General features: G+C 36.9%; 3 protein-coding genes across 3 annotated transcripts in view; 2 read left to right on the top strand and 1 right to left on the bottom strand.

The window, feature by feature from the left end:
- The first annotated feature begins 553 nt into the window (after window positions 1-553).
- LOC127983988 (uncharacterized protein C14orf132-like) lies at window positions 554-24,065 on the top strand. The gene is made up of 2 exons (XM_052586435.1): window positions 554-822; window positions 23,835-24,065. Exons 1-2 carry the CDS (start codon window positions 796-798, stop codon window positions 24,063-24,065), a joined length of 258 nt encoding a protein of 85 aa, XP_052442395.1. The 5' UTR covers window positions 554-795.
- Window positions 24,066-49,134: 25,069 nt separating this feature from the next.
- Window positions 49,135-52,818, top strand: LOC127983982 (B2 bradykinin receptor-like). Its single transcript, XM_052586429.1, has 2 exons — window positions 49,135-49,244; window positions 50,860-52,818. Exon 2 carries the CDS (start codon window positions 50,867-50,869, stop codon window positions 51,953-51,955), a length of 1,089 nt encoding a protein of 362 aa, XP_052442389.1. The 5' UTR covers window positions 49,135-49,244; window positions 50,860-50,866; the 3' UTR covers window positions 51,956-52,818.
- A 13,276-nt stretch (window positions 52,819-66,094) lies between these two features.
- Window positions 66,095-72,089, bottom strand: part of LOC127983976 (potassium channel subfamily K member 10-like) — an 8,283-nt gene continuing 2,288 nt past the window's right edge. Inside the window, exons 3-5 of the mRNA XM_052586423.1 lie at window positions 70,697-70,889; window positions 69,115-69,257; window positions 66,095-68,768 (exon numbers count right to left, since the gene is read on the bottom strand). Of these exons, the coding sequence (XP_052442383.1) occupies window positions 68,112-68,768; window positions 69,115-69,257; window positions 70,697-70,889 (993 nt within the window). The 3' untranslated portion in view covers window positions 66,095-68,111. The remainder of the gene's footprint in view (window positions 68,769-69,114; window positions 69,258-70,696; window positions 70,890-72,089) is intronic.

Here is a 72,089-nt window from a genome sequence, read left to right on the forward strand (position 1 = left end):
ATTTGTCACATTCTGACTCCCTTATTAATTATAAAAGGTTTTACCGCATTTGGCTTCGTATTATTCAAGTCTCGTTCCTGAGCACTCCATCATGGACAGCAAGCCTTATACGTTTTCCTTTATACAAGTATGTCTTCCTTTATCTCAATTATATTAATGTTAACATGCTTGTTTACCTATTCAGTGTTTTATTATACATATATATGTTTTTTATGCTAAAAAAATACTGTATACTTTTTTTTTTTTTTTTGCAAATCCATCAGTACATTATCACGAATATATATGTAATTATTATTATTGTTGTTATTATTATTATTATTATTTATTTTCTTTTTTTTTCTTTCTGGATTGCTTTTATTTATGGCTATGGAAATAAACATATTTTTGGTGTCGATAAATGGGACAAAAGTGGCTTTGAAAGAGCATTTCCCAGCAAATATTTCGAGCTCATGTGGCGCATCTAAAAAAAGCTTTGTCTAAAAATCTTTCCGAGACGTTCTCCAGGTCGGCGTCACAAAAACAAATGAATATGAATAAGACAGGCACGCTCTCTCTCTCTCTCTCTCTCTCGTGTCCTCTCTTCTGGTCTGTCTCATCCTCCTCTCGCTGTTGATCCGTCTCTAAAATGATCGCAGACGCACATCAGATGTTGAGGATTCATGTACCTGTAGGCTGGAGCTGAACTCGACGATGTCATTTCGATGTAAATAGGTTACCTTGGTGGACTGAGACGACACAGAAATCTAGCTTACCTGACCTTCCCGAAGCTTTAGTTATTGTTATAAGCAAATCGTCATGGATCTGTCATTTATGGCCGCGCAGGTAAGGCATTTAACGCTTTTGTCTCGAATATCGCGCTATAGAGATACATAAAGTCATAAAGTCAGCTTGAACTTCACATGGAACTCAGCTTGTTGAAGTCAGAATGTACGAACTTCAGCTTAATCATATCAGCAAACAATTTTACATAGGCAGGCTAGTCTACTATATAAACTTTTGGTTCAAAAAGTCTAAATTCAAAACTCTGCAGATGACATTTAAAATACTGGAATTAATTGTATATAGGAAACTTAAAAATAAACAACATTTTAGGATTTGGCATTTATGTCTCTGCACATATAAGGTTACTAATCAAATATTTTATGCACAATTGTATGATGAACAGCTTTGTACAAAATGTTGTGTGGTCTTTTTTCCATTGAAGCACAAGATGCTCTTTGTGACATTTTCAAATCATGCTGGAGAACATGTATCAACAGTTTTTTTTTTTTTTTTTTTTTTTTCACAAACTTGTGGATTCCATGATAAGGAAAATGAGACATTCTTCTTAGATCCACCCTTAAAAAAATCAACCTGTATGCATGTTACAGCTATTGATTGATTCAATTATATTTTACTTAGAAATGTTTTACTTGCTCAAAGTTTACTGAGGCAATCAGCAAGCATCTGTCAGCTTTCTGGATGCAAATTGTGACAACCAGTAGCAATTAAATCAGTCCTAATCACATGTATGTGCAATTTTAATAGTCCTAAAATAATCAATAATTATTTGCATGTATTAGACTTTGAGACTGTGTGTGCAGACTGCATGATCAGAGAGTAATAAAATTAAGAAATGATAGGAACAACTGCAGCCTTTGTAATGAGCTGTAGAGCAATTATTGGTGGAAGGCTAATGGGAGAGAACAGCAGTGCTCAAGCTTTATAGCGATGTTCATTTCCTAGTGTTTCATTAACTTGAGAGACAAAAAAAAGAACAAAAATCACTCAAAAAGTGTAAAGTGTTTCAACACTGCAGCAGAAGAAACTGAAAAGGAAAAATCATAATTTCTGCCTATGGCAACCACTTTGCTGTAGTTTGATTTAAAAAAATAAAATAAAAAAATTGCTCTTTTATTTGCCAAAACTTGTGCTTGTTTTGAATGGGGATTTTCTTGTAGGCAGACGAGCAAGATGAGTTCTGCTTGGAGCGACGTCAGAAAATTGCACTGACAGAGTAATTTAAAAGGATGTTGCTAAGTGAAGTGACCAACGTCATTGCAACATCAGCCGGGATGCAACTAAATAGCCTTTCCCTCTTACTGGATGAGCTATAGAAATAACTTTAGGTGTGTGTCACAGACTAGATTTTCCTCCGTATGGATTTGATCCAAGGACAGACAGAGATAGGTTACAGGGCATCAAAGAGTGATCTCTCCATTAGTGATGTGTCTTCTCTCGATGTCATTTATCTTGACAGCCAAGAGGCAGAAGCTTTGATTTTAGACCTAACTTAGAGCCAAGTCAGGGTTCAAACTATTGCCTGTCAGCACAGTGCTGTTCCCAAAGAATAGACATTACCCTCATAAAGTCAAGTCTGATAGGTAAGTTTTGGTTTGACTGATATCTGATGCCAACTCTGATCTATTTCAGAATGGTCAAACTGGACTGAGTTCTTAATTTCTATATGCTTGCGATTCTCGGTGGAGAGTTTTAGAGTCAAACCAGATCGTAATAAGTGGCAGTTCAAGTCTAAATTATTATTATTATTATAATTATTATTATTTTATTATTATTATTATTTTTTCATTATTATTATTATTATTATTATTTCTTTTGGTTTCATCCCTCATTTGTGCCCTTAATGCAATTGACTCTTTTGCTTCATGTGTTTCGACAGGTGCTAAAAGATGGCCATGGTTTCTCACCATGGCCCTGATTGCTGGCAAGATTTTCATTAATTCTCCAACTTCCCTCATTAATCTCATATAGTGTTGGCTCTCTGGATTTAATTGAATTGCTCCATTCTGTTCAAATGGTGCAGAATAGTGAGCTTTACAAGATAATCATATGAGTGAAGTTGCAAAAAAGTTACGAAACTTTTTAGAACACAATTGTAAGGGAAACAGGTCAATTTAGCTCAAAGGGAATCATTTAAGAATTTAAAGGGAATTTGAACAGAATCACTGTTTCACGGCTGACCACTAAGGTGCCCTGCGATTCACTGAACGAGCCGTTTAACATCAAATCTGTGCTGGATATTAATATCCAAAATATAGTGAAAACACTATCAATTAGCACTGTAACAAGATCGGCAGTTTAAGACATTAACTTGTAAGCACAAAAAACAAGATACGTGAAACAGCATTGACATGAACAGCCATCAATCACTTAATTAACCCTTGCATTGAGTTCCTTAATGAGGTTAAAATTATATTAGATACACCAGTACAAATATCTGGGGGAGTTATTTGGGTCTCCTGTGTAAAGCAGGTTCCCTTTGTTGTTATTGAAAGGGGGTTTCCCGATGTCGCTGATTGGCTGGACGTTCAGTAGTTGCTGAAGTGACGTCTTGGGAAGCCCGTGGTTGGGCGTTGGCTGAAAATGTGGAGTTGGGGGATGACTGAAGTTGATCCAGATGTTGTTTTTATAGACTGTGACAAAGTGTACACTTTTACAGTCATTATTATCAGCTTTGGGATTGTTTCCCCATCATCTAAATCCTTTACTGCATTTTCAAAAATCTAATTGTGACTGTGCACCATTTCGTCACCCTTTGAACCTCATCACATGCATATTAGCTTATTTTATTTCCCCACTGGCTCATGGCTGCTTTTTGATTCTTTACCTGTTGGTGTGAAGGCTTTGCCGAGATCTTTTCTTGGGTCTAACTGTAGACTCTCCAATTTTCTTTCGTGAATCCCTAATGTACACTACAGGATTGTGGGCAGTTCTCCTGTGGGACAATTCTGTCCTAGCAATACTCTACAGTGATAATAAATGCTTTAGCTTTTTCACCTGGCTCTGATATCTTTTTTTATTATTATTATTATTTAACCATTATTATTATTTGAAAGCAAGTGTTCATGCTTAATATATCACCAATTGTTTAAGTGAATGGGTTCACTTGAACTTTCAAGTTCTTTCTCTCAACTATAGATTTATGAAACCAAAATGTCAAATTCAAACGGACAAACAAATATACTGTGAATAATAGTACTAATAATAAGGTAAACTGTATAAAAATATGTGTCAAATTTTGTGTTTTTTTTTCTTTCTTTCTTTCAAATGACTATGTTTCTTCTTCTTTTTTCTTATCAGTTTTGTGTATTAGGGTTGTGTGTTACACCTAATGTTGTTAAATTAATTTTTATTGATTTATTCCAGTTTCATGTGTGTTACCTTGATGGTGTTTAGTGTTTGTGTGAATGAGACTGTGCACCTTCTATAGTATAGATTATACTAACTATCTGTTAGTATTTAAAGGCTGCTTGTGATAGGCTTTGGTTCATCATGTGACTTTCTCATCACCACCTGCATTTGGTGGTTATCAGTGTATTACAAAGGTACAAAACAGATTTCAGTACTTCAATAGATTGGTATATTAACATTATTTTAGTTAATGAAATTAATGAATCACCGCTTGGCATAAGCTTCTTCTGGCCGGAGGCCTCAGTGCACCGTGGAGGAAACATGTAATTAGAGGGTGTTTGCCCACTGACTGGCCACCAAGAGGGGTGTGGTAGGCCACAATGGCTGCCAAGTAGACATTCAGAGTGGAGTGGGTCAACCCTGCAGAGAGAAAGGCCTGCAGAAACTCCACAACTGTACCAACTGGGCAGTTAACTTAGTCAAGCTGGCAGTCTCCTCACTAGGAGGTGAAAAGTTTCCACCTCAAAACATACAGTTTCCTCGTGGAGGGAGCTCTGGATTGGAGGATGGTCTCAACAACCTCGGTTGAGAGACCGGAAGCTACGAGTTTCCCACATTAGGGGGGAACCCATAACTTCCTACTCCGAGCGGGAGCACACCCTCCGTCTTTGAGAGGAGGTCCCTCCTGATGGGAATCTACCCTGGAGAGCCAACTAGGAGGGAAATCAGATCCGAGAACCATACTCTGCTGGCCAGATCGGGGCTACTAACAGCAGATGGACCCCATCCCGGCGCACTCTTTCCAGAACTCCCGGGAGCAGAGCAATCATAGGAAAGGCATACACAAAAAGCCTTGGCCATGTCTGTAACATGGCATCCAGCTCCAATGATGAGTCAGAAAGAGAACCAGAGGAGACCCGAGTCACAAACAGGTCCACCTGAGCCTGTCCAAAAATTCTCCATATCTGCTTCACCTCCTCGGGGAAAAGCATGCGTTCCCTGGCCACTCATGATTGCACCCCAACCGTTGAGGGACGCATCCATCGCTAGTGTTACCAGGCGATAAGGAGCACCCAACACCATGCCCTGAGACAAGGTGACTGATGCACCATGGAACACCGGCAGGGTTGGCAGATTGATCTCCTGAGGGCACTGAGGAGAGATGGGCACTGTGTAATGCGGTGTACACCGCTCTTCCCCAGAGGGAGCTGGCCCTCAAACAGTCGTAGGCCTTTGGCGTCAGGATGTTTACAATGAAGACTATCCAATGAGAATTAATGTCCTTTAACTAGAAGCCTTCAGCCTGGGACCACCACTCTGACTCTAGACTCTGCAGAGTATGAGAGGTTATACCCCCAGAATGAGGGGCAGGAACAAGGTAGGTTGGGACTGCTCCCATGTAGCAACCCTTTCTGACACCCTCAACCTAGGACGAGAGGTAAACACATTATCTTACTAATGAGTTTGTATTTTTTTAAGAGCCCCTGTATATCTAACTTCTCATAGTCAGATAAATATGTCATTTTATTCCTCAGAATTAAATGTAGTCACACAACCTGACATGACCTTGAGCATGCAAAGTGGTTTTCCCTTTGGGGAGAACCCCTTGGTCTTGAGCCACCACTGTAGGGGTCTCATGAACAGTAAGCCAAGAGTTATCATGTTGGACGGAGTCTGGAACTGCTTGTCAGTGAGTGTCCTGCCTTCTTTGATTCTTGTGACTGCTGTGAGGATCAACTTGATCTGAGCAGGAGACATATGTGCCCGCATCGTGGTCAGATCCCACACCACACCCAGATAAGTGATTCTCTGTACTGTAGAAAGCACAATTTTCTTGGCTTTAAACCGATATCTAGATGTTGAAATCCCATCTGCTCTAATTGAGCTAATATCAACAAATCATCAATCAGATTGAGTCGTGAAAGTGTGGGGTGAGAGTGCAAGGCCAAAGGAAGAACCAGTATCGGTAGGCTTTTGCCCCCAAAAACAAACCTCAGGAACTACCCATTATGAAAAAGGATGGAGATATTTGCATCTTTTAGATCGATAGTGACACATCAGTCCTCTGAAACGTTTTTGAGTATGAGCGTGCTGAACTTCAGTCCCCTGACTGAGTGGTTCAAAAGAAGCATATCTAAAATAGGATGCAACCCTTCCTCAGAACGGTGAAGTACTGACTGTAGGATCTGGTCTCTGCTATGCAAGGACGTACCACCTCGATGGCCTCCATCTTCAGATAGTGTTTACTTCTGTTTCATTACCAGAACTTCAGAATTGAGATGGAGGAGAACCAAACTGGATTCTGTGGCCTATCACTTCAGTGTGAAAGACCCACTGAGACATGTTTGGCAGTAGTTTTCATGCTGCCAGATAGTCTACTAAGGGAATCAGCCTCTCGAGACTTATCTCTGTTGTCATCAGAGCAGTTAGCTCGGTGCCCTGAAGCGGCACACCAGCAGGAGATGGTCGAACTAGCTGCTTTGGAAATCTCTGTGGAGTTTGCAAGCCTCTTAGCACCACTGTGTTTCCAGGCAGTAAATGAGAGAAGCACTCACCAAAGACCACTGCACCCTGGAACACCGTCAGGGTTGGTAGATCGACTTCCTGAGGGCACTAAAAAGAGCCAGGCACTGTGTAATGTGGTGTACACCGCTCTTCCCAAGAGGGAGCTGTCCCTCAAACAGTCCTAGGCCTTTGGCGTCAGGATGTCTACAATGAAAACTCTACAACGAGAACGACAGTCCTTCCACTAGAAGCATTTAACCTAGGAGCACCATTCTGACTCTAGACTATGCAGATTATGAGAGGTTATACCCCCAGAATGAGGGGCTGGAACAAGGTAGGTTGGGACTGCTCCCATCCAGCAACCCATGCTGAACACCTCAACCTCCTCAGAGGAAGAGAGGTAAACACGTTCTCTCACTAACAATTTTTATTTTTTTTTAATTTTTTTAAGAGCCCCTATATCAGGGTTCTTCAAATCTTACCCTGGAGGGCCAATGCACTGCAGAGTTTGGCTCCAACCCTAATAAAACTCACCTACCTCTGATTTTCTTATGATCCTGAAGACATTGATTAGCATGCTCAGGTGTGTTTGATTAGTATCAGAGCTAAACTCTGCAGGAAAGTGGATCTCATGGATCAGATTTGAGGATCCCTGCCCTGTATATTTAACTTCTCATAGTCCAGAGGTAGGCAAGTTCGGGCCTTGAGAGCCGCACTCCTGCACAGTTCAGCTCCAACCCTGAAAAAAAAAAAAAAAACCTGCATGTACCTTAGTAATCCTGAGTGGATTGATAAGCTTGTTCAGGTGTGTTTGATTAGGGTTGAAGCTGAACTTTGCAGGTCTGCGGCTCTCTAGGACCGAACTTGCCTACCCCCGTCATAGTCAGATAAATATTTAATTTTATTCCTTAGAATTAAATGTAGTCAAACAACCTAATGAGAAAACATGGTCTGGTGTAGGAAGATTCACATCAAAAACCAAAATGATATAATATACACATTGCCTCAGTAGCACGCGAGATGCTCAGTCACACAAACAACATCAATCTCCTCAGAGAAAGATGGCCGCAGCAGCGAACTCTCACTCAGAGGGGGAAGAAACTGCAGTGCGGGCTTCTAAGCCTCAAGAATGAGCTCTAGATCTAGGGAACACGGTCGGGGATAGGAAGCGCTGTCTCCTGCTAGATCATGTGCGATCCCTGCGATCCTTGCAATCTCACGACCGCAACATAAGGTTCTAATCGCTGAAAATAATATCTATTATCGCTGTCATATCTCATTCTAAAGATACTCCTAGACTTTAGCATGACGCAATCGGTCACGAGACACATAAGAGCCTGACGTAATGCTTCTTCTGGCATATTTGACTGTTTAGGTTAAGGGTTACATGCTCAGAAATGTGTAAATAGTGTAATGTAGCATAATAAAATTGTTGCGACTGTTTAATTTGAAAATCACATCCCAGCATATACGCAATAGTGATAAAATTGTTACTTCATTTGTAATTTAATAATGACGATAAAATTTTCATTCGCTTTGTGTCTGCATATTGACGCCAATGGTATGTTATTTAAAGCAGCAGAGTACCCTGCATGTGAAAAAATGACCAAGCATCAATATATGTGCCTATAGACTGAACATATGCATGACAGCATTATTTTCACAAATTTTTGTTTTTGTAGTATAGAGATGATAACACTGTTGCTTTCAAAAACTTTTAAACTCTTTTTTAAAAGTTTGTATTTTCAGGCCCCAAAATTTTTGTTACTGTGTAAATGAATGACCAAAACAGATAAAAGTGTTACATTTTAGTTAAAAACTGTTTTGTGCGGACACCCCTTCCAACCCTGATTAACCACATCTGAACCAACTAGTCAAGAACTTCAGATTCACTAGAAACTTTGGTGCAAAAAGTTAAGATATTTTTATAACGATGAATCATATAAACAACAACTAGCTGCAATTGAATCAAATATATTGTCATATTTTGAGTTGCCATTTGTTCCAGTAAGCACCCCAAACATGTCCCTCTGTGTGACGCAAGCAGATTAAAAAACAAAACAAAACGTATTTTTTGTATTTTTTTGTAATATGAAAATGTCTTTACCTACATTCGCAAGCTGCACATGCAGGTGTTGAACCTAATAAAGACCCTGCTACTATTTATGCAGAGTGAGAAAACACTCAAAACGAATCGGTGTGTGAGTGAGCTATCAGAATGATTCAGTTTGATTTGTTAATCAGTTTATAAGATAGGGCTGACTGAAGGATAATTTATTAATTTGGCTTTGCTTTAGTTGTGATTCTAATCAGCTAACAGAACATATATTCATATGGTGTGTCATATATTGTCAAGGAAAACGATAGTTTGTGTCAATACTACCCAGCTACTTAATCAATAAAATAGCTTCACTACTGAAAAGGACTCGTCCACCTCACCACTGAGAAAGGCATATTGACTGTTTGAGGTGAAGCTACTGCAGAACCCTGCAAGAGATATTCTTTTAATTAAGGTCAATTCAGGTTATTTAACAAGAACAGTCTGTGACTCTATAACTGTGAGCCAAAATAAGTTCACAAATTGCTGATGGGGAAGTTCACAGCATTTCAGCCAGCTGAACAGACACCACATCACAATCTGGATCCTCCCCCTTAGAGACGCGAGTGTCATTCCCTGCTAACTGAGGACAGCAATGCCTGGATGGATAAATATGTGCCCATAAGGACAATGAAGGCAGCGGGACAGGGGCTGGAAGCTTGTTCAGCACTGCTGTGAATGGAAATAGCACTTCAGTATAGATAATGCCCTTTAGTTCATTAGACACTGATTCATTTGCTCTAGCCAGAGGATACCCGTCTCAGAGGTACAAGCTGATGGCTCACATAAGGTATTTTTCTTCCATCTGTTTCGTGAGCAGCTCTCCTACATGTGGTGATACTCTTATGCAAGACATCACAGTTATGAGTGAATTTTATTTGAGCTCAGTTTTTAACTGGGCTTATTTTGGATTCATCACAACTTATGAGAGAATAAATTTCAAACACGTTGGTTGTGCTGTAATATCCTTTATACTTTGTACTATTATTTGTATGGACCTCAAGAGACACATAAGAAGCTCATAAAACAAAGAGAAACATAAAGCAGTAATAATGTTGTCAATAATGACACTAAACACTTTAAAGGATAGTTCACCAAAGAATTTAAATTCTGTCATTAATTACTCACCCTCATGTCATTTCAAACACGTAAGACCTTTGTTCATCTGTAGGACACAAATTACAATATTGTTGATGAAATCCAAGAGCTTTCTGACACTGCATAGACAGCAACACAACTGAAAGGTTTTATGGCTCAGAAAGGTATAAGGACAATTTTTGTGTGCAAAGAAAAACTATTTCTTCTCTTCCAGGTCAGTCTCCACTCCCATTCACTAGAGTACCACAACGAATGTGTTTGCACCTTCCTCTGCTTGTAAATAGGGCACATCACATCTGGGTTCTACATCAGAACGCCGGCTCCTGCATCAGAAGCATCACACGCATGTGTCATGATTCTCTTGTGAACACGCAGCAGAGACTGACATGGAAGAGTAGTAATTGTCGAATAAAGTTGATATTTTTGTTTTCTTTGCACACAACAAAATATTCTTGTAGTTTCATAAAATTAAGGCTAATGTCACATGGATTATTTTAATGATGTTCTTACTATGTTTCTGGGCTTCGAATGTGTCAGTTAATGTTGCTTTCTATGGAGGGTCAGAAATCTCTCAGATTTAATTAATTTGTGTTCCAAAGTTGGAATGACACGAGGGTGATTAATTAATTACCACATTTTCCTTTTTGGGTCAACTATACCTTTAATTATACTAAAAAATAATTACAATTAAAAAATGAATTTTTGATGAAAAAAAAAAAAGATGAATTGTGTCCCTTGGTCATTTATTTTATTGTGAATACCTAACGTGTCAGTGATAAAAATAAAATTAAAAATTAAATTGTGGAGGAAGAAAGTATAATAAAAAAAATAAAATAAAAAAAAAACACCATCATCATTTCAGCCATGATTGCATATCATGAACTAATGAACATCAATTAAATGTTAACGGTTATATTAATGCAGAGCCACACTCTTACAATTTATAAAATATTAATATATTCACTGCCATGCAGATCATGTGGAGAAAAAAAAAATTGTTATGAGGCAAACAATTATAAATATAAATATATATAATATATTTTTTTTCTAAAGCACACAGAGAACAAAACATTAAACAAAAGGCTATTTTTTGAGTTCTAGGAAAACTTTGTGAAGCTTAATCTAATGCATTGTCATGTGTATAAACGTGTCCATCCCTGTTTTTCAGTTTTATATAAATCTACACTAATCTAGTACATCTAGAAGACCTTTTTTTCTACACATTTTTACTGAAACATTAAAAACTCAAAGTTAACTATATATATATATATATATATATATATATATATATATATATATATATATATATATTTTTTTTTTTTTTTTTTTTACCTTTTTGTTCAGCTACAAATGTACATTTCTAAAATTTCTGTTAAAGAGCACTTCATCTAAAAGAGCATCTTGTGTACAAACATCTGATTAATATCTAAAAAGCAGGTTTATGTACTTTCTAAATTAAAAGATGTCTGTCATTTAAGCAAATACGCAAAATACGTCCATCAAACCTAAATATGTCAACAAAGACCATTCACTGCCATTCAGTTCCTACCAAATCCCAAGAGACAAACCGAGTCATGTTGCATAACTTAGTCTGGTCAAGTCACTGATAGCTTGAATACATTATCAGACTGAGAATGATGAATTATGAATCATAATTTGCATTAAAACAGATCAAACTTAGCAAAGCAGACTCTGATGTTGGCCAATCTTTTCATCTTTCAAAAAAATATCATTACAAAGCTATTTAGTGGTTCCTTTATCTCTGCATTTCTCATTTTTTATCTTGATGCTATGTGTAACAGACACTTGTGGCAAATGCTTTTATCTATTCACGACATAGAGGCTATCAGCCTCTGAAAAGATTTCATTTCTACCATGCAGAAACTCATTAGTCAACATCAATGCATGTTATCTTTGCTCGGCTGAATGACTGAGGTCCTTCTTTCAGTTTTAGATCTCTTCGCAATTTAACTGTGATGCTTAAGTTGACAGAGTCAAGTGGTCACACCTCATTCCATCTTCAACAATCAAATTTTCATTTCTGCTTTTTTTTGAGTAAGTGGGTTATTATAGTGTATATGAATATTGTCAGCTTGAATATATTAACATCAAATACTTCTCTTCAAAATTGCCTTTCTTTTCAGTGTTCCCTTAAGATTAAGGGCTTACATAATTTGAAAGCTCCCCTTTGTCTCCAGAATTAACTAAATATGATATCAGTCCGAACCAACACTCCTCTGGAAATTGTCCTTTCTCTGGAAGATGAAGAGTAATTGTTATTCTGTGATAGAAGAGCTTTGGTTTGACAGCATGACCCTTGGCATGGATAGATGAGGACTGTGTTGTGTCTTACAACATAATGTAAAACAACTTTTAGCAGTTACAGTAACACAAGGCTGAATTAGTTTCTGTCCTTCTATATGATTTATAGTAATATAGCGTGAAAGGCTGCAAGCTGTATCATAAGACAGATTTAAACTATTAAATGGATACCCACAATGTTCTTTTCCTGGACTTACTGAACTCATAAAAGTTAAGTGTATGTGGAATAATAAAATTCAACATGCTAGATACATGGTTAAATATCATTGAAAATTTTATTTTCTGTAAATGAACATGGAAATTAAGTAGACATACTTTAAAACCTTTTAAAAGTTTATTTTAATCAATTTCACATTTTAACAAACTGTGCCAGAATTGGTGATAATAAAAGCTGCAAAATTACCACTATTATGTATAGTTTTGGGCCAAATGTTGATATTCTAAACTTATAGAACTACTATTCAAATAACTATATATGAGATATATTTAAAATATATGATTTATTTTGGTAACACTTTACCATCAGGTCAATTAGTTAATGCTAATTAATGTGTTAACTAATATTAACTAACAATGAGCAATATATTTGGTACAGTATTTACAGTATTATTAGTCATTCAAAGCTAAATTTCATGGCCCTGACAGAGACCTGGATCAAACCAGAGGACACTGCTACACCTGCAGAACTCTCCAATAATTTCTCATTTTCCCACTCCCCCCTTTTGACTAGAAGAGGTGGAGGTACTGGTCTGCTTATCTCTAATGATTGGAAATGTAATGCTTTAACTTCTTTGGGTATCAACAGCTCCTTTGAATCTCATTCAGTTACTATTACCTACCCTTTTAAAATCCATTTTGATTGGATTTTGTCATCCACCAGGACCACGAGGTAATTTTTGGATGACTTAGATGTGCTGCTCTCAACCTTTCCTGAGGATGGTACTCTTCTAGTTATACTTGGACACTTCAACATCCACCTAGATTACACCAACATTCCACACTCTGCTTGCCTCTTTTGATCTCAACTGAGTGTCAACTATGGCTGCTCACAAATCAGGCAATCAACTGGACCTTTTTTACACATGACACTGCTACACTGGTCATGTACTGGTTACTCCACTACACACTTCGGATCACTTCCTCCTCACTATTAACCTCATCATGACTCCTGACACAACACATACCCCTCCACATGTCATATTTTATGTAATATGGTTTTATGTATTTTATGTTTAACCCTCCCGGCTATCTATTATGGTTTCATCTTCGCTTCCTTCCCCTAAACTGTTAGCATCTTTTGATGCTAACTGTGCTAATAATACTTTCTGCTCCACTTTTAAATCTTGTTTTGACACTGTTTGCCCCTTGTCTTCCAGGCCAGGCCGTACCACCCCTTCTGCCCCTTGGTTATCTGATGTTCTCCGCGAACATCATTCTAAGCTTAGAGCTGCTGAAAGGATGTGACACAAATTCAAAAATACTACTGACCTAAATGTGTATCAGTCACTCCTCTCTTCCTTCTCTGCTAATGTCTCCACTGCTAAAAGGACATACTACCATAACAAAATTAACAATTTCTTGAACTCTCCTTTCTTCCTTTCATTGCAAAAACACTTGAATGAGCTGTGTTCAACCAAGTCTCTGCCTTTCTCAAACAGAACATCCTCCTTGACAGCCACCAATCTGGCTTCAATTCTTGCTTGATCTGTCTGCTGCTTTTGACACAGTTAACCAGATCAGGGCCGTGCAGAGACCTTTGGAGGGGCAGGTGCTCAAAGTATAAAAGGGGCACATGGAACAAGGTTTAAATAGCGCGGTTCAAAATAGCAATACAGCAATATATTGTGATGCATTCCTTGCCGATTTGCGTATTGATATGGATGATTATGTATTGATATGGCAGCAAATGCTGTGATGCAGTTTTGAAAAAGAAAAAGATTAGAAGAGACTTAGAATTTTGAGTTTAAAAGTAAAAAAAATACAAATTATTTCCACCGAATAATAGCTCTGGGATTAGAAACTGAAATGTCTTAAATTGTCCCAACCTGATGGCTTTTTCTTCTCTGTTCTACAGAATAATTAAGAACAGCTGTTATAGTAAAATCTACAGAAAAAACTCTACATTATCCTCTTTCTCACCAGCCTCTGTCTCTTGGATTGTTTACCTGATCTTTCTGTCACTTGTGCGTCTATATTTGCCTCTTTTTCTTCCTCTATCTCCTCATCTGATCTATTACTTTCCAGTCTCTGTCCATCTAGGAACAAGCCACAATCTACTATTTCATTGTCAATCTATTGTTTTAACCATCACTACTAATCTGGCACCTAATCAATAAGTCCACCTTAAATATTGATACAAAACAATAAACAACTGAGTCATGCTATGAAAGCACTGTATAACTTATATAGGCTTATGTTTTATTTATTTTTCCTTTTTATTCAAAACAATCCCAAACATGCTTAATATATCAGGAAATATCTCGATTCTCAAACGTATAAGTAAACGCGTTTTGCACCTTTATAGATTGTTATTTGATCAATAAATGGAAAGTAAGTGTAATCTATTAACTACACATAAAACCCCGACTTTTTACTTAAGTGCCATATCATGCCATAAAATATTTTTAATACGAATGAATTTTGTATTTAATGTAAATTTTAATAACAATATTGTAAGTTACTTATTTTAACACTTTCATTTTACAGAGAGGAAAGAACATTTACATTATCAAATAACATTTTCATTCAGTCTAGCCAGAGTTCAGGCACTCTCAAAAACTACCATTACAATCACTGAAGCACTTTACATTACATTATGCACATCGGGATTTTTTTTAGTTTTCTCTCTCTCTCTCTCTCTCTCTCTCTGAAGAAAGAATTCGCTAAATAATTCAGTCAGCGAGCAAGTGAACAAAAACACAGCGTTTCATGATGACTCTTCTGCACGTCTCCGATTGGCCATTGCATTCGCGCAACAGAACCGTTAATTGGTTATCATCATGAAGCGTTGTTAGAACGTCTCTGGCTCAGCGCCAGCCAGCGAACACAGATTTGAATTTAACAGCTGATGCTGAGTACTGAACGATCTAATCACAACAGTGTGATTATATCAAATATATACAAAATATTATTCTGCTGTTTTTTTTTTTTTTTTGTCGTTTGGAAGCTGCATTTAAAATCAACTTGGCTCAGAAATCTTTGAATGGGCATGACGCCTCTGCCCTGCCTGTGAAACGTTTCTCCCTCAAACAGCACGCTAACGTTACTCTACACTACAGGCTACACACCGCAATATAAACAACATATCTGCATGTTCTCACATCAGGTCGTTCTTGTAAAATAATAATAAGTAAATAAATATCAAAATCACTTCGATGAGAATGAAACACCGCTTACCAGCTTCCGCGGTGTTGAAAATATCCTCTGACAATTAAAAAATGCGCGTGCGGCGTGACGAATCGTCCTGGTTGGATGAGGAGGTCATCGTCGTCAGGTCAAAGGTCATCATGTTGGTCATCTTATTGACGGTTAAATTATTATTAAATTTTTTTACTAATATTTAGATTGGGCATGAGCAGGCATTCACAAAAGCAAACGTTATGACAAAAAAAAAAAAAAGAGGAAATTTTGCTTTGACAAAAGGGCACTTTGGGCACCAAAGGGCAAAGGGGCAGGTGCTCAAGCACCCAACGCCCAAACAAAATTCTGTAATTTGTAAAATCCAAAAGGATTTTTTTTTTTTCTTTCTAGGATTGGCTACAGACACTGATGTGTTTAAAAGTAAACTGTGTACGTTAGTTAGTCTAAATTATCTAACAATTTTTGTCTTATCAAACAACAACAGCAAATGGTTTTGTGCCTCAAATGCTTCAGTAAAACACATTGCCACTATCACTGTAAATCACCTGAGCATAAAGGAGTTTTGCAAACAGTAGCCTGTAGACAGTAGACTGCCTGTCATGGATTTTTATATAATTTCTAAAGTTTAATTGACAGCAAATACAAATGTAATGCCCTTGATGGTGGTTATCTCATATATCCAATCATTAGTTTAAAGGAAACGTCCTTTCCTGCCCCTTCCTAGAATGGTGCTTCATCATTATGAACTTTCATTCAAAGTTTGAATGCATATTTGGATAAATAAATAACCTTGGCAATCAGTCATTGGTAGTGATGGATTGCCACTCTTAATCAAATCTCACACTCTGCCAGTAGTTTGGAATTCAACTGGATAGTTTTCTGGCAGGCAAAAGCACTGCAGAAGATACTATATATCACCACAGAGAGTCAATCCAAAAATATGACACATAAAAAAAAAAAAAAAAAATCATCCATTGTCCTCTGGCTCTGGAAATTTATGAAGTCAGATCTTTTCCTGAACCCTATATTCTCCTGCTCGACTAGGATTCGCTATTCTCTCTATCTTTCTTTAATTTGTGGGTGCCTTGAAGGCCAAAGTGCCAGTGAAACCCTGACTGCACCTCAACTAATAATAAAGGAGAGGTTCATAAAGAAGTTGCTGAAGGAGGTTTTCTAAGACTGGAATCAAGAACAAAGAGCTGTGGCTGTGAACAGAAAAGAGGATTTTGTCTTAAAATTGTGACATTTGAATGGAAGAAGGGGGCAAAAATAGCTGTGAGGCCTGCTGTACAGAGAGCGCTCTGTCTTTGGCACAGCGATAACACCCGTCTGCATGGGCAACCAAGCTTCATCATACTGACAATGATCCGTTCTCAGTACAATAATCCCCTATCAGTGTAGTGAGGCTTTGATATTGTCATACCTTACATTATTCAGAAACTGAGAATAGTCTAGGGAATCTAAATGGTTATTTTACCCAACTAAGGGGGAGCATGGTACGCTTTTTTTATTTTATTTTTTTTCCTTCAGCCAGTGAACAATGACAAATGATGATGAAGGAAAACTTTTCTACGCATATACAGCTATAGGAACATGAAATGTAGAAATGCATATTGCCAAATGATATTTAGGCCTAAATAAGATTACTATCTGAATTGCATATCAAATTGTCTTCCATTTGAATTATTTAGTTTTAATATAAACTAATAAACTCCTATTTGCAGCTATTAAACATTATTTATCACAAAAACAAATAAAAATCCACAGAAAACCGGGAAGTCTTTGGGTAAGCATGACCTTATCGTCAGGTTCCTTAGAGGGGCAGGGAGGTTAAATCCTTCCCGGCCCCCCTCTATACCCTCTTGGGACCTGACTCTAGTGCTTAAATCACTACAGCAGGGCCCATTCCAGAAGGGGAGTGCCGTCTCTAAGCAGAGGATGGCCCACTGGATTGTGGATGCCATAGCCCTGGCTTATCAGGCTCAGGGTGAGCCCTGCCTGTTCAGGTTGCGAGTTCACTCACTAGAAGTGTTTTATCCTCCTGGGCACTGGCTCGTGGCACCTCGCTGACAGATATGTGTAGAGCTGCGGGCTGGGCAACCCCTAACATGTTAGCAAGGTTCTAAAGCCTTCGTGCAGAGCCGGTATCTTCCTGTGTTCTCACCTCAAATGGGTAGTGGCACTGAGAGGCCCCGGTGAGTTTCGGCTTGCTTAAACTGCTCCAGAGTGTCCGTACTGTAGAGCCTGTTGACATCCTCCATCCCCCTTGGCAGCTGGACGCAGTGGAACGTCCGGCACCAGGCCTTCATGACGAATCCGTGAGAACCATGGAAGGCCGGGTTCCATATTGAGACCTAAGCGGTACTCGCATGTGTATAGTCCACAGTATAGCCTTTAGAGCCTGTGTTTCCCCGGCAGACTTCTGCCTTCCCAAGAAGGTTTTAATCACCTCAAATTTCTCCATATACTCCTAAACGGATACTATCTGTGTATTTGCCCCCTGAGACCTCCTACTTGAAGGATGGGGCTTCCGCAGCGTCCCTGTTCCAAACGGAACGGGTACGTTTTCCCAGTGTTATCCAATCTCAACCAGTGAGGTAGTGCTATGACAATGGTCAGTGGAACTACTTGTTCTGAGCCCCGGCCTACAACTAATAGGGGCGCAGGCGGCTCGCACAGGGCACTGGAAGAGTAGAGTAGATCCCATTTTGCGTCGGTCACCGACGTGGCGTCTCGGTTACATATGGTTACCCTCGTTCCCTGAAGGAGGGAACGGAGACACCATGTCCCATCGCCATGGTTGCTGTACAGCCACTGAGCTGCCGGGTCTCCAGCTCGGCTCCTTAGCGAAAACCTGGTATGCATTGCACCTGCTGCCTTATTATGCTCACGCTATGATCAGCGGCAGCTGGATACAATAATTGCATGGCAATGTGCATTGGCTCGTTTAGTTTACACTTAAAGTAGATTGGTCTACCGATGCGATATCCCATTTTGCGTCAGTCACCGAAGTGGCGTCTCCATTCCCTCCTTCAGTAAACAATTACCATACTTGACCGAGACGTTTTTTTTTTTTTTTCAAGCGACTAAGATTGCATGAGAAAGCTTGGACATCTACAGATATTATACTGTTGAAGTATGTATACATTTGTATGAATTTGTTATCTCATTTTTATTAGGTGTCCCAAAGTGCGTATTCACTAGTACTGTGAGTCTTTGGGCTCTTAGCAGTTGTTCATTGAATCCTTCATATTTGAGCTCAGAGTTGAGGCAACAAGAAGCATGGGAATCATTAAGACTTAATGCAGCTCTCTGAATGGTATTAAGCTCCAGGCAACTCATTTCAACCGCTGCCCATGCGATGAACAGATACTGAGTTCATTTGACAGTTGCATTGCATGAAAGCATTTGTCTTGAATTAAGGGTTGATATTCTTATAGTGTTTCTGTTTCTCTGAATATTTTTATTTATTTATTTATTTTTATGTAAAGTCCATCAGTGATTGCTATTAAAAGTTAAAAACCAGGTCATGATAATGGTGAGAACCTTTGAATGCGATTGATTTGATAGAGGGAAAATTCAAAAGAACAGCTTCATTTGACAGTGAAGAGCTCTGGTTTAGAGTTATTAGGAATCAGGGTTTAATATATTCAAATATTACTTTTGTGAGATGTTACTTGGGAATTCTGAAGGATAATTTTTCAGAAAAACTAAATATGTAAATATTTTAATTATATTTCAATCCAAAAAGTAAAAACCTAACAACAAAGTTGAATTTGAACTGAAGCTGGAAAAGCTTGAAAAGCACAATCATAAATGTAGTCCATATGATAATCCGTGCACTATATTCCTAGGTCTTTCAAACTATAGCAATCTGTGTGACAAACAAAATTCACTGACAGTCTTTCAATATTGTAAAAGGTTTAAGTATGTTTTTTTTTTTTTTTGTTTGTTTGTTTGTTTTTGTTTTTTTTTTGCCAAATTAGTCTGATTCATTTGCAAATCATTCAGGCTGGTTTTATGCATTGGAGCAATTGATTCATTGGAAATAATAAATTCAGAATAACAGTGTGTTCACAAATCAGATAAAGCTTTTTCTAATTGAACACACCAGGGGAATGAGAAGGTTAATATCATATTGTCATATTGCTTTAGAAAATAAAGTTTTAATGACTTATTTTATTAATCTTTTATATATAATTTGTACATTTTGGTTGAAATTTACCTTTAATCCACACTTATTATTAAAGAATGTGACTTTAAACATTCACTCTTGATCACATGCACTACATTGATTTATAAGGTACATTTTTTGCCATGTTATTCCTTAAGAAAGATAATTGTTGAGAAAAATCTCTGCACTCAGGAAATATTAAATTTAGTGTAAATGGTTGTGCTGGTTTATTTAGCAGCTCTGTTATTTATGTGAATGTCTGTTTTAATGTTTCAAAAAGATAAGAGAAGGTTTTCCTCTCTAAAGATTGATGGAGTTATTCTGTCCGAGAGGAGCAGCAGGTGCAGTGCTGTATTGATTGATGATGAGTTGCCTCTGTGTTACACAGTCTTCAATAATCAGCCAATCACTGACCTCTGAGCCGTAAATCAACATAACATCTTAAAATAGTTCTGAAATGGCATAATTTTAAGTAATATGAAAAAGCTCACATTCTGCTCTGCTTCCTCGGTCTTAATGTAAGCCTGGCAGTCTGGCCATAACTCAACTGTTCAAGTGTGTTGCTGCCTTTAGCGAAATGGAAAACATTGCTATCAAAAATTCACAGCAGCATGGCATACTGAATTATTAATTGTATATGCTAAATATAAATAGGGATTTTATTTAAAATATATTGCCATACTAAATTTTACATATACATTTGTATTATTATTATTATTAATTTATTTATATTTTTTGTGGTAGAGCACTGAAAAAAAAAAAGAATTTAAAACAGTTTTCACTCAGAACTTGCTAGTAAACACAAATAATTGTGTGTGGGTGCCTCATACCAGCAGAACAGATTACCCCAAAATTAAAATGTACTCACCCTCAGGCCATCCAAGATATAGATGAGTTCTTCATCGGAACAGATTTGGAGGAATTTAGCATTACATCACTTGCTCAACAATGGATCCTCTGCAGTGAATGGGTGCCATCAGAATCCAAACAGCTGATAAAAACATCACAGTGACCCACAAGTAATCCACACCACTCCAGTCCATCAATTTAGTCTTGTGAAGTAAAAAGCTGCCTGTTTGTAAGAAAAAAATTAATCATTAAGATGTTTATTAAATTCAAACCATTGATTCTTGCTAAAGTACATGTCCTCTGTCCAAAATATTGCTTTTTTCCATTGAAAATATTAAGTGGTGTGGATTCCTTGTGGATTATTGAGATGTTTTTATCAGCTGTCTGGACTCTCATTCTGACGGCACCCATTCTTTGCACATGATCCATATGTGAGCAAGTGATGTAATGCTACATGCTCAAAAAATCTGTCCTGATAAAGAAATACATCAACATTTTGGACGGCCTGAGGAGGACTACATTTTTTCTTTTTCTTTTTTCTATTTTTATATCCCTTTAAACTTGAAATATTGAAGTACAGCAGTTTGTGCTTCCTGACAATGCTTTGAATATGTAGTAGATGCAGATTAAAAAGTGTTTAATCATGAGTGAAATGACACACTATAAACAATTAAACTCTGAGATGGATGATTCAGATGCTGCTTTCTGATTTGCTTTCTGTGTATTTTTTTTTTTTTTTTTTTTTTTTTGTCTGCTCATGATGGTTCACTGGTAGCCTCTCATACACGGTTAAGTTTGTCATTCTTCTTCATTCTCAGCATCCCTGCCTCCATCATTCCTTGTTCTCTTCTGTCAACAGCTGCCATAGTGAAACAGAACAAGGATCCGTCTTTGTATGTGTGAAGCGTGCAGCTTATAAAGGGGCAACACCTCAAACCACAGCATGTCAGACTGAATAGAGAGGAGAGGAATTGGCCATCTCTGGGTTCTTTGTGATATTTTTACACCAGTGGTGAGAGTCTTTTCATCTCGGCTCAGTGGAGGCTGTCAGACTCTTTACTGCCCCATGCAGGTTTCAATCAGCCCTGAAACAGATCAGACACGTCTCTGGAAAGAGCTGGAATTGATATTCACTGTTGTTCGTGTTCTCACTTTAATCGTCAACATGCAACTTGTTAGACACTTTGTTGTGAAGGTTATGCAAATGACAGCTCTGCTTTGTGAATTAATAAAAAGCTAAATGATTAGGGCCAGTGGCCATTAGACACAGTTGTGCACTTTCAGTGAATAGTCATACTTGATTTATTAACAAGTGTGATAAATAATTTATTTTATTAATGTTTTATGCACATTTTTTTACATGGTTTATGTCTCAAATTTTCCTAAATAAAGAAGTAGAAACCCCCAGGGATGCCTGTGTTTGCTAGCTATAGGAAGATAATTTAGAGGTATTGTTCTTGTTTTTGGTGAGAAAATTTGTGGGTTGAAAATTCACTTGCCAATCAGTTTAATAATAATAATATTAATATAATAAAGTAAATAGTGAATGAAATAATAGTGAAATTAAATAGTAAATAAAATAATTAAAGGTACCTACCCTCAAAAAATTATCTACCCTCAAGCCATCCTAGTTGTATTAAACTTGCTTCTTTCAGACAAATACAATCAGAGTTATATTGAATTGTCCTGGCTCTTCCTAGCTTTATATTGGCAATGAATGGTTGTCAAGATTTTGAAGCCCAAAAAAGTGCAACATCCATCATAAAAAGTGCTTCACAGAGTTCTGGGGGCTTAATAAAGACCTTCTGAAGTTATTTGTTTGTGTAAGAATAATATTCATATTTAAACTTTGTAAACTGTATTCTTTAGCTTACATTAACTGTTGTATGAATGTTCACTTGATAGTGGCGTTCCAGCAGATGACACGGACATAGTGTAAGGCCTTTATTCATTATATATATAGCTCCGATTGTATTCGTCTAAAACAAGAAAGTCATTTACACCTAGGATGGCTTGAGGGTGAGTAAATCATGGTACAATTTTCATTTTTGGGAGAACTATCCCTTTAAATGTTAGAAAATGTTGTATATGTTTGTTTTGTTTGATTGTTTATAATTATTTAGGATACAATCCTAAATCCTTTATTTATTATTTAAATAGCATAATTCTAAATATTTCAACTGTTTAACAAAACTGCTTTAGATTCAAAGGTTTGAGGTTAAATACTAATTAAATTTTTACGAATGAAAGAAAAAAACAATACAGCTTTCTGTATTTGCTTTGTATTTTTACTTTGTAATTACAACACCCCCCACCCCCCCAAAAAAGAAAAAAAAAATATTTATATTTTATATTTATTTATATGGCTGGATAGCATTCACTTGAAATTCCTGCAGCGGGCTTTCTGTATTTCTCTGAAATCCTTCACCTTCCCCAGCTCCACCTGTATAGATCTGCTGTGGGCTATTATATGCTTTTTGTGCAGCAGCACTATGTCTTAAATACTCACAGCACCGTATTTCTGTATGCACTGTCAGTAGCAAGCTCCTGAACTTGCTTGCAGCAGTAGCAATAACCAACAGCAGCAGCATAGCAGATATGTTCCACCAAGACCAAATACATTAACATTGTCATATCCATCACCATGCTAAAATCTTCCTAGATTTGCAATGACTGAAGTAGCTTTATAGAAAGTCATAGTTACATTCAATTATTACACAGCTCAACAAATAAATAAAATGATCAACAATAAACAAATGTGTGAGCTTGAATTTATCCTGCATATATTTAGAAAATGCTCTTTTATTAATTTGACAGAAATCCAAAGCGACTCACAAAGCAATTCATGTATTTTCTTTTCAATAGTATATCTTCAGTCATTTATATTGTATTATCAACATCAATAATAAGTCAATGCACTCACCGTAGCCAAATGAGGTATGTCCTTTTTCAGATGAATTCAGAATTTCTATTTATTTATTATTATTTTTATTTTGTGTGTGTTATATTGTTATTTGCAATGAATCTAATCAAATTCAAATGTATCTGTCCATTGCATGGTTCATGGTTCTTCCCTGGCATGGCTGTGAAAACCTTTTTTTGGATCTTTTATTGGTTAGAGTGCAGACTAAGTTTAAAGCAATATTAAGTGCACTCCTCGGTTGTATCTTGAGCTGTAATTGTGCCTAGACTTTTGTAAGATGTCTACAAAACCAGACCACAGTGCTACTGATGTAGAAGATGGAATCATTTGGTTGAATGATCATGCGTCTGACCTCTTCTCTTCTCCATCATTAGATCCCCGTGATGACAGGAGCCTTCATGGACTCATCGCCTCATGATGACTACAGCACAGATCATTCTCTCTTCAACTCTTCTGCAAGCGTCCATGCTGCCGCTCTGGCAGCTCACAACCAACAGGAGGAGCCGCAGCCCATGTCCCGGGACGCCATCTGGCTGTGGATCGCTATCACCGCCACCATTGGGAACATCATAGTGGTGGGCGTCGTCTACGCCTTCACGTTCTGACCTCTGGAATGAAACCAGCTGAACTTTGGAGACATATTCGGCTTCGAGTCCCCCAAATGTAGGGCACCGGGGTTCCTCATCAGACAAACAGTGTGTGCAATCTTTCAAGAAAAAAAAAAAAGTACACTGTATTAGTTGTTTATTTGTTCGTTTTTTACGCAGAATTGTTTTTAGAAGCTCCAGAAATTATTTTTGATTCATTGTAATTTTCATGTTGAAAACTTTGTAACTAGATTGTTTAATGCTAAACAAGTGTAACATGAGGAAAAACACATATATCATTTTTTTTTTTTTTTTTTTTTTTTTTTTTTTCTGAGTGTCTAATACTGCCGGACTTTCGCCAAACAATTTGTACATTTTTGCTTTTAGTATGTAATTACAAATGCTGTTATTAAGCTTTAAATGTCTAGAGGGCAAACACTACTCTGAAAGTCATCCAACTACATTTTTAAAGCAGTGATTAGAAAGTTGAAATGAATCCCAAAGCTAATTTGAAAAAAAGTAACCATAAAATAATGTAAATAGAGCAAGTGCAGAGTGCTCTATTGACCCTTTGTGCTATTAAGTGCCCAGAACAGAAAAAAAAAAACTTTTTTATTAAAGTATTGGTCACCTTGGTTAGAAACAGATCAAGATAATAAGCGATGAAAGCACTTAAAATTGCCTTGATTCATGGGGCATTTTTAAACATTGGTTGACTTTTTTTTTTTTTTTTTTTTTTTTTTGCGCCAGGATCTCAATTAGGAGACAATCCTTATCTTAAATCTTCAGTTGGTAAAACCACCACTTTAGTTGATGAAAGGTTTAGTTTAACGTTTAAATGCATTACAATGATTTGAATTCAAACCTGCATACTAGTAAATGATTTTATGCTGATAAATCATGCCATCCCCTTAGTTGAGGGTGACAGGTCTAGCTTGTATTTGGTAGAGGTCAAAGCTTTGCTTTTAATGAGCTTAGCATAAAAGGTAGGGTTGCTATGGCGACTGTTTCATGCTGTCTGGGAGACCATGGCTGTGGCTTCGTATCCCACCATCACGACCCTGCAAAAATCTTTACTGTCCACTGGTGCAAAGCAACTGTCCAAACAAACATGCATATTATTATATTTATTTCATGCGCATTTTTTTATGTATTTATTTTATTTTATTTTTTAACTGTGTGTTTTTTGAGTGTTTCAAAGCCAATCTTCTTAAGCAGATTGATGAGAACACCGGCTTACCATCAGTTGTTACTGCTGATCTTTTTCCACACGTACACTTTTGTTTTAATTCCAATCATGCAACTGCCAAACATTTCCTGATGTCCTTAAAGGTCTATGACCAAAAAAAAAAAAAAAAAAAACTATTAAATTTTACAAACCAGTTAAGTATTTTCACTATAAAACTTAAGGGAGAGTTAGTAATTGAGTCGTTATGAACCAGACAGTTTTCAGACTGTGACGGTCACTGTATTGATCTGATCAATGGACTTTGGACCTTATTTATAAGGCTGACCGAAATTAAATGGTTTTAGCTACGGTTCAGTGGGATGAAATGGACTGGGACGAAGCCAGGATGATCATCTATCATCTTATCTGCAGTGGATTGCACTAGGAAATGGTGTTAAATATATGCTGGACAGGAAAATGGCCTTTACTTTATCAATGACTTTGATTTATGGACTGGAAGGTCTCACGTCGGTATATAAAATTACTTCACAGATAAACTCTAACTGCCACAATGAAGTTTGATGAAGAGCTGATTGTTAATTATGGAGCATAATACACTCTAATTGGAAAGACTGTTGAAATGTCCTTCAAAGTCCCTTTTGCTGGTACCATTGCAGTTCCTAAGAGAGGAAGATCTGCTATTTCGACCAGCTCAAATCACATTCTTCAAACCACAGTAAAACGTAGTTTAGAAATGTGCTGGAAAGTAAGAATTTTCTGCTTAGCAAACAATGTAGACGATTTTTTTTTTAAAAGTCCTGTCTGTTGATGTTGAGAGGCCTTTATATAGAGGCCTGATATTTAGTTTAGCAAATGGACACTAGTGTGTTCAGCTTAAGTCTGCTTCATCTGCACTACAACATGTTTCTTTTTGTATTGAAAAAAAAAATATGTTGAATTAAACGAATCATTGAACACCAGATGTGCAACTCGTACATTTATGATAACAAATCTGACCTTTTATATATATATATATATATATATATATATATATATATATATATATATATATATATATATATATATATATATATATATATATATATATATATATATTTCTTTTTCTTTTTCTTTTTTCTTTTTTTTTTTTTTTTTGGTGACACTGAACAAAGCAAAACCTTGATTTTCTTTACACTTTAGATACATTATACTGTACAACAAATCCTTTGCTTTGAGTTTGAAAACCCTATGTAAGCACCACTAAGACATTTTAGAGTATGTTAAATATTGTTAAAAAGTATTGTTTCATCATACAAACAAGAACACATGGAAAATAAGGTTAATTAGTTTAGTGCATATACTGTATATGTCCACTCTTGAGTATCTCCATAAAAGTCAACATTTCATTTCAAAATTTCATTTTCAGTTCTAAACGTGTTAGCTTATTGGCCTATGATATTTGAAAATACTTTATGTGAAACCAAATATGAACAACTTCAAATTCCGCAAAAAGTAATTTTGTAAATCATTTGATATTTGTGTTCAGATAAAAGTTAAATGAGCCAATGAATAAATAGTGATTGTCATATGAAACAAAATTTCATATTTTCAAAACTCCTATTTAACCCAATGCAGCATTTACAGAAAATGAGTTGCAAAAAAAGTCTCACCCTGTAATTGTCAGACTCTGTTTCTTGTTGTGTGTGTGTTTTGTTCCCTATGTGCCTTTCTTGCCTTTATTTGGTCCTTTCTGTCCCTGTCCCCATTTAGTTACATCATGGCACTTTTCCACTGTGTGGTACCAGTCGGCTCGGTGCGGTTTGCATTTCCACTGCAGTTCAGTACCGCTTTAGAGGGAACGGGATTATTCATGTCGTTATAGTTGCGTCGCCTCTACTAGCACAACTCCTAAAAAAAATGTTTTCATTCCGCGACGCTGCATCAAGCTCTCACTGGAGCCGCTCCTCTTCTATCAACGAGAGGAACGTCTGTACTTCCGCAACAGACAACAAAGTGTTTTGGTTGTTAAAAAGAGGTGCACTCATTCAAAACAGTTGAAGAAGTAAAGGAACATCCCAAGCCTCGTCGTCCACATACCGCTGGAACATACTGCATCTCCCTAGCTCACCCCACGATGAGAACCCCACACATACCTCTCTAACGTCTCCTACTGGCTGCTCAAGCCCAAATTCCCTGCTGACCTACAAAGCTCCACCCTAGACGTAAGACCACCAGCCACCGCTGACTCAAGCCCGCCAGCTGCCAAATTACCTCCAAACATAAGAGGGGGGTGAGGAGGAAAAGACTGCTAGCAGCCCTCATCCTCGCCTCTAAATCAGCTCCAGTTCCAGAGCTCACTCCAATGTTGGCTCCAGCCCCAGAGCTCGCTCAAGTGTTGGTTCCAGCCCCCGAATCTGCCCAAGTCAGGGCTCCTGTCCTCGAGTTTAGCCCGGTCAAGGGCTCTTGTCCCTGAGTTTAGCCCGGTGAGGGCTCCTGTTCCTGAGTTTAGCCCGGTGAGGGCTCTTGTCCCTGAGTGTAGCCCGGTGAGGGCTCCTGTTCCTGAGTTTAGCCCGGTGAGGGCTCTTGTCCCTGAGTGTAGCCCGGTGAGGGCTCCTGTTCCTGAGTTTATTCCAGTGAGGGCTCCTGTCCCTGAGTTTAGCCCACGGTTGGCTCATGTTCCCTAGTTTAGCCCACAGAGGAGTCATGTTCCTATGTCTGGCCCACGGCGGACCTGTTATTTTTCCCAAGTATTTTTTAGGGGGAGTAGTAGGGCTCTAGCCATAGAGAGCCGGCTTTACCATGGCTTCCTAGTCTGCCTGCTCCACCATGGCCTCCTGGACTATCTTATCCGCCATGGCCCCCTGAACTACCAGATTCGTCTTGGGTCCCGGAACGGGCATCACCCTGTAGGCCTTCCGTCATAAACCCTGCCCCTAGAAGCCTCCAGAACGGGGAGGGAGGAGTAATGTCAGACACTGTTACTTGTTTTGTGTGTGTTGCTCCCCATGAGCCTTCCTTGCCCTTATTCGGTCTTTCCTGTCCCCATTTAGTTCTATTATTTCCAGGTGTTCCTAGGTATTAGTTATTCTACTCCCATGTCTAACCCTTGTTATCTGCCCTTTTTGAGTTCTAGCCCGTTCTATTCTCCCTTATCTGGAATTGTGAATGCCAACTTCTTCAACTAAGTGTGTTTTCCTTGTTCCCTTGATTTCATTAAAATTTCTTTATTGATGTACTCCTTGTCTACTTCATTCCTCGCTCCTGCACGTACTTAATCGTGAGAGAAGCATAGTTTCAAGAGACACAGGAGAAAAAACAAACAAACAAAATCCCTTAATTTAGAGACACTGTGGTGGGTGTAGGGTTATCTTTACCTACCTAATTTTAGATGGAATCCTTTCTCCAGAAAATCCTTTTTCTTTGAAACTGTTATTTTAGTTTTCATTCCATGTTGCCAGATAATGTATAATTTGTCTTGTTAGTTTCATTTGTGTAGTATAATGTGAGACAATATGATTTTTGTGGAGTTTTACAAATAACCTTTACTTTTTTAATAACCTGATTAATTATGCATCAGTTGAATTCAGAAGATTTTCTGTTATTGATATCTGCCAATAACAATATATTGTTTGACAAACAATTTTGAATTTCAGCTTTTCTAACTCTTTAAATCGAACATGTGCGAATCAACCAATGGGAACATGGAACAATGGAAACGCATTATAGCAACAGAGTGTAGAAGGGAAAACTATTGTGGATCCGCACGTCCGAATCACTCTGGCACTGCAGCAGACTGCAGAAAACAAATGAATAATTTAAGGACAATGGCGTACATATCTGCACATTTTACTATGTTACTATGTTTTAATTTAGACCTCAAATGACAAGAAAATTTTTGTTAATATTTGTAAGTAAATCCCTGCACTGATTCACTCCAATATGCAGAATATTACATGCCTTTGCTAAACAGTTAAGCATTGTGGTGTAAATGTTAAGAACTAGCTGCATTTCCTCCTCTGTGCCTGGATGACTACACATCATTAAAGGAACCATGAATTCTGAAGTAAAGTTCTGGAAGAGTGGGCAAAAATCCCCCAAAACAGATGTCAGAGACTGATTAGTGGCTATGGGAGATGTTTATACCACATTATTGCCGCTAATGGAGGAAATCACAAGCTGTTTACTTATGTGCATATTTTTGCACACATTATATCTGAATGTAAAAAATAAAAATAAATAAAATTATAGGGTATTGTAGGTTAAATATGACTGTGTATTCATCTGTTTTACTTGTATTAGTAGTTTGTGCCAAGCGTCATTACAATATCAGTTACTGAGTTAGAATTATGAGTGGGGTGGAAATGTATGCATATACACAGGGGTTTGATAAAATAATGTGAACAACTTGGGAAATAAGCAATATCACATTATTAAGGTGGTTTACCACCATTTGCCTTTAATACTGCTTCCAACCTTCTTAGAATAGATTTCATACAACTTCTGAATAGTCTCCAAATGAATTTTGTCTATAAAAACATCTGCCAGTTGCTTCAGAGATGTTGGAGGAGGGAACTGCTCTCCAAAACTGCATGTCCACAGTGGTTTGATAATATTCAAGTCAGGTGGTTTGTTTGGCCAGTCCAGATGTTAAAGACCTTGGTACTCCATGTAACTGTCAAAGTTTTATGAAATTTTTTTTTAGCATTGGCATCTATACTAAATGTTTTAACAATTGCATCTCTCTTTTGTTCTCTGTGGCCAGGTTTTTTTTTTTTTTTTTTTTTTTTTTTTTTTTTTTTTGTGGATAGGTTTTCTGTAACTTTTGCTCCAGCAGTAGTGTTGTTTGTGTTGTGTTGCCATTATTCACTTTTCACCCACAATTTTTCATTGCTGATGAATTCTTGCCATGCTTTCTCTACACATAATCAGATTGACTAATAAAACAGCAAACAAGTGGCCTGTTAAGGTTATAGATGTACCTTAATTTGTTTTAGTTTTTTCACTCACGAGTCAACTTACTCTAAATCTGCTGGACACAACTACTAATGCATACTAAAGAACCTACAGAATATAGACAATAAAAATATACACACACACATATATATATGTATGTGTATATATATATATATATATATATATATATATATATATATATATATATATATATATGTATGTGTGTATATATATATATATATATATATATCTCGTATCGACATCATCCTTCACATCGGCTGACAGCACAGGGAGGCGGGGGTCACGCTGAATGCAACAGATTGTACAACTGAGCAGTGTAACTTTTTACATGTTTCTTTAGCTGTATTTTATTTCGATAATGAACAGGCTGCAATGTTGCAAAATATGGTATGTCTGTGTTTGCGTGTGATGACCGCGATATGGTCATACCAACACTGGTTGGTTATACAGTTAGAAGCAAAACTTCCAAAGTCAAGATTTGCAAAATAAAACTGTAAAATAAATAAAAATGTAAATCTTTTGCAAAATGAAGAAAACTTGAACAAACTCTTATCTTATGCTATCCTCAGATAAACTCTAACTTACCTATGATGAGTTCACAGCTGAGCACGGTCAGGCATTTCACTTGCTGGATGCATCAATGTCACATTTGCATAGGTTATACTATTTAAAGTGAAGTGAAAGTGACACACAGCCAAGTATGGTGACCCATACTCAGAATTTGTGCTCTGCATTTAACCCATCCAAAGTGCACACACACAGTGAACACACACCCAGAGCAGTGGCCAGCCATTTATGCTGCGGTGCCCAGGGAGCAATTGGGGTTTCGATGCCTTGCTCAAGGGCACCTAAGTCATGGTATTGCCAGCCCGAGACTAGAACCCACAACCCTAGAGTTAGGAGGTAAACTCTCTAACCACAAGGCCACAACTTCCCCTTTGAATTAATCGGTTAATGGCCATTTCAAATTTTCGGTTCTTTTCAGAAACTGTAAAATTAGATTTAGTTTCTGTTTTTGCTCCTGTCAAAATTTTGTTTTCGTTTTCCTTGAACAGGTTCAGAGCCCTGCTCAAACTTCTAACTAACAACTAGCTGAGTGAAATTTTTAAACCAGAGCTTTTTTGTTGATGTGCCTGGAAAATCAAATGGAAGATCATTACAGATTGATTCCCTCAGATCAAAGTATGATGATGAGGCCCATTTCTGCCATTAATTCCAATAAACACCCTTCTGCTAGTCAGGAATTAGAGAGGAATTAAAACAAGTACTGTGCCATATACAGAATGGTTTAACACATATCAAAAGCTTCATGGAGAAACAGGAATTAAATTATTCTGGAGACCAAACATATGGGCAGTTTTTTTTTTTTTTTTTTTGCTTCTCTGGAGAAAGCTGTGATCCTGCAAAATCCCAATATCCAACCTGTTCCCTTTGATTTGATACATATTCTATGAGCCTCTCAGCCTAGCTGTTCCCACAAACCCTGGTCTTTGTTGACTTGGACTGAGGCAGTTTCCCCAGAGACATCTGCTGTTTCAGAGCTCATGCTTTACAGATGCCTCAGTGCTGCTCAGAGCGACACTTAACATAACTCTCACGTCTCTCACGATGTCTCCCAAAGACACTCAGTTCTGATTTCAGCCGACCCAAATATTACTACTCATGCTTTTAGTCTTTCTTTTTAACATTCTCCATCTTATCTCTCTTAATATATATTGTTGTTTTTGTTGTTGTTGCTGTTGTTGTTCAAAGCAATGCAACTCCTGCAATAAGGAAACTGAAATAGTAATCAGGTGTCACAATATATATTAACATTATTTGATTATAACATAAATATTGTGCTGCATAAATCTGCATCTAAATGCATGCAGTCTTGTGGTTCTGGGACTAAAACATTTGGCTTTTCTGAACTCAATTGCAGTGCGTAATACACTTTAATTGTGCAAACAAAAAGTAAACATCTTGTACATTCATTTTTGTATTATGAAGTAGGGACATAAAAAAGCATGGAGCACTAGAACAATGCGATGCTTTTAGAGCAGTTTGGACTCCATGGGGATTCATTTCTGCATACGCCTCTGCAAGCTTGTGAAGAAAGTTGACAGTGAAAATAACAGTGTCGGGGAGGTTTACAGCAAGGATGGACAGAAGCACCAGGACATTAGTTGTGGACTATTGGCAATGTTTGCCATGTAGATCAATTAAATAACACAAGCATGCAAATAATTTAAATAAGGAATAAAGTACAGCAAGTGATTATCATAAAATAATCCATATCAGGACAGGTTTTGTCTTATCCTAAAGGGATTTACTTTGCATTATTGGCCAGACAACAATACAATATCCCACTTATTACTTATACTTACTTGTATTGTTTCTCTGCAAGTTTTTATATGCACTACTTAGCTAACATGATTAGCTACAATTAATGATGTTGCAAGATGGTGCCAATTAGATATAGGTTGCATTGTTATAAAAATAGAAGGACTGTAATGCAAATCTGAGAAAAAATGTGCCAGTATGTTGCCATGAACAACCATTTTAAAAGTAAAGGTTGTATATTTTTATGTATGACCAAATTATGAACTTTAAACATCAATGGAATATTTCCATTCCACAAAATGTTATTTATAGTTGAAAAAAAGTCTTTGATTATTAAAATGTTCTTTACCCAAAATGGTTCTTCTATGGCATTACTTCAAACTCTTTTTTGTAACCATTTCTTTTTTAGAGTTAATAGTGAGATGTAGGGTATTGCTGAATGACCCTTGCCGATTTATATTATCAAGTATAAATGTTAGTCAGAGATACAGCCTGTGGCTGATACCTTTAACAAAATTAAGATGATGTTGATGATGATGATGATTATTATTATTATTATAATTTGGCTAGAATTATTATCAATTATGGGCTTATTTGTACCATCATATTTCTTTTTACATGTTTTCCAATGTTGCACATTGTAAACAAAAACACACAATTCTGTTGAGTTTACGAATGCTATGGCCAATCAGAGGCATTCAGATGAGTCATCTAATCTGCTCTAAATCTCACTTGCAGTCTTCCTATAAATTCACACTTTCATAATGTAATGCTGCTTTGATTGTTGGGTAAAAGTCTGCCGCAGAGCTTGCCTTAGTACTTAGTCAGCGCTCGCTGATGGAATTTGTTCTCTCGTGAACTCTCTTGTCATAAACAACAAAGTTCAGATGACCAGTAGTAGCACTAAGTACCAACTCTACCATAACTGTGGGAATTGCCCCTAGGACACCTTGATGGCTGTAAGTGGCATTATCCCCTCCAGCCAAGGGCCTGAGCTGCATACCCTAAACAACTTACCAGATAAGGGCTGGGCTGGGAAGCCCAAGCCTAGGGCAGAGCTCAAAGGCTTGGAATCAGAAGAAAGAGATTCCTTTGGGCGGATACAGCCAGGTGTCTTAAAAAACAAACCAGACCCTGGACTGTCACCCAGGGGGCTACTGCCAGCTTTCTCAAAGAACTGGCTTGACAGATCTTTGGTAGCAACACCCTGCTCAGAAATGTATCAACAGGGATACATAAATTGAGTGGAACCCAAGGTGAAAACTGGGGTCTAAACACGCAGGAACCCTACATGGCTGTGGCACGCTCAGGGAGTGGCAATTAATTTAGTGAGAGGCCATGTGCTCAGAGTGCATGTGGATTGAAAAGGCATAGCTCACTGAAAAACCCTCCAAGTGAAGGGAGTATCGCCAAACTTAACCATTCTCACTACTCTCTGAAGCCTAAACTTATCCCTCTGAGTAGCAGAGCTGTACCAAACAGTAAACGAAGAACACAGGAGTGATTAAATCATAGCCCTGTAAAATTTGTACATAGTTACACTAGACAGATTATACTTTTTTTAACTGACAGAGGAAGTACATCCTCCACTGTGATTTCTTAATCACATGCATAACCTTGTTCTCCAACTTGAGATCACTACAGATGGTGCCAAGAAACTTTTAAGAAACAGTGGTGCTCACTGTACAACCATTAATTTTTAATGAAGCAAAGCAGGTAGAATTCTATGTATAATTGCTAATGTTTAAATGCAAGTTATTATTACCTCACCACGAGACAATCTGATCCACCTGCTGCATATATGCTGACTCATCTTCATCAAGATTAAGGCCAGTGTTAATTTCGTTGACGAAGACTATGACGAAAAATATTTGTCAACTAACCTTTTTCACGGACGAAAACTAAATAAAAACTAAATAAAAAGTCAGATATGATGACGAAAAACGTGACGAAATATAACTGACACTTTAGTCAACGAATAAAAATGAGACGAAAATATATGGGAGGGACGAATGGAGAAGAGATCCAATCAGAGCGAATCTTTGAGGGTAGGTTGATCTATGCAGAAGCAGCCGAGCCATTTTAAAAAGCCGCGGCAAAATGCAAGCGCAACAGCTAAACAAACGCAGCAGCAGTTACACAGAAAAGAGAACAAAGATGAGTTTGCAGAAATTCGCACAGTTTCGAGGACGTTTTCATAACAGTTAAGTTGTTTACACAGGGAACTACACTGCGACCTTTTGAAATGCCATTGCGACCCAAATTTTTATGGGGTCGTAAATGTATCACTGATTATTTTTGTAACTACTTATGTGTAATGCTATGTTTTAATATGAGCATTTATTAAAACTGAAATGTGTATTTTAAGAATACGTTTTATAACGTGCTCCGAGCATTCAACACATCAAGTTGGCTTCAGCCCCGCGATGCGGGAAAGTTGAACTGAGCAGCTGGTTACTCGCGCAACACTGAACCGAGCTCTCCTTCAGGACGTTTGCGTCCTCCTGCACCCGAACGAACAAATACAAATCATATTTTAAATAAACATAAGAAAAAGAGCGAAAAGTGAAAGAGCTCAATTCAGCAGCGCGGTGTTCTGGTGTTCAGGGAGCAAGCAGAGACGCGTCTCAAAGACTTCTTGCTTTTGTACCGACAACAAATGCATACTAAATATGTCGAAATACCCGTCTTGGAAAGTGTGTTCGAAAAAGTCTGTAGTTATGTCTTCAGTGAAAGTAAAGAGTTGGAAAGAAATCGTATGTGTATCTTTATAATGGATGCATTTGTCTCTTAAAGTGACCGCGCCTAATTTACTAGCTCTGCTGTCAGTGTCTTTAATGTATGAAAATGAAAGTAAATCAATCACTGCTCTTGATTGAATTACTTTGAAGTTTTAACAAGAATTTATCCAAAGTCAATCCAAAAATCAGATAGAATAGATTATATTGTTTTACTAGTGACTAAAAAAAAAAAAAAAATTATTAGGGACCTGAGCATGTTTTGCTTAAGTGTTTCTTTCTTTAATTGCTAATGCAACCTTTTTACACCACAGACTGAACCAAATTAAGCATTGCATCCAACATTATCAAGATGAATTTGTTGTTCTGACACAGTTTAACCCTGAGTTATTGTCATATTTTATTACCAATTTCTAAACTACAGCAAATAAACTGTGATATTGTAAGAAACGTTGAAGGTGTCTGAATACATTTTGGTTTGATTGTGTATTTTATTTTACAGTGAAGACTATGCAGTGCTATTTTAAATGAACAAAAACAAACTTAAAAAAACTTTGTGTAAATAGCACAAATAAAGAAATAGAATGAACATACAATACAAATATAATATAGGTGGTTGTCTATTTCAATAATACTGTACTTCATCTTGAAAGAACGTCATATGCATTGCATATCATTCAGGACGAATGCATATCTTTTTCAGAGAGCATGTATATTTTTCATGGAGAGCAGGCCTTATGTTTATTTTATAAATACCATTCCATAACAGACTGATGGAAACATTTAGTCAAGTCAACTAAATTGACTTTGTTCTACTAAAAAAAAACTAGACTAAGACTAAAAGACTTAAGACTAGACTGAGACTAAAACTCTTATGATATTTAGTCAACTAAAACTAGACTAAGACTAAAACATTTCAGATGACTAAAATGTGACTAAAACTAAATGGTGTGTTATTCAAAAGACTAAGACTAAGACTAAATCCGAATTTGCTGTCAAAATTAACACTGATTAAGGCCAATGATTGTAGTGTCATTAGCAAATTTTAAAAGCTTGACCGTACAATCTGAGGAAGTATTAATATAAATGGAAAATAATAGCAGAAACAGCACGCACCCTTGATGGGCACCTATAATGAGGGTGCACCTTCTAGATGTAAACACCATCAGTTTTACTTGCTGAACTATGTCTGTGAGAAAATCAAGAAGCAGAGAACCTGATGAGAGGTGACCTCAAACACTCAGGAACCCCTCTTAGGTGAGGGGAGCACTGCTAAGCTCAACCAACAAAGAGAATAGCCTAACAGCAAGGCAGAGAGAGGCCTAACCACCTGAGGCTGCTGCTCAATGGCGCTCCTAAAGCGTAGGACCTTTTGAGAGGAGGCCTCAGACGCTTGACTGGGAGCGACATACTCAAAGGTAACCCTCAGAAGTGAGGGGAGCACTGCTAGGCTGAACCAAATGGGGCAACTAATCAGGGAGGCAGCAAGCAGCCAAACCACCTGATGTCACTGTCACAGAACTCAAAGATCGTAGGGCTCTTAGCTAAGAGAGAGGAACCCAGCTCGACCAAAGCGATCAATAGCCCAGGGGCAAATTTCCTAGCTCTCAAGTAGAGAGAAGGACTCACATAATCTGCCCAGGACCAGCAAGCTCAAGACCCTCCAACAGTGAGGGGCAGGGACATAGCTGGGGTTTGCAGGACCCCAGAGCAGGTTGTACCAGTGGGCCCTGTTTGAAACTTTTAATTTGTTTAATTTGTATGTTCGTTCAATGACTGTTGAATAATTCTTGTTAAAACTACAAAGTAATTCATTCAAAACCAGTGAGTGATTTTCTTTCATTCATTTTTTGGATTAACATTAAGGACACTGATAGCAGATAGTAAATTACTTACACTTTTTACTTTCACTTAAGACATAACCAACAGTTTTTTTTTTTTTTTTGAGAATACTCTCCAAGACGGGGTATTTCGACATAATTTGTATTCATTTGTCGGTACAAGAGCAAGAAGAGGCCAATTTCGGTGTTGAAGTGCTTTGAGACCCATCTTTCTGCGTGCGCCCTGTTCACATAGAACACCTCGCGCGACTGCTGAAGCGGGATCTTTCACATCTTTTTCTGTTTGCATGTTTAAAATGTGATTTGTATTTGTTCGTTCAGGTACAGGAGGACGCAATGGATAGAGCCGAGGGTCCAAATAAACGTCACTACCTTTCACCCCACTAGCGACCGCCCTGGTGTGGGGAGCAACAGCAACATACAGCATGTATTCAGCTCCCACAAGAGAACATGCACTCCTTGTCATGCTTAGCTTATTGTTAACATAAGCAAGCGGTCAGTGAAGATGACGAAAAAGATGACGTGTTCTCCCGGTGCCCTTTTATACTGTGATCGCGCCAGGAAATGACATCATAGTCTGTTGCCAGCCAATCTTATTGTCGTGTTTAGATGTATGCTCCAGACACCGGTGACACTGAAGGCATTCCAAATAGCAACCTCTAGAGGACGCAGTTCGAAGTTCGCTTGGAAGGGAACTGATACTTCCTTTTCCCAAAATATGATTTACAAGTACAGAGTTTACCTTTGCTTTGTGTTCACTTGGTTACTTGCAGAATATTATGTTATGACTTCAAAACTATTTTAACATAGTGATGTGTCTGTTGGTTCCCCTTTCTTTTTTTTTCTTTTTTTTGGATTGATGTTGTTTTTATTAAAAATAAAAATCTTGATCACAAAAAAAAAAATTACATCCTGTGCGATTTGAAAACTGATACTTTGAACGTTGTAGCCACATATACAGCTTTATATGCATTAGTTTTCTAACACAGTATGTTTGCTTGGTAGCTCACGCAATACAGCTTTGCAATTGAGTGATGAAAATCTCAGGTATGAACCCCATGAAAATGTGCTTCGACAAAACACCTCAAATCTACATAAGGCAGTTAAAATAGCATAGCTGCATCAACAAATTCATTTTTATAAGGCTTTTGCATTTTTTAACACTATCGGGTAAGCCCGACATAGTATCGTATAGCATTATCTTTAAGTGACAGTCCCCGGATATTTAAATTCTGAAAAGCCACAATAATGCAAAAAAAAAAAAAAGAAAATGCACAAAACATGCCTGTATCAATGTAATTAAACTGAACGTGTTTGAGTGCCACTCTCTGTACATTTCACTTTGAAACTGACATGAAACGTGCGGTAAGATACATAACTACAGTGTTGCAGGAATGTATATAGAGGCAAATATTTTTATGAACACTGGGCTGCTTTTTGCCTTTCCCTGAAGTTGGTTGACTTTCCGGCTAGTAAATAAATAAACAAACAGCAGGATGATATTGTGTATTAGCAATCTCACAGGCTGACGATAGGACAGTATGATTTTGTAGCACATCGCCCAACACTAGTGACATGTACAGTTCAGTAGTGATCATACAAAACTTTGAACCCCATTGAATGTCACAAATAACAAATCAGAAGAGCGGTGTAGTAATTAAAAGCAGTGGGTTGTGACAGGTCGGCCCATTTCATCCATGTTTATTGATCAGTCCTTCTGACATCACTGATGGATTACTTAATACTTCAGTAATGTGAAAGTGAATGCTTTAGTTGGAGGTGAAAAATTACTGTTTTCAACCTCCACATCAGCGCTTGATTTGTTCACTATTATTGATGGGTTGTTCCAAACAGAGATTTGTAGCTCGTGCTGTGTTTGACCGCCAACAAGCCCCGTTTTTCTCCACCTCAGGCTGTTGTAACACACATTCACATACATGAAGGCTGAGTGCTTAGAATCCTATAACCACTCATTTTATGAAGGTCACTAATGTTTGTCATCAATCTATTTCGAGAGTGCATCGGTTTAGATTTTCTGATGTTCCCGTAAAGCTCTTCACTGCTTGCGTTCGGCCTTAAACCAGACAGATGATGATTCCTGCTATGTTATGAGATATGAAATTAGATATTCCTTCCCGCCCAGGGGTCAGGCTAAGGTAAACTGATATTACAGCTTTCCATCTCATGCACGCACATTTGCGCCGAAACCCAATCAGGATTCATTGGCTCCGTTAAGATGAATAGTTTTGTGTCGGATTGTGTTTTGTTCAGAATGCATGTGGAAAACGCTTATATGAAGCTCTGCCACAAATGTGTGCAGACTAGTTGCAAATTACCAGTGGAAACTCTGTTGCTATGGCAGCATCACCATGGCCACAGTAATTTAACAGTTTTTGAGGATTAAGCAGGCAGCAACCCTGCAGCTGGTGTTTGGGACCAAAAAGATCTCAGAGAAAGGAAATTCACACCGATGTCGTCCATCTCCTCCATGACAGATTTAGATACATTCTTTCTGATTAATCCTGTGACTGTGGATCCCGCAGCGCGTCATGTCCATCAATCTCCCACATACTGTCTGCGTAGGATTAATGGCTCATTGTCAGGTTGTAAAAGAGAGAACTGGAGGAGTCTGACTCCAATTATAAGGCAAATCTCAAAACAGCTGCATGTTGATGAATGGTTCCCACCTGTCACCTTCTGTTTGACATCACCGGGCAGGTAAACTCCTTTAGCAAAAGCAAACAGTTGATGCGATGTGCCTGTGGGTTTCTGTTCATTCATCTTGATATGTTGTGTAATCGTCTCTTTTTTTGCCATATCCGATAATGGGAACCTACTAACATTTAGGGTAAGTACTAGGCCGTTTCCTGGATGAGGCCTGTATCTGGAGAAAATTTATGTCACTGCTGAATCTAGGATGAAAACAGTCATTTGTTAGGGTTATGTTTAGAAGAAGTCTGAAAAAAAAAAAAAAACAGTGTCTTCTGTTGAATTTATCGCTGTGACTTTTAAGAGCAATTATAAACAATACTAACCATAAAGAGTGAGTATTTGGCACTGTTAGTTTGATGGAATGCAAAAAAAAAAAAAATGCAGCTGGACGATTTAGTGTTTTGGTATTTTTCAATAATTGCACATCAGTACTTATTTTAAAAGATTATCAGGAGCGTTTTATCATATATTGCGAGCTGGTCAAAACTATGATATATTTAATCAACAGTTTACATTTACCATTGACCTTTAAAATGAGTTTATGAACAGATGTACAATACTGTCTGGAAGCCACAAATAGTAGCAAACACTTGTAAAAACAATAAACTATGAGCTCAGGCCCTCTATTAAATTGCAGCTCGTGTTTCATCTGCAGTAACAATCGATGGGAACATGAAACAAATTAAATTACAAAATCCGGTGGCCACAAAGCAAACAATCACTTCCGCACTTTAGATTTCATGGCAAATATGGCACACCATCGATACAATAACACTACCTCACAGCTGGTCTATTATAATCGTCATGGTAAAATATGGAAAATAATAAAAATATTATACATTGAAATATATTAATATTACATATCCACTTACATATTTAGATTTAGCATATATAAATTTCTGAAGCCATTTTTTCAGCTAATTGTTTTGTGGACTACATGCAAATATCTGTTACATGTAAGAGCTTGTACAGAAAATAATTGTATCTATAATGATTCTATATATGCTGTTCTATGTATATCATTATCGAACTATGCTAACAGACTCTATTATAAATTATTTGAATAAGTACAGTAGCTATAGTAAACCATACTATTATAATAATAGAATGTCAAATTATTATATAATGTGTATTTGTAACAGTCTAAATATATATATATATATATATATATATATATATATATATATATATATATATATGTATATATATATATATATATATATATATATATATATATATATATATATATTGTTTTAATGATTTTTGTTCCCCACTTCATTATCCTCACATGGAAAGTTATGATAAATATTTATAAACATCCTGATATTATGACTAATCATAAACAACTATTTCACTTTTGTTATTAATTTATATTATTTTAGTTTCAATATTATCTGAAAACACAGTCCTCTGATCAGACTAAAATCCGTAAATTATAAATAATTTTCTTTGCAGTGACTATTTTAGTAAAAATTGCAGTGCCCTTTGAACAAACCTCATCTTGCTCTGAACTTTGACCTTTTACTTTTGCACAATTTGAATGCAGAACCACACTTGACAAATTTAATTGTGTTATGAAGTAGTGAAATTTATAAAATGTATTATTATTCTTTTTGTCAGTGTCTTTCACTGTGTGTACTTTAATGATAAAGATCCACTTTCCATATGTAGATGGGAAAAGACTATATTACTGGAACTCTGCATTATTATTGGAACTTTACCCTAGGATAGAGTTTATGGAAATAACTATGCACCCGTTCTAATTTTAAACTCATAAATGCACTTTAATGGTCTGTGTTTGCAGAATAACTTTTTTCTATTCACACCCCAGAAAAAAAATACTGGCAGGCGTGTGGACTTTGTATAAACAACATTTTTGAGTCCATCTGCACCTTCCGTGACAAAACGCTGCAGTCAGATATCGCAGCTGGAACACTCTACTTCCTTTAGGTGTTGTATACCCTTGGATGCGTCAACACAAGCCTCGTCACTTTGATGCTCACCAAGAGCAACATATGTGAGTCCACAGCTGCAGAGAGACAGGAAACTAGAGGGGCTGCTCATGCAGTGGCTCTCCTGTGTGGCTGTTACCATAGAGACACTCAGATGGCAATTCATCCGCATCTAATTACCTTCAACTTCAAAATGGTCCAGATACTCCCTCAAGCACACTGGTGAGAGAAGAAACTCTGGAGTCTCAAGGGTCAAAACACCCACCTCTTGGAGCTCTAATGGACTTTGGGGTCAGGATAAATTTGTTCTTGGCCTCATGCCTTCACAGTGAGAACAGCTAACACATCACAGCTGTTGGAGAAATGAGATGTGACACCTTCACAACCCTAAAAATAAAACTAGTGAAAAGAAAGCTTTGAGAAATTACAGGAATAGATGACGGAAAATTGCTCATCCTAATGCCATCCAAGATGTAGATGAGTTAGATGTTCTTCATCAGAACAGGTTTGAAGGAATTTAGCATTACATCACTTGCTCACCAATAGGATCAACGCCTGTTTCTACATCGCTGTTTAGCCCCGCCCACCGATTCACATAGTTTGCATTTACGAGAGAGGTGAACGCACAGGTCTGTGCAGAAACTAAACAATAAAGATGGCTCTGAAGACGACAAGATGCTGTGCAGTGTCAAGTTTTGGGAAAAGTGTTGGCATTGTCTTCCTTCTCATGGCTACTTTAGGAAAGAGTGAATGAACTTTCTTTTTAATAAAGATCCAGATTATGTCATTACGAACTCGATCCTATGTTCACTTCATTTATACTGCAGATTTGTTTATAAACAAGGCACAATTTTATGTGGGATTTTAAAAATGATTAAAAGATGATGAGTAAAAGATGAAGAAAAACTAAAAGATGAATAGATTGTATCCTACACTAATGTCGCAGCACAAGAGTAACTGGTGAATAAAAACTATACATTTTAAACCTGCAGGTTTGCAGTTGACATTATTTACATTTTGGATTTGACATACTATTATATGTTGAATTATGTTAGCTATCAGTATTGTGTCTACTGTATTTCAAGCTATTTGCACTCCATTCGCTCTCACCTCTGACAAGATAGGACAAGGATGGTCCACAGTTTAATTATTCTAAGAATATATGAATATTGAATATTTAAAAAATAAAAGTAAACAAACATGATTTAAAGCAAAGCATATTTTCTAAATGTGTTAAAAAATTTTGATAAATAAATATATTTATGACAAAAAAAAAAGAAAAACTTATACTATTTACAACATAATTTTACATTTAGTGATTAAAAATGTCATGTGGTTTTACCATCAAGTAAAAATCAATATTACTTAACATCAACTTAACTGTCAACTTACTTAAAGATCATGTGTGTGTGTGTGTGTGGGTGTGTGTGCGTGTGTGTGTGTGTGTGTGTGTGTGTGTGTGTGTGTGTGTGCGTGTGTGTGTGTGTGCGTGTGTGTGTGTGTGTGTGACTGTGCTCTTGTTTCTGTGACATATCAGGAAACGACTCTTTATAATGACATGGGTATGACACAGGTTTTACAAGGAGAGGGTGACTAATGAGGACATCACCCATGTCCCCAAAAGGTCGTTTTCATATTAATGTTTTGTGGTCTTTTATTTGCACTCTGATTTGCATTCCGTGTAGCTCAGTTGGTAGATCATTGCGTTATACCTTGATATGTAATCATGCTATCATGAGTTTGAGCCCAGGGAACGGATGTGCACGAAAATGTATATGCTTAATAAATCATAATTTAGCATGATTTCTGTGAGGATTAGGTTTAGGGGTGGGGTTAGGTGTGGTCATTCGAACGAATAAGCCAACTAGTGAAATATGTAGGAAATATTGTGAGATCGGTGTAAAAAGCCCACACATTGCATTTAAATAAACGTACGTTTTGATTGGTAATGACGTTATACGTCATTTCATGACGACAGACGCAACGCGATACTGTCGTTATTTTAACGCTAGCTAGAGGGCGCTTAACTTTAAAATGTAAATATAGGTCGTAATAAGGTGCTTGCACAAACAACCTATATGGTTGTTTTTGTTGGAGGATAGGCTCCTGCGGTCCACTATATTATCTTATTATATCATATAGATTTTTACATAAAAAAGCATCATAATTTAGAAGTAAAAGGCCAGTTTTAACCCCCATTATCAGAACGCTCTGTTTGAATAGTGGTGAATTTTAAACTTGGAAGTAAATGCCCACTACTATGATTTTCTACTATGTATGTTTAACAGAGAACATTCCTCAAAGGTGGATCCTGCTGTAATTTTGGTCAAACATGCATACAATACGCATCTAACGATCTGTAAGAAGAGACAAAGCAATAGTGACCACATAATAAAATCAGTTACTCACAATTGTGTTCCAGTATAGCCGGCACAGCATCTTCTTAGTTTCAATGTTTTTGAAAATCCTGCTTCGAATTTAGTCTCATTTGTAAACCAATCTGTGCTAAAATGAAGTGAACATATGACCAAGTCCTTACCGACACAGTCTGGATAATCATTAAAAATAAAGTTAACTAATTTGGGGATTAGAAGGAAGGCAATGCAAACACTGTTTATCCACATCTTGGCAATACACATAATCTTCTTGTAGACACTACACACACACACACACACAAATAAACACAGAAGTGAATCTCAACACAATATGCGGATGAATGCTTGCTCTATTTATGTTTTGTGTGCATAAGTCACTGGTCAGTTCTTATACTTAAAAAGCCAGAAGGATTATTGTTGAAAATGTGTTTGTGTGTGTAACTCAGTTTTCAGTGTCAAGGGCCTCAGGGGACGATGTGGCTACGTAATGAGGAATTTCCACAGATAAAAAATAAAAAAAAAACACGAGTACACTTGCACCCTGAAGCTCACAAAAACAAACATGAATATGTCCGAGAAAAGAATTACTCAACCATCTATAATTATTTAGAAATGACTTAATATGTGAAGAATGACAGAGGCATATCAGTTTTTTAACTTAAAGTTATAGTTATATGAAAAGTTGTGGTTTCTTTTCATCATCTTGTTTATGTTTCACCTCAGTGCTGGGTCAGACTATCTTTAATTTGTCCTGCTTTAGATCACCTTGGAGATGCAATTATCTAATATAAAAGGGCATTAAAGTGAATGTGTCCAAAGAGAGAAGTGAAGCAGAAATGGGCATGCTGTCCTCTTTGTGCTGGTGATCTGGGGCAGTGGATTGTGACCTAAATCTCATGGGCAGTATACCCTTTATTAGCATCAGGTGCACCTCATCACACATTGATAGCTGTTCTCAAAAAGCACACACACTTCCACTGGGAATCTGGGCTGGTGGAGGGAAAGAAGAGGGCTGGAGCGGTATTGAGTCCTACAAAAAAGCAGGAGATTTTGCGCACTGTACAATTTATAATGGTACTTTACATTTGTTGTTTTTAAGACTTTACAAACACAATCCCAGTTGTAAGCCATTGTTACGATCGGGAACCCAGGGAAACACAGGAGATGAGAGATCCAAAAGCAGTGTGGTTTTTAAGGGTAATCCAAATTCAGAATCCAACAAGCAGGGAGTCAAAACCAAAAATCAATCCAAACAAACAAACAGGGATAGGAACAGGAATAGGAACTTGAAACTCAGAAGGCCAGGAAACTGGGTGACGGACAGAAAGGACTCCATGAAAACAAACAGAAACAGACCGGTTAATATAGGCAGGGTAATGACTATCAAGTGAAAACACCTGAGTGCAATTAACAGGAGTGCAATTACTGTGATGAAAAGACAAGGCTTTGTGGGAATTGTAGTGCCTGCGGTGAGGTGCCTATGGGAAGTGAGACCACTAGTGGAGACCCAGGGAAACAGAGACCAGACACCGTGACAGCCGTGTCATACTGTGGGACCACATCCTGTCAGACTGCACAAGAGCCAAAACTTCCATAAAACCTTCATTGAACCATACTGAACGATGGCCACTGGGATGTTGCATGAACCACATGCAACATTGACATATTGGCTAGTTAGTAAACATAAATAACATAACATTAATTTTGATCATGGCTTTTTGTGAAAAAAAAAAAAAGAGATAATGTGTGTGGAGCAATGGCATGTGTCTGTGTTCTTAATGGTTTTTGACAGCTGTCATAAGAGAAGACACACTGCAGGACTGTGTCTCAAAACTTCTGATACTGGCAGAATTTCCTGTGAGGTAAAATGATAAAATGGTAATATGATGATATTAGGATTCAAAATCATATAATTAGATATGCCACAACCCACCTGGGTCTCCTTTATTTGTTTTCCAGACAACTTTGCAGATGCATAAAATGTCATGTTATGTGCTGCTTTGCCATGTTTTCCATGTTCTGGAGAGTAAATGTTGATGATTAGTAGTAGGTTAACTCTACTGATTGGTCCCTTGTGTAACAACTGAACGGATATTACTGGTCTGTGACCGATATTATGTCACATCAGATTACAGTGTTCATATACACACGTGGTCATAATTGTTGGTACCCTTGGGAAATATGATCAAAGAAGGCTGTTAAAATAAACCTGCATTATTAATCCTTTTGATCTTTTATTAAAAATAAAATAAAATAAAAAAGAACAATCACAAAAATCGAACCTTTCTTTGAACTAAAACAATTGAAATTGGGGAAAAAACGAATTGTGAAAGAAAGGTTTTTTTTTTTTGCCTTTTTATTTTTTATTTTTTTAATACGTTGCACTCACTCACTAGACTTTCTCATTCCCCTCAGTCAATAAAGACTTGGATTTGTACTAGCCTCTGTACGTGACAGTGGTGTAATGCTTGACACAGTTGCTGCTTTCCTGATGTTACATAAAATGCTCTTTTAATGGTTTTGAAGTCTCCAAAAAGATTGTTGGAGTCTGTTGTAGATTTCTAAAATATTACAATAATCTATATAAACATGCAGCCGAAGCGAAACTGAAGCATCTCAGTGCTGTTAGACACCAATTATCTTTTAAAATCATTAGGCCAGTCAAATTGGAACTAGCAGTTCTATAATACTATAACGTTACCATAGAGATACTGATTTGCAAAACACAGCCTTTCTGTGGGCCTCTTGCTACCAATGCTCACTATTTCCTGTTGTATGACGCAGCTGTGATATCCACATACCAGACATTACGCAGAAACTCTCCAGAGGTTTGTTTACAGCAACAGGGAAACTTACACAGCTGGAGGAGTTTTGTCTGCTCTTTTTGCATTCCTTCATAAATTGTTTAGAAAAATGATTTACGGTAATAGATATGACCTAGATTGTCGATGGCAAGAATTCTGTATGTTTTAGTAAAGCTTTTGCCCTCTCATTGTCTTTCTGTTTCTGTCTGTATTCTCCACTCAAAACGTGAATGTTTTAGGGCTTTAGCAGAGGCTGTATCATCAAATACCGATTTTTCATCAAGAGTCTAGATGACATTACAATCTAAACAGAGTTGAAACGCCTGCTCCTCTTCCATTTACTTCAAATGCACAATGTGTCGATGCCAGAAAAGCATAATTTCACAAGGATTTACAAGAAATAAACTGTGGCGACTGGCTTGATGAGGGATCCAGATAACAGATCCAGATGGTTTCCTGCCTCCCCCCTATCCATGACCTCCTCTGAGCCTCCCACCCAAGTGTTGCCGCCACCAGCTTTAATTAAGCAATCCATCTCAGGTGAGAGCTGGATGTGCTGATTACGGCATGGACCGTCTGTGTGACCTGCTTTTATGGAAAGTAGAGAGGAAAAAGTAACCCCGCCATTCTGCTGAGCATTGATAAATCAATAAATAGCTGTTGTTGTTGTTGTTATTATCATCATCAAATTAAAGTACTATAAAACAGTGTACAGAACATTTGACCATTAAAACATTAAAGAAAAATAATCAAGATACTAGTTATGCAGTGCACTAAAATTGAACAGTTTTAATTAAACAGTATTTAATTAACAATTCATGATAATTTACTCACCTTCAGGTCATGTAGATTTTTTTTTTTCTTCAGTAAAACATTAAAGTCAAATTATATTTTAACAATACAGATTGTGTTTAAGCAACAGTATTAAATAGGAAAATAGTGTGTCAATAATGCAAAATGACAATTGCAAAAACTACATTTTCAGTTAAAGGCAGTTCATCAGTTAATTCAGTGATGTCATCATCCAACTAAATTCAGTTTATATAGTATCTGTGCAATCAAGTCGATGATATCGCCGGATATTAAGTGTCCCCAACTAAACAAGCCAGGGGTGACAGACACAAGGAACCATATTCCATCGTGACAAAATGGAGAAAAAACCTTGGGAGAAAACAGGCTCAGTCGGGGTGCCAATTCTCCTCTGGCCAAACAAAACCAGCATCCCTCCTCTGCAGCGAAGTCATATTGTGCAGAGGACTCATCTGGTTCCTATGGCCTTGTCCCAGTGACCGTCTAGGAGACAATGTCTTCACTGGGCATAAAGAGTATTTTTTTTTCTGAAACTGCCACTTTAAGAATCATAAAAAGGCTAAATGATTACCCGTGGCTCCTGATGAATAATTGAGGTCCTGTGAAGTGAATCGATTGGTCTGTTAAAGTAACTGAACATTATTTACAACATTATTTGCCTACCGGTAATCAAGAGCCTCTGGCAAACAATCCGGAGTGATGTTTGGTTCGAAAAATAAATCAATCTACAAATACAAGTTACTTAATCAAAACACATTTTTGGACATGCACTCAAACTCAAAGTGAGGCAATATACTGGTGTAAATGATCCGCAGCTGGAACCAATTCCAGCTCCAACTGAAGACCGATGCATTTCAATGAAGGGGTGAAATTATGTTTTTCAGTCACTACACTAATACGTTAACAAACTTGTTTACACTATATGTACAGTGGACATTAGCATTGAGGGGAATTGTGTAGACATTGGTACCATTTTTACACTCAACACACAAATCTAAAAGCTGTTTCTATAGGTCAATAAGTATTTCTCTATTTTTTTTTTTTTTTTTTTTTTTTTGGGTGGGGGTGGGGGGGTTAGCAGAAAGAATTCCATAAATGTTCATTTTACAAATTCAGTCTATAAAGTCATGCATTTGAGAAGTCATTTGAAAATACTACTGTTCAATCATTCTAGAATATCACTTTAATATATGGCTTATCTAGAGCTGCTGTGTCATGAGCTGAAGATTTGTTGAAAAGGCAGCATCACGCTTGATTCATAACGTTTATCTTCATATTATCTTCATAACAGTGCATGTGTTTTACTCAGGCGAAAGACAGCCAGAGCATGACAAACGGAAAGCGAGAACAGATCCAGGCTTCCAGTGACGACAGCCTCATTATGCGTTTATAAGAGCTCCTGTCTGATCTCACCAGCATTTAGCTGGAGAAGATTCGGCCAGACAACACTTCGGAAGTGAACAGATACTGACTCTGTATCTACAATCTGGAGCTGCCACTGGTAGGTGAATTTATAAAAAGTCAATAATTATGGTTATTTTAAAACAGTACAAGTTACATGACTATAACAGTAACAGATTATGTTAACATAAAAAAGATTACTTCCATTTAATGTTACTAAATAATTTAATTTCCAAATGGAACATTTTAGCTTTCCTGTAGCTCCCTAGGGCATGGTCCTACCAAGGCCACAGTTTTGGGTTTGATTACCAGGGAAAACAAAATAATATTTTTGGGATATAATTATCAGCAAAATTCATAATATTAAATCAAAATCCAGAACTAAGATTTTACTTTTTTTTTTTTTTTTTTTTTTTGTGACACATTTTTGCTAGTATTCTACTTTTGCTGAAAATGTGCAAGAATGTTACTCCCTAGGAATTTCCAGGTTTTGCTCTATCATATGGATCCATTCCAACAAATGACTCCCCTTCATTATTTGAGTTGTATTCAAAGTCTGGTTGTTGTAGTTTTTTTCACTTGCAAACATGAAGCAAACTTCAAACTTCATCCATTCAGGAAGAAACAGCAGGCTTATTCTTTAACATGAGAATCAAGCTTGGAAAAAAAAACTGAATTAACAGAAAGATAGGTTACACTTTATTTTGACAGTCCACTTTAGACATTCTACTAACCATAAGTAACTTTGCAATTGCATGTCAACTAATTATCATTAATTTGCAACTGCATGTCTATTATCTCTCAGAGTAGACTGTTAGGTTAGGTTTAGGGTGGGCTCATCACAGTACAGTATTATAAGATATTATGCAGACAGTCAACTAATACTCTAATGACTGCTAGTTGACATGAAGTTGCAAAGTTACTTACTGTTAGTAGAATGTCTAAAGTCGTGGAAACATTACTATATGTTTTACAAGAAAATACATGGAGCCCTGCAAATGGCATGCAGGAAAAAATAGTAGGCTAAATTGTGAGCATGATTAACTAATTCATTCCCTCAATTTGCTAAGTCATGCACATGATTTAGTAAATCGAGGGAACGAAATAGTAATCGTGTGCACGTTTTAGTACATTGAGGGAGCAAATTAGTCAATTGTGCGCACAATTTATTTATTTCTTCTTCCATGTCATGTGCAGTCCTCGATACTTTTAAGTACATTTTTATTGGCCTTATATTATCTACAATGGGGAAAAAAGATACAGTAACAATGTTCAGAAAAATTGTTTCTATATCCTCAGAAATACTCCGAACTTGCAGTCACATTTTATTTTAAGGTCCAATTCTCACAAACTATTAACTATGAATTTTGCCTTAATAAACTACTAATTTGATGCTTATAAATAGTTAGTAAGGTAGTTGTTAAGTTTAGGTATTGGGTAGTATTAGGGATGTAGAATATGGTCATGCAGAATGTGCTTTATGATAATGACTAATAAACAGCCAATATGTTAGTCATGTTAATCAGCAACTAGTTACTAGTAAGAATTGGCTCCTATACTAAAGTGTTCCTGAATTTGCTAGTAATTAGTTACAAAGAAACAGCAAGGGACACATTGAATTATGTCCAATAAATTGAAATACCGAAATACTTTTTTCTTCTAAAATAAATAGTTTGCTTTGCTAATCACCATATCGTTTAACATTTGTCCCACAGTGTCCCAATGGAACTAAATTTGTCAAACACCTGCAATGAAACAGACGCCTGGGTATGGCTGTCATCTTTCCAGCCTCCATTTCTGGCTCTTATCAGCATCCTGGGAGTGCTGGGCAACAGTGTGGTCCTCTGCGTGTTCTGCCTCCAGCGGAAGCCGTGCAGCGTAGCTGATGTGTATCTGGGCAACCTGGCAGCTGCAGACCTCATTATGGTCCTGTGTTTGCCCTTCTGGACGGTCACCATCGCCCAAGGCTATCAATGGAACTTCGGTCAGCTGCTCTGCAAGGTAATCTGCACCATCATCTCGATGAACTACTACTGCAGCATACTCTTCCTGGTGCTGGTCAGCGTGGACCGCTACCTCGCCTTGGCCAAACCCATGAAGCCCAGTAGGCTGAGATCCCCCGATTGGGCCAAGCGTATATGTGTTGTGATTTGGACGGTGGGATTCATGCTCAGCCTCCCAACTCTGCTCTTCCGAAGAGTAGGTTCATTTCCAGACATAGGGGTGGATGCCTGTTACCTAGAATACCCTCATAAAGCCTGGATTCTAAGACGAAACATCACGACAAACTTCGTTGGATTCCTGCTTCCGCTGCCAATCATTTCCTTTTGCACTTTTCACGTGGTCAGAGCGCTTAAAAACCGCGGCTTTGTGATTCAACCAAGAGTTCAAACGGAGAGGAAAGCCACTCAGCTGGTTCTGACGGTCCTCGCTGTGTTTCTCCTGTGCTGGACACCCTTCCAGCTTGTGCGTTTCCTAGGAACCCTTGACTACTTCAAGCTCCTTCCTGGGTGTCTCTGGGAGAATATATTGCAAATAAGCAATGAGCTGGCTACTTATTTAGGGTATAGCAATAGTGCAATAAACCCTTTTTTGTATGTTATCGTAGGAAGCCACTTCAGGAAGAGAGCTCAAGGAGTTTTTCAAGGTGTTCTTTTGTGTTCTAGACGCAAGAGCAACTCCTCTGTGCACTTAAATGTTACTGTTATTAGCAAGTGCAGTGACAGTCCTAAAGATAACAGAATAACCCCGCTGGCACTGAGAGCTGTATATCCACCCATCAAACCTCATATGATGTGTAGATCGTTGTGAAGAGACGAAAAAGCTCAGCTGGTAGAGATCAAGGGTTTGATTTGACTTTATTTTGACAGACATTTTACTGACTATAAGTAGCTTTGCAAGTACAGAAGGCCATCTTGGTCTACTAACCCTTACCATGACCTAACAATGAGAGTACTTGTAGTTTCAGGGTCACTTATGGTCTTCAGAATGTGGATAAAACAAAGTAATGTGTGATAAGTGTAATCATGTGATTCCAACGGTGAAAAAAACATACCTCTTGTTTGATTGTGCAATCTTATTTTTCTGTTCTTGCATATTTCCCCCACCGTCTTTGCTGAAGTGTGGAAATAATGAGATGGAGGAACCAAGGAACTGATGGAACAGTTCCACTCACTCAGTGTCATGTCAGTGATGAATTTGCACTAAATTATTTGGAAAATACTTTTGTAAATGGTTTCTGAACATATGTGGGCTTGTTTAAAGATGTGTGTTTGGTTTTAAAGCTATTAGTGAATCTTATTGTTAATCTTTTACTGTTCCTTAAAACATTTAATTTCAAATTTAATAACCACAAACCTTTTTTTTTTTTTTTTTTTTACAAAACTAAAGAGTATATCCAAATTAATAATAAAAACAAAGGCTGTGAGTCTGTGCTTTTTAGTTTGTTAGTTTGTTTGTTTTGTTTTGTATTTTTTATAGTACACTTGGTGTCTTTCTTTATGAACGTGTATATATGTTTGTATTTATTTAATGTATATTTATAATACCTATGTATCTGTGTTATAATACCTACAGTATGTTACTTTGTACTGCTGTAATACCTCACTGCTGTTGATGTAGCTGGTTAAACATTTTGAATAAAGCAATGTGCACTATGGAAATATGTCAAATGTATGGTTGATTAAAATAACAGAGATTAAAAAGTTATTTCAGTATTATTCATCCAGAAGTGTACACAATTATTGCACACATTAATCCAGGAATAATACCCCTTTGTTTCCTAGCTCAGGTATTATCTGAAAGCTTTCTCTCTCCTCGTTCCTTGCCTGGCAGTGGGTTTAGTAAACTGACATGTCCTTCATGATGGAGGTCTTCAATCGATTTCTAGATCATGGAGAACCGAGCAGCGAGGAAACAAGGAAGCATCAATTAAAGTATTTAGAAGCATCACTTTGATAAAAAAAGTGCCTGCCAAATACATAGATACATACATAACCAAAAGTACAATATAAGACCCACTTTTCAAATTTCTCTGATAGGAACATTCATTTATTTTGGTTATGTTTATCTTATAAATTCATAATCTGTGTGTTTTCAACAAAGGGTGCAGAAAACCTGAGAAGTAGTCAATTAGATGTCATTAAGCAGACCTTGTAATGGTGTGCTGAATGAGTCTTAAAATCCTCAGTAAATATGACCATATTTTAAAAAATAAAACGCTAATTTTGTTCCTACAAGGTTCAATATTGAGTCTGGTCTGAATTGTGTCCTATGGCAGTATGAGCTGACACAGGGTTGTAAAAGGTTAATAAACTACAACAAAGCCTATTTTCATTTTCCCATTTTTGGTACTGTGTTGGCTTGCCATTTGATTAAAAAACAAAAAACCAAAGGGATCCTGAGGAAAACCAGCTGAGAAGCTCTGGTGGCCTCTACAGAGGTGAGTCAACTGCTCTGAGTGAATCACATGAAATAAAGCACAAGGTTTCCTTCCTGCTCATCTGTCTGATTCAGCCAGCATGTAAATCTCTCATTGTCTACCCAAATTAGGCAGTTACTCGCGAATGTTAGAATTACACTCTTGAACACTTTAGAAAAGACTTTAAAAAAACAAACAATCAATAATAATAATAAGTGCGAATTAAATATAATGGTCTGGAACCACTCTTAGTGTAGTTTTTACAAGACTACTTATGTGTGTTAAGAAACTGTCACAAAAGCAAGCATTTTTTGTTAATTTATTTATTCGTTTACTTTTAATATTTGAAGTGCATTACATGTACACATTCAATACAAATAAGTGTACTTTTTTCTACAGTTTTTTTTTTTTTTTTTTTTTTTTTTTTTGTTCTACTGTTACGGCCACTGCTGAGTCTTGAGCCTTGTCCAGTTGAGTTTTGTACATCGATGACTGTGTTCAATGTGATGTAAGCTATAGCCAGTACATAAAGTTCACTTGATGATTGAATCCAATGTAGTCTGCTACATTTAGGAGCTGTAAAAATAAATGTTAGGCTATTAGGCCCATAGTGAACAGCCATCTGTATACTATCAACAGGCCAAAAGGTCAGTAAACAAACCCTGCAGACAGAGAGGCTATATTACACATGATATAAATGTATATGACACACATGAAGATGACCGTTTCCACTGAGCTGTTTTAGGCATTAGCAAACACACAGACTGCCTTATTAGCCATTAGCATGTATGTGTAGGGCTACAGCTTTTTTCCTCCCTCTGAAATCCCTTAGGACACAGTAGTTACTTGGTCAATTGGCTAGATAATGTATTTTCAAGTGTGTTACACTGCGTTTGGAAGGGTAAAGGACATCTGGAGGCTTCAGTAATCAAGTTCAAACCGTGCTCTGTTTTTTGTCTGAATGCTGATTGTATTGCATTAATAAGTTAAAAGACAAACTCCCAACAGGAGCAAACTGTACAGATATGAGAATGACGTATAATTCGGTGTCTCTTGACTTAAATAGTTAAATTAAACTGGAAAGCGAGTTGTGTGCTCTTGGCCACTAGAGGTCAGTGCAAGACAGCACATACTGGTGTCTGATTTGTTCCCCCCTGCAATACAGAAACTTTGTATCGTGTAATGTTTATGAACTTAGATTTAGATGACACCACAGTGTCTCAGGAGAAGATTTAAGTTGTTTTATTATTATTATTATTATTATTATTATTATTATTATTATTATTATTATATTTATTATTATTATTATTATTATTATTATAAACAGGATCCAAACACAAATATCCCTGTTTGTGTGTGGTGGGTATAGGGTTAGGGGATAGAAAATAAAGTTTGGTCAGTATAAAAACAATATAAGTCTATGGAGTGTGTGTGTGTGTGTGTGTGTGTGTGTGTGTGTGTGTGTGTGTGTGTGTTCACTTAAATTGTTAATATGAATAAAGTAGTTTGTAATGAAAACAGTGTATTAAAAAAAATGGTTTTAGACTTTTTGTACCCCATTCCACTATATAATTCAAAAGGTAAACATGTATTAATTATTCATTCATTCATTCATTCAATCATTCATTTATGCCTCCAGTCCAATGGTCCATTATGAAGCAGACATTTAAGTAGACATGTAAATGGTATATACATTTTCATTGAAATCATCTATGTATTATACTCCTAGAGTTCGCAAAATGACAATAAAGAAATAAATAAATCAAATCTCTCTCAGCGGAGAATAACAAGCATGTTAAAAGAAATGTCTTGTAAACACATCATGACCAAAAACCACTTCTTCAAAATCCAGATTCACTGTACTGTTCAAAAGTTTGGGGGTCAGTATAATTTTTTAACTGATTTCAGGATTCATAATAATAATGATGCATGTTTCTCGATCAGCAAATCTGCATATTAGAATGATTTCTGAAGGATCATGTGATGTTCAGAAAAAGGAAGATAAAACAGCTTTGACATCACAGGAATAAATAGCATTTTACTGTATTTTTTATCAAATAAATGCATTCTTGGTGAGAGATGTCTTTTAATAACATAAAAAAAAAATCTTACACAAATCTACACTTCTGAACAGCCTTGTATGAGATGTCAATTTCATGTTATAATATGAACATGAAAAATCTGATCATAATAAGCTTTTACATTTTGTATCGGTACAAATTAAAATTACCACAGACAATAACAAAACTTATTAATACATTCTCAGCTTTTGTTGATCACTCAAGAACATGAGTCATGAGTCTATAAAAGTGTATGAAAAAAAAAATACTCTATTGGGCAAGTTACCATTTTACCTGGTAACCTGGAAGACTAAATTACTTCTAAACATCTGCAATGAGACCTCAAACAAACCAAATCCATTATTTATTGTTATTTATTGTTATTTTAGTTATCAGTAATTTTCTGGTAAGGAAGGACAGAGTTCTAGCTGAGGGCTTTTTATATGATTTTACGCAACAGCTCTTTTATTATCCAGTCACTGGTTAAACTGTGTCATTCATTAATTTGTGTCCACTGCATTTGTTAGAGGAAATGCACAGCATGGAAATGCATCATGGGCCCAATCAATTGTAACCCAATTTGGGAGTGTGTTCAGTAAAAGAACAGCAGTTGGCCCTGAGAAAGCGGCAAACCACATCCATTGTCTTGGTGTGAGCTAATCTGACTCCAGTCGAGCCACTGACGTCATTCCATTTTCCAAGCATTCCTTCCTTTCTCCTGTAATCAAACGCTGCCTGATATTACAGCTTGTGTAGTGCCACCTAGAGCTCAAAAGGACTTTTTGTGCTTGAGCTTGCTATTGCATCCCATGCAAGTAGTGGTGTTTATTGTTCACTAGTTATAAATAGTCATTATACATGTAAGATGTTTTGTATGGCATGCATGTATCATTCATGTATTGTGGCAATAAGAACAACAACATAAAAGTTTAACATAACTCTCTCTCTCTCTCTCTCTCTCTATGTATATATATATATATATATATATATATATATATATATATATATATATATATATATATATATATATATATATATATATATATATATATATATATATATATATATATACAATATTGCTGTAATATTTAGGTATTGGGTAGGGATATAAAAGATTACAGACTGATAGATAGATCAGATACTGTAGATGGAAAGCAGCAGCACTAAAGTTCACTGTGAAGTTTCTTTGACTCGTGTGTCCCCATTTCACCTTTAATCTAATTGCCATCCAGTCAGACATAAGGATGATGTTACCTCGACCAAATGATCTCATGGTTACGACACAATATGATGTTCCCACAAGTTAATATCTCATTATTATGTCGTGGCCATGACAAAATTAAGTGAACCGAACGTGTCACCTTATGGGCACCATGTATCAGTGTCCTTGATTTCTGTTTCTTTTCACTGTTGTTCTTCACTCTCCACTTGACTGATGTAGATGTTCCCTAAACTCTTATTCTTCCCCCAGGTACTGCGTATCTAGATTCATGGAAGGTTAATAATACTCATCCAATCAGCTCTCATTCCTTGCTTTTGTTTGTCTCACTGTCACTGACAGCCAGCGTGAGTCACATTGAGGAACTCGTGGAGCCCCCAAGTGACAGAGGCAGCTGGGAACATAAGCCTCTGGATGAAATAACAAGCAGAAAGAGAAAACAACTCATAACCTCACAGCACTCACAGGGTCAATGGCTCATAATATTCCAGTAATGGGAATCATGCATCAAAAACATTTTGACAACAGCAGCGCTAATGAAACATCCTGTTTTCTAAAAGCCTAATCAACACCGTGGATGTTCCTCTGCAGAAGCAGCGGGGGATATACAATCTGTACGTGTTGATATAACACATCGAATATGTTTAAGACAACAGCAACACCTAAACTTGTACCTGAAGTGAGAGTCAAATGACTGCTTCCTGCTACATTAGGAAAGTTTATGTCTACTAGCCCATGTGATTCTTGATATGGAGAATAAATTATGTAGCTCACTCAAAACAAATTAAATAAATAAATGAATATATAATGTAATGTGTTTAAGATCCACTTACATATAAAGACATTTTGACATCATTCATATCAGGTTTCCCAAACAGTTTTTCTTTAAATAGGGTTGTTGACAAACAGCTATGGACGTTTTCCAAAATCATGGTTTTAGGTTAAAAATTGACTTATTTTATTTTTTTGTTTAAAGTGGTTGGCCACCATTTATTTTCAAACATTTTAATCAGATGTTTATATTGCTAGATCATTTTAATGGACTTCTGATTGACAGATCATTATATATATATATGTATGTATGTATGTATGTATGTATGTATATATATATATATATATATATATATATATATATATATATATATATATATATATATATATATATATATATATATATATAGTACATGAAACTGCATGCAAAATAATAATAAAAAAGAAATTCAAATGTTAATGCATTTGCCAGATGCTTTCTATCTTTTTCAAGGTACACAGTTTATCAGTTTATATCTTGGAATCCAACCAATGGCCTTAATGTTCAAGAAGCACACTTTACTGCTTGAGCAACAAAAATAATAACAAAATAATGAAAAAGGAAAATATTTTAGAATTTAGAATATAATAAAAGAGGCACTGCTGTATGGATGCAAAGGCACACTGATATGTATGTTGTCCTCCAAACTTTTAATCTACGTCACATTAAGTCAAGAACCTGTGGGCAGTTCTCCACATCTCTCCAGCAATCACTTCTTCATTTAGACTATTTATACTCTAGAACCAGTTGTACTCTCTGCTGGCTCTTCATCCCTGCTTCCCTCTGTTCCTCGTCCTTACATCGCGTCTGGCGCTCGGCTCGTTGGCAAAGCCGTCATCCTCCGTCTGTTCATCCTGCTGACGACAGCACTTTCCACCTTTGAAGATTTTGTTTCCCTTTTCTTGTCATTTTTTTATTTTTTTATTTTTTTACTAGAGAGTCTTTAAATCAAGCTTAATCTTTTTGTTATTGATTTTACAGCCAAGAAAAAAAATAAACATAAATAAATTCACAAAAAAGTGTGCATATTATAAATTGAATAACATTGACATGTTACTGACTTAAAAGTTGGTAAAAACATGTACTTACCTACATTACTTAATAATACAAAGTAATATTGCATTAAATAAACAATGAAATAGCCAGAAGAGGCTGTTCTGGAATAAGCTGCTCCCAACTGACTTTAAAATGGTAAACGGACTGCATTTATATAGCACTTTCAACAGACCCATGGCCATCCAAAGCACTTTACATTCACATAAACCGACAGCGATATGTCAGCCACGAAGGGCTATCCAGCTCATCAGGAGCAGCTGGGGTTAGGTGTCTTGCTCAAGGACACCTCAACACTTGGTAAGGTGGAGCCAGGGATTGAACCACCAACCTCCCGGTTTGTAGACAACCTACATGAACCACTGAGCCACTGCCGCTCTAGTAAGAAAAGCTTCAGAAAACGCAACTTCCTGAAAAACATCTTTATCTTAATTTTGTGTCTGTACAAGCTTCATTGGCTGCAGAATGAACCGTTCTGAGCTCTTTTGTGGAGTGTCCTGACATTCAATATACTTGTACCAGTTGTGCATCACAAGTTTAATGTCATACCAGGTGGGCTACCAAGCAAGTTAACTATGTCAGAAAAGCCCTAAATGTGTGGCTGATTGTGTGATGCAAACATCAGAAAGTGTTAGTTTACAAATCGTGCACAATGGTAAAATTGCTTTGTGGTCATAACATACTAGTAATGTTCCCTGAGTTCTTATATTCTTTTCCATTTTTTTTTAAATCAATAATCACCAAAAACCTGTATTTTTATTTTATTTTCTATGATGTTTTCACAGTTTTGCCCCTGTCCGTGCCTTCTTTTGAATCAGAATGCATAAAACAGTTGCACAAATCACTGCATTTTTATCACAATTCAAACAAACACCCACCCACTACAATGACAGAGCTTAGAAGTGCCAGGATCATATTTCATATAACTCTGATTGGATTCGTCTAAAAGAAGAAAGTCATATACACCTAGGGTGAACCTGAGGGTGAGTCTAATTTTCATTTTTGGGTGAACTAACCCTTGAAGAACTGTATTATTAATAGTTCTAAAAGTTACCCTGAAAACTATTTATTTAAAATCCAGTGGGTGTTCTGTGTGTTGAAGAGCTTGGGCTGAAATGGATTTAGGCAAATGTGTGTAATATTTGATGTAAGATCAAATTCCATAAAGTGCTCTTATGCAAAAAGTTTATTCATAACTGCACAGCTAACTTGTCCCTAATTAGGTTAATTCCATGGTAGTACAAACATGTTTACACCTATTCATGGCTCATTATGATACATTAGTGCATTAGCATTCAATGTGCGGCAGCATAACTCAACAGATTCAAAAATAAACATCTCATGTGAAGAGCTTTTCAGGAGGTCGATATCGGTACTATGGTGCCTCGTAAAAGTCTCCCACTGTCTCTCTCTTTCTGTCAGTTGGCTGAAATCTACATGAGGAGATTTTCAAGAGGTAACAGTTACTATGACAACCCAACTGCATCACGTCACACCTCTTTATTCTCTCAGTAACTGATGTAGTCTGTGTGTTTTGTGTGCTGCACTTTTCACATCCCTCCGCTCTGATTTACACAGGAATTAAAGGCATAGTTCACCCAAAAATGTGTCATCTTTTGTTTGATTTTCAATATATACTGACTTGAATTTCATTGTGTTCTTCACATAAAGCTAGTTTATAGCTTGAGAATTCTTGTGAAAAAAAAAATTAAGTACAATTTTAAAATGTGCAATTTATCATAATGCCAAATTAAACGTTTTAAATAGTTGTCTTTTAATAAACTTTTGCCCTGACAAATAAAGCACACTTGTACTCGATGTACACGTTCACGTGTGTTGACAATAGCATATAACACAAGTACTTGATTTTACTTTTATATACACTATTTGTAAATGCTACTGCTTCTGTTAGCTTTTAATATATGGTTTTATCCTGATTAAAGTTTTAATACAGTACGCAACCAGACGCGCATTCCCTGTTTAACGTTTCTCATAGCTATGTGAAATAAATAAGTGTATAAATGAAACATTGTTTGAGCTGAGCTGATGATGTGAATGGAAGAGAGAGAGAGCGAGAGAACAGGATTAAGTATCGATATATTGATACTGATGCGAGTATCGAAAGTATCGATACTCAAATAAAAAATCTTGATACTATGGTGTTTTTATTTACCAGTGATTTTGTTTATTAAGCAAAAATAATGCCTAAAATAGCCTTAAATTGGAAGAATAACCTATGTTAGCAAATAATTGTGTGGAAGGGATTTTCCTGCTCATCTGAACACGCAAATGTTGCAAGGCAGAAATAATCAATTACAGAGAGTGTTCACTCACTGCTGACAGTGCTTTTAAACAGAGCAGCGTTTCCCAAGAGTAGCCCATAATAAGAGAGCATTTATGTTTTTGAAAAAAAAAGCCCAGTACAATGCAGAAAAAAAAAAGCATAGGCTATATGTTATTTCACAAGAAACCTATTGAAATTGTACCCTAGATTGTACAGTACATTTATTTAAATTTGAATGTTAAAAGTTCATATTGCTACTGTTCTATTCTGTATTGCTAATATAAATCATACACTCTCTGAATAAAAAGGTTGCAATTTATGCATGCAGCAGCCTATTACTGGCAGTCCCTTATGACAGTGAACCATGGTAAAGTGAACATAGTTTAACTATAGTATTTGTAGATTTCCTTGGTTACCACAACAGTAAACATATTTTAACCATGTGCAAACAAAAATATAACCTAATAAGTTGCAATTAAGGTGTATTGAATGTTAAAATGCATTTCAAATATGAAGTTAAGTAGGTAGTATTACCCATTGTACTCATAAAAATTAAATACGTTGCATAATCTAAAAGTTCAGTTTAAAAGTACCGTATCTGTATCGATATCGACAATACTGGCCATTATTAAAAGTATTGGTATTGTATTGAAAATAAAATGTGTGGTATCACCCATCCCTATTAAGAACTGCTGCTTAAGAACAATGATTTTTAAACTTGTGAATCTATTACAGTCATTAGAAGACAGAACTGCAATCTGTATATGAATTTTTTAGTTTTCTTCCTCTTCTCTAATGACACTTTTCTACTGCATGGTTCGCACAGAACAGTACAAATCACTTTTGGGGTTTTTCCACCGTGTACAGTACCTAGTAGTTTCAGTACCAACTCAGTTGAGGTTCCAAGCAAACCATTCTGTTACTAAAACGTAATGTAATCTCTGCTGATCACTGATTGGCCGGAGGGAATCGTCAATCCCTGCATCACTGAACTTGCGACATGAAACACAACAGAACCACTAGATTTAAATCAGCACAGCAAGCGAAGAATCAAACACAATGAGCGCACCTTTTTTAAACAACCAAAAAATGGCTGTGTCGTTGCCTGTTGAGGAAGTACAGATGTTCCTCTCGTTGATAGCAGAGGAGCAAGAGCTTGATGGGGGCGACGTGGAATGTAAAAGTTTGTTAGGAGTTCCGGCCGTAATATTAAGGCAGCACAACTAAAACACAATGGAATAATCCCACCCACTGTATAGCAATACTAAACTGCAGTGGAAACGCAAACCAAGCGAAGCCGAGCTGTCCGTGGCATACTGAGCTGTTCTGGAAAAGCGCCATTAAGCAACACAACATGGCCTTGCCTCCTTTGTTGCATGTTCCCGGGGGCGGGTTTATCTGAGTTTTTTTGCTAGAAGTCGTTTTTGTAGGCATGCCTTAATAAACTGCGAGAATTTTAAAATGCTGCAACTTTGCAGATATTGTTTATGCTCAAACAGCAACATTACAAGAGTGAAATTGCAATCAACCACTCCTTTAAAACTTTGTACTACAACTGTATATTATAGCGCCATACTTTTTCAGCCTGATATACTGTGGTATAGGCTCGTGCTTCCTAGTGCTGTCCAGGTGGGCTTGTTGTGTTTGTTTTCAGATCTGCTGCAATCATGAACTGTTCATCTGAACAACCACCCCCAGGACTCATACACAAGATGAAGGAAAATCAGAACAGTGCATTCAGTGCACAAAGCAGCAAGAACAACCAAACCGACATGAACCTCAACTGATCAGCCCTGTTCAAGCAGAACTTCTCTTTCCTGCCTCTCTGACCCCAATATGTCTAAAAGCATCTGTAACAAATGGAATAGCAATGAATTTGAGCCCTAATATAAGTTCATCGTCAGTTCAATAATTCATTCACTGAAAATGCAGGTGAGAATATAGATAAATGAAGGTGAGAATATAGATAAAGGCTGTTCTTTAAAACAAAAAACAAATATAGCACATATATTGCAATTAATAACAATAATAATAATAATAATAATAATAAATAAATGAATAAACACTTTTGCAGAAGGCAAGCATAAACTGACACTGACTTTTAATCAATCACTTTTGTTTCCTTTCCTATCCAGGTTTGGATAATGGGTATGAAATTCTGTTGGATTGTTTTATTATTATTATCTCTTTTTATCGAACAGCTGAAAATGTTGTGCTTCATTTAATTTATTTATTTTCTATCTGAAAAAATATAAATAACTTATTAGTTAATTAATGAAATACGTTGTCATAATAACCACCCGAAAGACCATAAAAAAAACAATGAACTGGTTTGAAATGTAATAAAAGTAGCAAGTGCATCCACAATAACTTATTACAGTTAATATTAAATATCAAACAATTAACAATAAGTTATTAAAGTGCATATGAATTTGTTTTGTTGTATAGTTGGCTTACAAGCATCAGTTTCATCAATCTTTCGACTTCTAACAGTCTGGAGAGGAAAGATCCTGCTGTGACCCAGCTGATTCAAGCCAGAATCAGTGTGTGACACCAGCGCTCTTGCCCTTGCCAAGAGCTCATCTGTTCTCCAGGCCACATCCGTTCCATACTGTGACAGGTGTGATTCCAGCACTAATGTGAGAGCTCACCTTTACGTGCCACTGAGACAAGCGTCTTACCCACCTGTCTGTAAGAGCAGCTTTTTTATAATGCTAGACATAATACAAAAATGTCTGCAAACTTTCAAATTTACCTAATTTGCCAGGCATATGACATTTAACAGTTCTACCCATAATTTATTCCTAAAATCAGAGTGAAATGATAAGTGAATAACAAGGGTGTAAAAACATCTAACCTTGATTGTAAGTCTAAAACTGACATTTACGTACAGTGTTCCTCGATTCTAATTGGTTGATTGGAATGTTGAACACAAATGTTGATCCAGGAACATGTTGTACTTGGTGAAATCATGTTCACCTATGACATTAAACAGTTCATTAATATCACTGGGTATAAACCCGTAAATGGCATTGGACACTGGGTGGAACCCCAACATTTTTTCATTATGGTCTTCTCACAAGTCAGAGGCAGGACTTTCAGATGGGTGGAAATTTTGGGACGCGGCGGGCTGAAGAACTTATACAGACGAAGAAATGTAATTTTAGCAATTTTTTTTTTTATATCGATCCTATTTCAAATATCTTCAACATAAATCTAATATTTACTGAACTCTTTAAATGACAGAACTGGATTATGGAAGTTCAACAATTAGAGTATCCTATAACCAACTAAATGTACGAAAATGAAATGAGCACAATGTTCAAAAGTTAGAGAGAACACCATCCGAGGACAAGATGGCCACTTCACTGTTAAACATGTAAGAAGTTTATAATTACATAATGAGTAGGTCAAGCTGTTATATTACTGCATATTGTGAAGGATCTTAAGGCAATAATAGTGTAAAATACAACGAGAGGAGTAGGATTTGTGAACGTTGGCATTAGACAACTTTATAGTGGATTAATGAATCAGCATAACTCAGCCAAATACATTTAGTAAGAATTTCAAAGTAATGTTAATTAAAGATGTGCATCAGCTAATTTATTCAACTCTTTTTATGCATTATTTCATTATTTGGACGCATGATCTCGACACTTTTAAAGGGGTCATCTATTTTTCAAATGTTTGCTATGTCAGTTTTTTTTTTTTTCACACTTCTTCACACACATCTGCTTGTCTCTCAATCTTTCAAGAAGTTAATAAGAAATATTGACCTATATAAACAGGATGTTGGTATTAGAGAGAAGTAGGATAAATGATTGTTTCATGTCACCTTTGATTGAGCCTGTGTCCCACATGGACCAACCCATTCAACAAATTTATACACGCCACTAGTCATGAACTTCTTGCACTATATTTAAATGTGCTGTCTGTCGTGTTTGGATTGCCTGTGCTACAGAATACTTTATGGTATGTTTTTGTACACTTTTTAATTACTTAGTGGTGTAGAGATGTTCTTGAGATGTTCTTCACATGGTGTGTGAAACTGTTGCTTGTGAGAAAATAGAAAGGATGCTGAGAGGTGTGATGCTGTAGAAATATGTGCTTTGCAAAAGGCAAACTTCACAGGAATTTCCCAGGTTTTAATATAGCTACAATAAATGATACTATTGTGAACCATAAATACCAGCAGAACACCATAACATAATGTTGTTTTGTGCAAATATCATGCAAAAGTTGCTAGGTTTACATTATCTTGATATAGATCGAGAAACTGGACATCATTTTATACAGACTTGTAATATTCTGGTGCTTTACAGTTTCCCAGTAGATTTTCATTGCAGGTCTATTTACGTAACCATACAATGTACTTGTTTACTTATTAATTCAAACTGATGGATGGCCATACAATTTAATGTTATTAGCCTTTTTAAAACAGAACAAGGAAAGGAAAAAATGTTCTGAAAAATGTATGCAATTAATAATGTAAGTTTTGCTTTTTAGATCTCTATTAACTGTGAAAATAAAACATTCAAGATGTTCCCAAGAGAGATTACTTCTACATTTACCTACAATTACAGCTTCTTTACTATTATTGATTCAGATGTCAAGGTCGGTAATGCTGAAAAGAGTTTCTTCACACAGCTCACTCGGCGTTGCAGTCGAATTGAAATTTCTCTTGCAGTTATGGCACAAAGGGACCTTTGAACAATTTAGCCTATCAAATATTTGCATAAATACTTTTTTCATTAAGATGTTATTGAATGTTTAGGTAAATGCTGTTTGGCTGATTTTCATTCCAGGCTTATTTAAGAGGCATTTCTTGCCCATCAATGTTGCACAATATTTGCAATTATAGTGCAGGATGATCTTACACCTGGAAACACATTTGAAGGTGAAAGTTACCTCTAGATTTTAAAATAGCACGTTGATTGTTTTTTTGTTTTTTTTCAGTTGTTGATGTTTTTGTGGATTCTTACATTTCAAGTTGACCTTTGAGCGAGGAAACCGTACAATTGATAAGACACTGCAGGTCATTTCTGAAAATGGTCTAAACTAAGTGGAAAGAGAAAACGGCAAACAGACCATTTTTGTATTTTTGTTCAACTGTGTTTATTTCCAAAAGGCACTCACTACATTGAATGTAATGGTTGCACAAGATACTGCAGATACTGCGAACAGGAATTTACTTGCATGTGCAGCCCGAAGTAGAGCTCAAAACATGGACATTTCAAAGTCTCAAGAAGCATGTTTGTGGTACAATCAATACCATAGCATGATAACATATTAGCACAATAGCATGCTTTAGGGATCCATGTGTTTAATAGTTTTGAATGCTTTAAAATGCTTTACATTTTCATAGGTTTTTTTTCCTTATCAGAAATATTCAGTCCGTTGCTGCATTCGCTCTAGACTATTGCAAACATGAAAAGAGTAATTAACATTAGCTCAACAACAAGCATTTTGCTGCAGCTGTAAGTGTATGTATGTGTGCGTTTGCGAGTTGGTGGGAATGAGGTACTGATACATGTGTCTGCCTCAGGGAGTTTTCATAAATACAGTCAGCAAGACAACAATCACATCAGACAAAGCTGTATTTGGTTTCAACACAAACACACACACACACAAATACGTCAGACGCTCCCAGGCGATTAGCACAATATTGTTTAGTGGTGTCTCAAAAGTCTATTCCAGAAACATTCTGGAAAAGAAGATATGAAAATCATAAACTGAACACAGAAACTTGTAAAAAGTGCAAGGTTTTTTGGCAAAAAAAAAAAAAAGATTAACATTTCCATGTCAATCCTAAATGGAACTGCATCCTATACTTTCATAAAGCTATTACATAAGTATGCCATATTTCTTTCATTCACATACAGAATGTCTAGTAGACTTCAAACGAGTCAAGATTTTACCCTGATCACTCACAAATCAACGTAACATTGTGAATATGCTATTATTTTGTGTAATCAGCACCATCAGTCAATTAAATAAAGGTGCAATAAGCGATTTCTGATTTCTGAAACTCTTGATATTTGAAATGACCAAAAACACAGGCCTCTACCCAAAAGGATCACATACTATCTTGTTAACTTGGCCATGCTATGCAACAGGCACCTCCCCCATCATGAGTGGACACACCCCTTACTGGTGATAGGCTACAAGATATTTTTTAGATTAGTTTCAACTTCTCCGAAATCACTTACTTGACAATGGCTTAAACGGACAGTACACCCAAAAATGGCATCAACGTGTTGTTTTGTATCTTACTGACTTCAGAAAAATAGACAAAACCCATTTTTTGGGTAAACTGTCCATTTAAATGAAATAAATGGATATGTTCAGTTGATTGTGCTTAAACTCTACTAGATATTCTAGCTTAAATGACATCTACCATGACTTTCTACCTTATGGCTTCTCTTTTGTCCCATTGTCCTAAAATTTCAAACTATGAAAACAGTACTTTGAAGCAACAGTTTTAGATATTTCATGAGAGCACAGAAAATTGTATGTCAGACATACCGTACAATTTGACAGTTACACTAGGACTACAAGCCCTGAGATTTCATAGGTTAACTTCATGAATCTGGATCACATATTGATGCGAACGACTTGTTTTACAAGACAGTTGAGCTCCGTGCATATATGACGTGTCACCAATTTAACATGGGTTCTTCATATTCAAAGAATTTTATAATCGTTGATCATAGGGGATTCAAGTCTCAATGTAGGTTTCTTCATTTCGAATGGGTGGGGGATCTTGACAGACATTGTTTTTAAGCAGTTATGCTTCTTAACAAATGTACTTGACAAGTACAGTCTGGCAGACATAACACTGAAAGTGAAGCAGTGAAACAAACAGCCATTGTAGCTTGCTACGAATTTTGTCCAGGACGTTGGGAGAGATTCTTTCAAACTTATACAAGCATTTTTTAGCGGTCTGAAGAAAAGAACTAGCTGTCTTCCAGTGCTACTGTCGCCATATTTCTGTTATCAAGTTATCAGGACACAGTGAACAGTTAAATGAACAGCAGAAATTGAGATTCTCACATCCCAGCTCAGGGTAAGGGCTAAACAAGGCACTTTAGGCATATGTTATTTTCTTACACGGTTCCTTCTAGGGCTCCATCTGCAAATGGAACTCTTTTTCTTCAAGTTTTGTCTCGTTTTCTTCCTCTTTGGTCTGTGGCGGTAGAGGCATGAATCCGTTTTGTCTATTAGGGCTCTCCACAAAGAGAGGTAAGTCAGTGAGACTGGTGTTGACCTCTTTCTCAAGCTCCTCGTCCTCGGCCTCTTTCTTCTCCTCATCCATTGTAGGAGTATTACAGGAAAAGGAATCTAAGGCTTTCCGACCGTCGTCTGGGATGTTTTTCCTCAACTCTTTGTTCCTGTTCCGTTTGGCTAGTTTTGTGACTGAACCAAGGCGATTGAAAAGGTTATCTTCAGAGTACGCCTGGCTGGGGTCGCTCCGCCGATGCTCATTCTGCTCAACTCGTAGACGCAGGTTGTTGAGCTTTGTGTCGATGCTCTCCTGGGAGGATGTTTTGTAATTGGTGGTGTCCAGGCTGTTGAAGGCAGCTCGACGTTCAGGGGACAGCATGTCTAGGGAATGGGCCCGCTGGTCGAAACCTAGCTGCCTGCGCTCCATGCTGCGAATGGTGGCGGCCCTTTGCAGTTTGTCGTGAACTTCCACGCTGAGTCGGCGCCTGGTCTCACGGAGCTCTGCACGGACATTGGCCTTCCATTCGGCGGCATGAGCCTTAATTTCACCCACCTTCAACAAAATGACAATGGTGAATAAACCTGTAAGCTTAAAAACGTGCCAAATTCTTAAAATGTGTTCTTTGCATTGATTTTGGTTTCATGCGATTTTGAAAAACTGTTGTATAACCATTAATTAAGTAAAATTACTATTTGTTTTAACACGTGTATGTACACATCTTAATGATTATTTTCGAAAAATAGAAAAAATATATATTTATTAAGGTAAACAGTATATATATAAATATATTAAGTAAATTAATCAAATAGTGTCATGTCATTGACCATTACATCATATTTGGAAGTATAAACATTTAGATGGAATAACCCATGTAATGCAATGCAAACAACAGTCTCACCTCCATTTTCGTCTTCTTAGAAAGCACCCTGAGCCAGTCTCCAATCATGCTCAGAACTGCAGCAAAGTAAGCCAGTCCAACCAGGATCCAGAACCACACCAGTGGTCTGTACCATTTACGGTACTCTATTCTTCTGTTGCCTCCTGGAAGAGATTTATAAATGACACTTTCATTTCAGAGGTTGGGAGCATTTGATTTTGATTGTCTTTTAAATCTACAACCACACGCTTTTTGAAGCATTCATCAAAACCTCCTGCCAAAGACATGTAAGCTATTTCCTGAGAACAGCAATCAGACTAGCTCAGTTTTTCTTGACAATTCATGGTGTCTGCAAGTATTTCAAAAGAAATACAATAAATAGCTTTTATATGGACTTTATTTTTATCAAGTACTAAATTGAAACAAAGTCTATAAAGGAATCCATTCAGCTGCGCAGGTAAAGTTATTTGCCTCTGAGATTTGCCTACCAAAGCAAATCAAAAGGCACTGAACCTGTTCCCTGAAAGGGATCCACAGAGATTAAATGTAAAACGCTCAAATCATACATGGTTGTTTGTTGTTGTTTTTTAATATTTATTATTATTATTATTATTATTATTATTATTATTATTATTAATAATAATATTATTATTAATATTATTATTATTATTATTTTACTTCTGTCTCATTTGCAAATTCCCCAAATGGTCTGTATAGATTTGGTTTCACACTTGTCTCTGACCTAAACTTTTAATCTTAAAATATTAAACACCTTCAAAAATGTTTGATGGATGGATAGATGGATCGAATGAATGAAGGAAGGAAAAAAAGGATGGATGGGTGGATGGATGGATGGAAGAAAGGAAGGATATATGGAAGGAAGGACGAAAGGATGGATGGATGGATGAACATAAGGAAGGAAGGATGGATGGATGGATGGAAGAAAGGAAGGAAGGATAGATGGAAGAAAGGAAGGAAAAAAGGAAGGAAGGATGGATGGATGGATGGAAGAAATGAAGGATGGATGGATGGATGGATGGATGAACAGAAGGGAGGATGGATGGATGGATGGATGGATGAACAGAAGGAGGGAAGGATGGATGGATGGATGAACAGAAGGTAGGACGAAAGAATGGATGGATGGATGGATGGATGAACAGAAGGAGGGATGGATGGATGGATGGATGGAAGAAAGGAAGGAAGGATAGATGGAAGGAAGGAATGATGGAGGGAAGGATATGGAGTATGGAGTATGGAGAGAAAGGAAGGAAGGAAGGAAGGAAGGAAGAAAAATCTAAAATAAATGTTTATTTCATGAAAATGATTTCCTCTTTAAAATCTATGAATATCTTGTTTAAAATTTAGTTTGCTTAGTTACCAAAGAGACAATACCATTATTGAACGCATGGGATGAAATGTTAAAAGTAAACAAAATATTGAAACAGGCATTAGTATAACAGGAATTCGACATTTTATTCATACATTTATTTATACATTAATTTAATTTAATTTAATTTAATATATAAATACATAAAAAAATCACAGAAGTGCTTTCCCACCTTAATTCTAAATTCCAAAATCTAAAACTAAATTCTGTCTGTACCTGCAACATAATCTCCGATCCCAACAGTTGTCAGTGTGATGACCACGAAATAAATCGCCTCCAGCCCGGTCCATCCTTCAATGTGCTTGAAGATGATGGCTGGTATGGTGACGAAGAGAATGCAGCCGGCCAAGATAAAGAGCAATGTAGAGGCCACTCGAATCTTGGTCTGGCTTATTTGATTGTGTTTGCGCTGGTGGGGGTGAAAGAGACAAAAACCAATATCAACATGAAAGATCGTACAAGAGCCATTCTTAGTCACGCAAAACAGCACGACTTCATTGCCACCAGCGGCTACATGTGGCATGAGAAGACATTTCGTGACTTTGTGAAGGTGGCATGTGTTCATTAGGTCTCTGATGGGCCTAATGATGATCTGAATGAGATTGATTAGCCCTAATGAGGTGTGATCTCTGCCCGTACTGCAGATGCCACTGCCACAGCATGCTGCAGCCTCAGTTCTGTGTTTATTTACTAGGCGTTTACCTCTGCTGTGCAGGATCTGACTAACCTACCACAAACAAGAGCTGCGATCTTCATGACTAATGCCACCCAGGACGTCAGGAAAAGAAGTGACCTTGCATAGTCTAATATGATAAACCTAACACTTGAAATTCTAATTGCCATGGTAAACAATTTTATAGGAACATTTAGCATTAAAATACATTGTTGGTTTGGTTTGTTTGGAATCGGCATAGCAGTGTTTTTCAGGTGCATACATTACCGTTCAAATGTTTTCGGTAGGTAAGATTTTTTACGAATATTTTAATGCTAACAAAATTGCATTCATTTGATCAAAAAACACAGAAATGAGATATTGTTCCTGTTATTCCAATTTTTAGCTGCCATTACAGCAATATTCAGTGTCACATGATATTTCAGAAATCAGATTTTTGTTTTTTAGAGTTATTTAATTTAATGCATCCTTACTGAATAACTTAAAAAAAAATAATAATAATAATAATCTAGCCCTAAGCAAGACTGCATGACTCATGGTACTGCATGCAGTGTCACCCAAACATCACCCCATGCTCATTAGAAATATGTGTTTGTGGAGACATTTCTGCAAAAATTTCTGCAAAAATTTCTGCAAATGTTTCTGCAACGTTTCTACTTCAAATGTCTGGGGAGTATTGCTAAAAGGCTAACGCTCTGTCGTGTTTTCATGATGTTTTTGATGATGCAACCATGCTATTTTAACTAACTTAAACACTGATTTTAGCTCTTCACTTCACAAGTGCATCGCTGATATCGCTAATGCTGCCGAGCAAACCTATTGCATTAGAAAACGTGAAGCTGTATACGTAATGCTAACATTCAAAAGTGTTCGTTTTCAAAGCTTGCAGCATGTTAAAAAGTCATAATATTCTGCAAGAACCTGTGCGAAAATTGG

Source organism: Carassius gibelio, chromosome B20, assembly GCF_023724105.1.
Source record: "Carassius gibelio isolate Cgi1373 ecotype wild population from Czech Republic chromosome B20, carGib1.2-hapl.c, whole genome shotgun sequence".
In the NCBI taxonomy this organism is placed as follows: domain Eukaryota; kingdom Metazoa; phylum Chordata; class Actinopteri; order Cypriniformes; family Cyprinidae; genus Carassius; species Carassius gibelio.

Excerpts from the sequence above, each read along its gene's own strand:
- LOC127983988 (XM_052586435.1), top strand. The coding sequence starts at position 796 with ATGGATCTGTCATTTATGGCCGCGCAG. Across the intron at positions 823-23,834 it reads TGTCATTTATGGCCGCGCAG|ATCCCCGTGATGACAGGAGC; the intron begins GTAAGGCATTTA and ends CTCCATCATTAG.
- LOC127983982 (XM_052586429.1), top strand. The coding sequence starts at position 50,867 with ATGGAACTAAATTTGTCAAACACCTGCAATGAAACAGACGCCTGGGTA.